Source organism: Oratosquilla oratoria, chromosome 2 (assembly GCF_046742065.1).
Source record: "Oratosquilla oratoria isolate Oo_2021 chromosome 2, ASM4674206v1, whole genome shotgun sequence".
NCBI lineage: Eukaryota > Metazoa > Arthropoda > Malacostraca > Stomatopoda > Squillidae > Oratosquilla > Oratosquilla oratoria.
In genome coordinates, this window is record NC_134778.1 from 82811422 (window position 1) to 82872369 (window position 60948).

A 60948-nucleotide genomic window follows, 5' to 3' on the forward strand; every position below is an offset into this window, starting at 1 on the left:
ATGCCAGAAACTTGCTGTGTCAGTGGCATTTCTCTGCTTTTAGCCATCAACTCTATGTCAAAGAAAGGTCATACTTGCATTTTAATTGCCAATGACACTAACACACCCCTCCATCTCAGTACAAACACTTGTGATTTCAAAGTATATCCTTTATGCATCAAAGTCATGGATGACAAATTCCCCACTTCTCAAGTTTGTATCACAATTTCCAACGTGCCCACAGCACAGGAACCCATCGATGCATCACATTTCAACCCCATAGACTTCTCTGATGCACAAGCCAACTTTCTTGTACTCTGCAACAAGTTCATACATACCATTGCCACTCGAGGTGAACCCCTTGGAGCTACTAATCTTATTCAGCATCATATACCCCTTCGAGAGAACTCTAAACCATGTTACATTCCCACATACAGAATGCTACTTAGTAAATGCATGATTGTAGATAACTATCCAAGACATGATTGCACAAAACATCATTGAATCATCCATCAGCGAATGGAACTTCCCCCTCTTTGTTGTCCCTAAACACGATCGTTCCTTCCGCCCTGTAGTAGACTTCAGAGAGTTACGTTAACCATGCCAGATAGACACCCCATCCCTGTATTGCAAGACATCTTTCACTCCGTCGGCGAAAACAACGTAGTGTTCATGACCTTGGACCTTATGTCGAGATATTTCCGTTCCCCCCCCCTGCTCCAGAGTCTAGACCTCTGACAGCCTTTAGCACACCCACAGGTCATTATCACTTCAAAGGACTAGTCATGGGTCTCGTTTCAGCTCCTTCATTGTTCACACAACTTATGCACACAATACTTGCAGGTCTCATAGGTCATTCAGTGTTCATGTACCTTGATGACATGACCATCGCTTCCAATTCCGTTAGCAAACATTTACACATTCTGCACACGGTCTTACGACTAGTAAAAGCAGGTCTCAAACTGAAACTTAAGAAGTGTTCCTTCTTTCAGAAAGAAATATGCTTCTTAGGGTATGTCCTTGAGTCACAAGGAATTTTAACCTCGCAGGACAAGGTCAAGGCAATCTTTCATTTTCCACACCCTACTTCCGTTGAAAACATACGTTCATTCCTTGGTCTGTCAGGATTTTTTACAGATGTTACATTCAAGGTTACGCTTGTATAGCAGCACCATTAACTTTACTTAAGGACACACCCTTTACTTGGACACCTGACCAAGAGAAAACCTTTAATGACTTAAAGAAAGCCTTAACCACGGCACCTGCCCTTGCTTTCCCAAACCACAAGCTTTTCACAATTTACACAGATGCGTCCTACACAGGACTTGGCGCAGTCCTCATGCAACAACACGGCACAGGACTCAGACCAATTGCCTATGCGAGCCTCACAACAAACACGAGCGAAATTACTTAGTCACATAGAAGCTTAGCAGTTATATATACACTCAAACATTTCAAAGTGATCATCCTTGGTTACGAAATATACATATACCCAGGTATACAGGCCATCAACCAATCTTACACCTCTTCAAAGGAAAGAATCTTATCATACAAGAGTTCATGCACACTTTTCATTTTGTTCAAGGAAAAGTTAACCTAGTTACAGACGCTCTCAGTCACCATATTGCGACCATCACTCAGAACCCAATTTCAGTAACTCTTACACAAGAGCGCGCTGCCGCAGTGCAGAGATCAGACCCTTTTTGGAAATGTTGCATATACTTCCTTGAATCTGCAGACACAACTGACAGAAAACTTTCCTCCCGATCTCGACAATTACACGTTAGTTAATGACATTCTGTATCACGAAACAAAACTAACAAATAAACATGAACCCAACAGATTTCATTTCAGAAGTTTTACAACTTATACATGATTCACCCATTGCTGCACACCCTGCCAAGGAGAAATGCGTTACACAAGCCAGATTTCACTACTGGTTAACCATGAGGAATGATATATACGCCCACATTGAAGCTTGTTATCCTTGCGCGATTCACAAAGGTCATATCAGCTTCCAATTCTAACTTACCCTACCCCTTCTAAAGCATTCGACACAGTCGCTGTTGATCTTCTTAAGACATCACTTGCAAATACCGGAAACCAATACCTCTCTGTGTCGACCATTTTTTTACGATTCTGTATTTTCCCCACTACCAGACAAGACAGCACAACACTTAGCAAAGACCCTAATTGACAAAATCATATGTCCCTTTAGTACACCCAAAACTGATTTCTGACAACGGGACTGAATTAAACAATAATAGTCTTTAGCACATTTGTAATTACTTTAAAAAAAATGCAACACTACTGTTTATCCCCCTAGTTCAAATGGTTTAAATTAACGCCAGAATAGAAAGACTCTCAGTGTTCTTAGACACCTTGCTTCTGATCTTCACCCTTCCTGGGATGAACATGTCCCCATGATTCAGGCTTGCATAAATAGTTCTATTGAAAGGTCAATATCGGAATCATCTCAACTTGTCCTCTTTGGCTCGGACAAAAGACTTCCATGTGATCTTCTTTCAGAATTATCTCCCATTTACAACTTCAATGATTATGTCAAGGTCAGAGTAGCAAATTTCAATAATATTTTCAAAAGAATCCATAATACTCTTCATCTAATTAAGGACGAAATGGTCCGTTTGCATAACAAATCAACCAGAGATTGTACCTTTGAAACTGGAGACATTGTTTATACCCTTAACCACACTCCCACCTCGAAGCTCTCCCCTGGATTCTCTGGACCCTATCGTATCATTGGACACAAGTCAAAGAATAAAGTCAAAGCACTCAGGTGCACGATCTTACAGAGACTGTCTTGCACAAAGATGATATCAAAAGAAACCCCCGTGGCCTCGACATAGAGATTGTTTCTTCACAAACTCAAACTAGCCCTGCAATAGAGGACCATCACTAATCCTCTCCACCAAAACCTCCAGTTCCCCTCCCCCGCTATAACCTTCGAAATCGAGCAACAGCTTCATAAGAGTATATCTTGCCTAGGTGAACAGAAATAATATATACTTCCGCAGGCTCATACAATTGAGTCTTTCATTTTTATTCGTGAATATTTCCCGATACCACCATTATTCCAACAGTATGTGTATGTATCTTCATATCAAAGTACTGCACAGGCCTTGTATTATTTCTTATCTTCCATGAGTATCAATCTCACTATGGTTAGTGAGTGGTAGCTGAGCCGAGCATCTGTTAACCCTTTCGATGTCCAGCGTGCACATGAGCGCACGTACGCACAGGGACTGAGCTTGTACTCTACATCTCTCAAGTCAACTCTCGAGGGATTCTCCATTGTCTCGGATTTTCCCAAAGGGCATTTCTTTGTCTAAAGTGACCAGAGGATTAGACCTTTCGGGGCCAACGCCCGGAACACCTGCTCGGGCAATGGGCCTCGCCGCGTTTCGGTCAAATGCCCAAACACCTGCTCAGACAATGGACGCGGCTCCTGTCATCGTTTCCAACCGACACGACAAACCCTTTCTCTCTCTCTCTCTCTCACTTATGTAAACATGGTAACAGCCTTCTTATACTTGTATAAAATGGTTATTCTGGCAACGCCCCGAGGTGTCTTCGGAGGTTGTATGTATGTATAAACCAGGGAAGACTGGAACATTAAAAGAAAGAAGACCTATACGTGTTTGCCTCTCCAATGTAGATACAGAACTACAAATATACAAACCTCATCCTGTCTAGAGCGGAGATGGCTCATCTCGACTCCACTGCAAACCGCATTGCAATCAACCAGAGCCACCGCCATCAACGTTAGACAATTCTACGACCAACGTTCACCGAGCCATCTGGGGCAACCTCAACATGTCTCCAGCGGAGCTGGCCAGTTGCCATCCCCTCGCATGCGGAATGCCCTCTTAAACCAAGGACATTTAAGAGGGAATTATTGTACAAACCACGTGGCGTGGATCACACGTTGTCTCGCCCACGCGGCTAGACCTGACGCGTCAGCCACACACACCTGCCAATAACAGTGCGACCCTGTTTGACGCAACCTAACCTAATCCAGTGCAATTATGTAATTACAGTTTACGGGTGACTACCCACGCGGTATATTTATAGGCTCCTGGCCGTATGTAAAATCAATACATATATATATACCAAAGGCATTTCCCCCTTACACGGGGAGTAGCCAAAAAGAAAAAGGCATAGAAACCACTCCCACCCATTCCATTCCCTACATGCTCCACTCCCCTCTGCCCTCCCTCTTATCTTGGCACCTCCTGGATGACGGGTCATCCCTGCATCCTGACCACTGCCATGGGTCAGAAGTCGCAAGACACAGCACATCCACACCAAGGCTGCTTCATAAATTCGGCAACCCCCCCCCCCTCCGTCCTCTCATGCAGAAAAGGAGAAGACGGGGAGAAATCCCTTAGGGCTGCGTCAATTTTTTTTTCTCATACATACTTACTCACACCCCATCCCCCACTCACTCCCCCTCATGCATCACAGCATCATCCTATACACAACTCTTCTCCATTCACCCCTATATTCTGTCCTCTCCCGTCCTTCCTCAACAGACATTCCTCTCTTTTGTAGTGCCCCTTTTACCCCATCCATCCATCTCATCCTAGGACGCCCCCTCATATTCACTCCTTCCACACCTCTTTTACTAGTCTTTCTTCACTCATTCTTTCCATGTGTCCAAACCATCCTAATACTCTTTCATCAACCCTATCCCCCAGCTCCCTTTCCACCCCCATTCTCCTCGTCACCTCCTCATTTCTCACTCTATCTAGCCTAGTAACCCCTATCATACTTCTCAGACATTTCATCTCAAACACATTCAAACTCTTTCTCTATTCCTCTCTTATGTTCCATGTTTCTGCCCCATACAGTGCTGTTGGCACAATCACTCCTTCATATAACCTCATCTTAGCATCCATTCCCAGATATCTATTTCTCATTACACTTTTTAATCCACCAAGGCATTTACTAGCTTCTCTCAATCTAAATTCTACCTCCACCCCCACTCCTCCCTTTCCTGCCACATTCCCTCCCAAGTATCTAAAACTATCCATTTCCTCCAGTCTCTCGCCCTTAATGCTCACTTCCAGCCTGCTGTCACTCTTTCCCCTCGTACATCTCATCATCTTACTTTTGCCCACATTTATCTTGAGCTTCTTTCTTTCACACACCTTCTCAAACTCTGTCACTAACTTCCTCAATCCCTCCTCTGATCCTGCCACAAGCGCAGTGTCGTCCGCAAACAAAAACTGACTTATCTCCCATTTTCTTTAACCATCTCTAATCCCTGACGATTCACCTCTCACACCACCCCATCCATGTGTAAATTGAACAGCAAGGGCGACATAACACATCCCTGACGAAGCCCCACCTTTACCTCAAACCATTCACTCTCTCCGTTTCTTATCCCAACACAAACTCTACTACTCTCGTAAAAACACTTTTGACTGCTCTTAACAGATTTCCACCTATCCTATATATCTGCAATACCTCCTACATTGCCTTACTTTCTACCTTGTCATAAGCCTTTTCCAGGTCCATAAAAGCCTAAAACACATCCTTACCTTTACCTATAGCTTTCTCACATATCTGTCTTACCATAAAAATATTTTCTACGCAACCCCTACCTGTCCTAAACCCACACTATTCCTCATCAATTACTCCCTTTGTTCTTCTCCTAATCCTCTAAATCAAGACCCGCACATATGCCTTCCCAACTACACACAACAAGTTGATCCTCTTGAAATTACTACACTCACACGTGTCCCCTTTTCCCTTGTAAAGTGGAACTATACAGGCACTCATCCAGTCCTTTGGCACTCTACCCTCTCTTAAACAAACATTAAATAACCTCACCAGCCAGTCTACCATTACTGTACCTCCTTTTTTCAGACATTCTGCTTGGCATCCATCCAACCCAGGTGTCTTACCTGCTCTCATCATCTAAACAGCTGCCTTCACTTCATCTTTCTTTATTTCTCCTCCATTTTCCTCACTCATCACGGTCATTTTCTTAACGCTTCCCACTCCAACTACAGTACATTTCCCTCCCTATCCTCCTTCACATTTAGCAACTCCCTAAAATAATCTGCCCTCCTTCCTCTCACTGCCTTTTTTCATTATCATCTCTTCATCTGCACCTTTTACATTTTCTTCTCTACTTGATTCGCCTCCTTTTCCTCTCTTAATTTCTTTCCAAAACATATTTTATCACTTTCAAAATTTGTCATACTCTACCCCATTTCACATCTGCTCTTCACTTTGCCTCCTTTGTCTTATGCTTTACTTCTCTTTACTTTGTACCTCTCATGATTCCCTCGTCCTAATTTGTAACCAATCTATGAAAGCTTTCTTCTCTTCTACACCCTTCTTGCTTCCTCATCCCACCACTCACTACCCTTCCTTCTATTTCCTTCCATCCTACTTGTTCCTCACACCATTTTTGCACACCTTATGACTCCCTCCTTGAAAAGAGAAAATTTGGATGAAAAAATAAACAAAGTCAAAAGTGGTTATACATTCGATCCAGTGAGATTACTAACCATAAATATAGTTAGGCTTTAGCCAAATGAAGACCTGTGGGACCCTTTCCGGAGTGAAGAGGTCAATAAAAAAATAAAACATTGATTACGTTAATCTTATCGAATCTATCTAGGGTTAGGCATAATATAAGTTGCGAGATGCAAGTCGTAATTGTGAACTATTGATACTTTTGTATTTCACAGTTAGATCCTCAGGCTTACATATATTGGAAAAAACTCTTCTTATCGGAATAATTAACAGCAGTGAACGTGTTTGACTAACTCTGTTCTATATATTCATATATTTTCTTCGATTTTCACTTGTTTTCCTCTACTTTCAGAGCCATCTAGTGGTAGCTATCGTTGCGAACGCGGGAAGTCAGTGGGAGACTCTGAGACGTTTGTAAACAACAAGGGAAGAAATGGATGTTACTCTCGCGTTACAAAATTTAAAGGTGCACGATGAACTTTTTAAGGATATTAGGTTTTACACGACTGGACTTGTTCATCCAGAGGTACGTAACGTCTTATATACCTTGAAGTGATTTTTTGTTGAGGCCTAGGTAAAATAAAACCTCGGCGGCCTGAGAACGTCAGATATGGTAATGTTATTGTTTGTACAAATTGTTTATAATGTTAAGGTATCGCTGAGGAACTATACCCATAGATATCTAGGTGCAAAATATGAATTACTAACATAGAGTGCGTTCATTCTTTAAAAACCTGACAGGATATGTGTAAATGTATAAACAGTGAATTTATTGTAGGCATGTCAAAGTACCGGTTGATTAGGCCTTGCATCGTGGAATTTGGTAGTGCAAACAGAGATTGTATTTACCTGAGAGAATTTGCCGTAAAAGGATATTTAATTACCAAAATGGCTTCATAGTATAACAGAACATTCAGTATACAATACTAGACATTACACAGGCTGAGCCTGCTAGGACAGTAGTATTTGTTTGTGTTAAAGGCTTAAACTGTTAAAGTGATACTTGTCTAGCAATAAATCAGTGATAAGTACCTGCAAGTGGTGGATAAGATGGGTGTCAGAGAGAATCATCTCCCTTGGCCTATCACTCATCTTCAAAACTTGACATCCTTACTTCCATCAGAAGGTGCAGCCTTGAAGCTAAAGGGCCAATATTCAGTTTCCAGGTTAGGCCTAAGATACATTATCTTCAGCTCTATTTCCTCCACATTTTTGTATATGGAGAGCTGACTGTTAGCAACTAATACCATCCTACTACTATAAACTAGTAATAAAAATAGCCCCTCACTAATATAATACAGGCAACAGTTCTAAGCATCCTCCCCGGAGAGGTCTGGGAGGGGTCGAGGGCCAGTGCTTGTCACTATTATCTATAGGGCAGTAGATTTCCAGTCATTAAAACTCAAAGCAACACTTATGATTATTATTCATTTATCAATGTCAGGTGCCATAATAAAACAAAGTTGTTCAATGTTTACTTTTCTGCATGCAGCTGTAGTGCTGAGAAACATGGATACTGAATACTGACTTCTAGAGGTATCTTGACATCTGGTACCAAGTGACTTCAAAGAATTATGGGGTGTTACTGGTATGGTTTTATATCAAACTATTGAGTGCTCTATTGAGTCAGTCAAAATCTATTACCAGTATAATTTGTGAATTCTGGCTAAATGGGCATGTGGTATGCTTTCCTGACATTGATTACACTAACTTGAGTAGAACAGATACGGGAAGTTATGGCTGGAGCAAATAAAGGAATCAGTAGGAAGGTGGTTCTGTTCCAGTATTACAGAAATACATTTTCATTTTTTTTATTTTTTTATTTTTTCCCCATTTGAAAGATCTATGTTTTCTATGGAATGGCTAGGTTAGCAGCTATTGGAGTATGTAAGTTTCATGTTAAATGTCTTTGCTTGTGTGTTTTTGGAATTTTACTGATTGGTTGCATGGAGGCAATCAGCATCCAGAACCAAATGTATCTCCCCTGAATGCATATTGACACTTCTAGGACAAGCCTGCGCATCCGGGAGGTGCTCAGATGAGAGGAGGGGTGGGAGGGGTGTGGAGTGTATTTAGGGATGAAATGGGTGGGAGTGTTTTTATGCCTTTCCCTTTTTGGCTACCTCCCTTGGAAGGGGGAAAAAGCCTTGGTATATGTATGTATGTATGTATTTATTTATTATTTATTTATTAATTTATTATTATTTTTTTTTTAAGATTCATAGAAGTTGTATGTATGTGTGGTGTGACCCTGAATCTCAATGGATTCAGTATTCACATTATTTGACAATTTTGCATAATGTTTCCTTTGCATGTATAGAGGGACCAGTGTTTTATGTATATTATTCTGTACAAGGTAGTACTTGAACCAACATTTTTCACTCCTGTAGCCAATAAGCTGTAATGTTATACTACTATACGTGTCACTTTTATGAGAGCTCTTATGATGAGTGTACCATACATCTTGATACCTCTAGGAGAGAGAAAGTAGATTATCAGAAAGGTTAAACAGTTGTAAAGATACACTACAGTAGGTAATGCTTTATGGGACTAGCTGCTGATGCCCAAGATGCAACCACTACATAAAAGACACTGAACACCTTGTCTTACATTGTCCCCCTAACAATCCCTAGAGAACAATACATTATTTGTTCCCAGAGTGACCTATGGACCTGTCTGGTAGGCATTGCCAGTTACCTGGAAGCTGTGGGTCTCCTACAAGAGACCTGTGGTAGCAGATTGAGTTGTTGATACTGGCAAGTCTTCATGAGACCAATTGCCAGGATGATTGTTCCTATATACAGACACATTTTATTAATGCTGTATATTTATATTTCAGATTTTACAGCTCCTTACCAATGGGGGTGCCAAACAGTCTCCCCATATTGCTGATATGATGACACATCTTATTACTGGGACAGACCCAGACAAAAATGAAATGGATGAAGTTAAGGATATTTATGAGAAACCCATTGTTACCCAGCAGTGGGTAGTACTATCCATCAAATGTGGGAAAAGATTACCGTATCCTTTAATTGAAAACTTTGTATTGTAATAGTGTTCTAAACACTTGTAACTTCATGTGTGCTGCTTATGTATATATTTTTGCCTGAATGTGTGTGTGTATATGTGTATTTACCTAATTGTAGTATACAGGAAAGGGGCAACACTCATTGGGTCCTCACTTCTATTCTGTAATTTTCTAACATACCTAGACTCAAATTCATGTACAGTTCCAACTTAACCTATATCTTTGATGTCCAATTATCATATTTAGATTCGAACTTATGTATAGCTTGGGCTATATCACCTTGTAAGCTATTCCACATATTTGTATATCAATATGGGAAATTGTATTTCTGCACATCTTTTCAATATGTGGTCTTTCTTAATTTACATCCATGACCTAGCCCTCCCATCTTTAATCAGGAGGTCTCTTCTATCAATGTAATCTATCCTTCCTAGTGACCTGAACACTGTCATCATGTCACCTTTTTCTCTTTGATCTTTCAAAGTTGGTAGACCCAGTACATTTAGTATTTCCTCATATGGTTTTTCTGCAAGGCTGGGGACCAGTTTGGTTGCTGCCCTTTGTATTCTCTCAGTCTCACTTATACAATATCCTTCACTCTGTGTGGGGACCATACCTCTGATATATGTGTGTATTATATATTATTATACATTTTATATATATGTATGTGTGTGTGTGTGTGTATATATCTACCTCTAGTATGATATAAAAAAGTTGGCTGATAAATGATTAAACAAAGTTAACAGTTGGTTCATTTTCACAATGGGCCTAGACCATTGGTTAAGGGGGCCGTCGCACTCGAGAACGAACTTCGTCAATTATTATCGGAATTTCGCGAATTTTTAATATGTTATATATACATATACTGAGATGTTCACCACCAGTTTTCATATCATTTGGTTGAAAAACAATGAAGTAATTAAAAAAACTTTTTGGAAAAATTACAAACTTTCTATCTCCTCATTTATCCATTGACTGAGCATGCTGAAAAAATACCACAAATGCTCTATAACAATGCCTAAATAATTGTCGTACAGTTTTTGGAATTTCCTCTTAGTTTAGGAGAAAGATTTTTTTTTTTTTTATATATAAAATACAATATATCGACTTCTATCACAAAAAATGAAAAACGCCACTATAAGAAAAAATGCAAATTTATGCAGCTTTCAAATGATCCAAACCCCATTAAAATCGGCCAAGTAGTTATGGAGGAGATAGAAAAATGTAGAGAAAAGTGTAGTTTTGAGATATTGAGCTTTGAAGTTCAAAATATATTTCCCTGCATTTTTTATATATTTCATTTAGATTTTTTTTCTCTGTGCCAATCTTCATGCATTCTATGTCATTCACATGTTATCATAAAGTGTAGCTGGTACCTGGTCCCCCCTTTTACGAGGTATTAGCAGCTCAGGAGGCACCACCTCCCTCATTGTCACCAGGTTCGCTTACTAGAAAGCTCCCGGGTGGAAATCGGAGCTGAACAATAGTTTTCTCTTCCTCTTTCTGGTCTTTGGTGTCCCTTTCCGTTCTGTGTCTTTGTCTTGTTCCTCAAGTGCTTTTGTAATGATGGGATTGACTCCAACCATGTGAGAAAGAAGATTATGTGTCCTTCCAAAGTTATGATCAATGACAGTCGCTCTTGTGATGGAAAGCATTCGGAGCATTTCATTTGAAGAGGCACGTAATGGTACGTCACGCATGCTCGATGTTTGCGGTGACATCATTTGAGAAAAGAGGATGTGGAGGGGCAGAGGAGTGCGATAACGCGGTCAGCGTAGCGAGCCCGGGTGCGCAGCAGCACTGCTATGAGCCATCTCCAGTAATAACCGAGGTAGAAGTACACTCTTTCTCAATAATTTGATTCAGTTTCTTAGCTCTTTCATGAAATGCACGTTTCTTCTTCGAATGTTTAGGCATTCTTGAAATGATTATAGCTTCAAATAAAAGTAAATAAAAGTTCTCCAAGGAGCGACAATCCACTTTCTCCGCCTACTCACAATAATTCTCTCAGTTTACTCACGGGTGCAAAGTGCTTTCCCCACATGTAGGACAAGTTTCCAGCTAGTCTTTATTAGTGAATAACAAAATACATCACATTTGTGCCATTTTTATTGCGATGAAATAACTTAGTCGAAGATATGTGCAGCGAAGGTGTACTGGGAAGTGGGGGGGGTCAGAAAAATAGTCATAACTCCTTTATTTTTTGGTATTTCGCTGAAATATTTCAGGACTGGCTTGCCAAATGGCTACTAGATGACAGGGATTTTTTTTTTTTTTTTTTTTTTCCCAAATATTTTGATTTTTTCGGAAATTCATCGCGATGACCCCCTTAAACATCAACTCCAATCTAGGTAATTAAAGGGATCAGTGATTAGTACTTCTTATGGTGGTCCGGCGAGATGAACAAAGGAACCGCCCATTTTCAAAAACCTGTTAACTTCTTCAATATGAGTCTATTCACATGCACATCGAGTTGCCTGATGTACAATGATGCATCACAATACATGCATTACAAATGATAAATTTACTGCTGTTATACTATTCTCTTTCACCCTGAATAGATATGTCACAGGAAACATGATTAAGTCTGTTCACAGAATACAGGGGTCACTCAGTTACAACTACAAAATAAATATAATCAGGAAGCCAATGCAGCATCCTCATATACCGTACTCTTGGTTCATGACACATAGGTGTCATCATATTCAAGAGCTTAATCCCACACTTCCATCGAGAGGTACAGCCTTTTGGGACTGGCATTCAGTCAGATGAAGTATTTAACAAGTATAGTGGGAGTTATGAGGATGGATTGAGTGAGACATGTGGAGGTTGAACAGTGAGCAGGTGTGGAAAGAGCTAACAGGTGGAGTTGGTCAAAGGATGCTGAGATAGTTTGGGCATGTGAAAAGAATGAATGAATAAAGACTGGGAGAAAGAGTGTGGAAGGTAAAAGTGAATGGTGGGAACTTGAGGGGATGACCAAGAATGAGGTGGATGGATGGGGAAGTAAGCATGGAATGCAAGAAAAATATATATCAAGCAAGGAAGAGTATGCAAAAGATTGGGGAGTGTTTTTAAATGGATGAGGAAGATGATGCAGGAATGAGTGTTCTTGTCTGCTCCATAAACCTCTTTAAGTGGACAAGGGAAGAGGTTACCACACAATGAAATGGTGGAGGTAAATCAGCTTTGACTGCCAGGCACCTGCTGTGGAAGTGCACTGTCATTCTGCATTACCTCTGACCCCTCATGCACGAGGTGGTAAAATGGCAGACATTTTTTTTTTTTTTTTTTCTTCTTATTTGTTATTTTATTATTATTATTATTATTTATTATTATTATTTATTATTATTATTATTATTTATTATTATTATGGGATAGATGTAGGGCTGGTGTATGCTTTGACTTTGCCACTCCATTCTCCAGATAAGGAGGAAAAAGCCTGTTGTTATATATGCATGCAAAAATTGGCTTGTGTTATACTGAGAACTAGGACCTACGCATTTAGAGGTTTACCTGTACTTCACTCATTATTCAATGTAATTGCAATATATAATCTTTTATAATCCTTAACCAGAGATCAGTCATGAAGGTTTTTCCCCAGAAGTTACTGAGCCTTTTGGAGACGTTGTAGCATGTACATCCAAATTGAGTAAAGCAGATACTTTGGCAGTATGGGGTCTCATAACCTATATGGGTGGCTCATTTTCCTTGAACCTCAACAAGAAATGTACACATCTCATCACTGGAAAACCAGAAGGGGTAAGAAAAAAAAATTGAAGACTTCAGAGTTTAGTATCTTTACCTCTGTGTATATCTGGGTTTTACCCAAAGATGGTGTTGTCAATAAACATATTGAATGGGAAACATATATGAAAAATTTGAGTAGTGGATGGTGGGTCCAGCTCAAGAATATAAAGAAACCCTTCAGTTTTGTGTGCTTATTTCTTATCCAAAAGGAATATACCAAAATTATTCTTATGTTCAACAGCTATTAACTGAAAGCTCCCACTCCATTTATGGAGTCCATTTATCAAACACTTTAAATTCATGCATGTTGTCCACATGAATTATTCCTTCTAATTTGTTCTACAAATTGAACCATTTCTATGAAAGACTGTTTCTTAACATCCTTCAAGCTAGGAGCTGTGGGTCTCTTGCAACAGAGAATTGGATCAACAGATTGATGGAGTAATCTTCCAAGCAGTCTGTGTTGTATATTTTCTATTTTAAGTAATTATTTATTTTCATGCCCTCATGAAGTTTTTTCATCCAGTTAACTCCACTTTCACCATTCTAAAGATAACTATCTTTCACCTTTCTCTTTGATCCTCTAATGTGGGTAGTCTCAGTTTGATCTCTCCTTTTACGTTGTATCAGCCAGGCTAGGGTTCATTCTAGTTGCTGCCTTTGTATTCTATGAGGCATATAGTAAATGGGATAGGGACCTTCCATTTCAAATTGAGGAACTTCTATGATATTACTGTCCTCATAACTCTTGAGAACTTTATCATATTCAATTCTTAAACTAGGGTTCCTTTCAAAATTAGAGTTAAGCGTAGCTAACCTCTTCCTTGCTCCAGTCTCATTTTCAAGCAGACTCAACTTAGAAACATCACTTTTCCAAGGAAGAGCAACCTCATACCTGCCATCAACAAACTTAACTGAATTCTCAAAATTATCTAACACTGGGTCTTTGGGAGACTTATCCCTCCCATCACAAATCCCAATACTTTCAAGGCTCCAAAATTCATGGAGCTCAGATTCATTAACAGGTTTAGCAGTACTCATACACAACATCTGGTGAGATACATTCTTTTCCTGGGTTTTCATACAAGAACCAGACAATATCCAACCAAACACAGACTCAAAGGCCACTAAATCATCACATCTTATAAGGTCCTCTGGGGAAACAAAACGCCAGTAAGTATCCACACCAATCAGTATATCCAAAGTGAGGTCACGATCACGTCCATAGTCATCAGTTAACTGTAGATGTGAAAGGGACTACAAAACATCAGAGGGGATCCTTTGACGGCTTAAGGGTGGGCAAATGGTCTCAACTTTGACCGCTAATATTGAGTGAGGATTACCCTGAGTGTCAATCACTTTCACATCATATACATTCCATTCTTTTCTATTTTGTGATTTCTTATTCCCAAAGGTTGATTATGAAGTGTACTTAGATGTAACCCACTTGGGTTTGATTCTTCTAACAATATCATGGCTCACATAAATAGTGTCTGCCCCTAAATCAAACATGACAATAGCATCAATAGATTTCCCATTATTAGTTAGAGTCTTGATCTTAGCAGTTTGCAACACAGTGGACCTTTTAACTCTGATCATGACTGCATTATTAACTTGTTCACTGGGGGTGTGGGCAACATCCTGTCTACTTGGTGAATTATTAGTGACACAAATTGTTTTGCCCGTTCTACAAAAGATATTGTGATATCCGTTACATTGCACACGCTTCACTTTTCCTCTACAGTCCTTGGACATATGTCCTTTGACAAGGCACTTAAAACAAAGCCCTAGGGATTTCACTTTCTCTTCATGTCTAAGGATATCCAATCTCAATATTTGATTGCACTTTTCGGACTTGTGTCTCTTCTAACAAAACACACACTGTTGTGGTCCTTCTTCAGCTGACGTCTGCAAGGCTGAAGCCGAACTAACTTTTCTTCTTTCGACATCTTGTGGTGCGTTGCTCTTCTCCATGGACAAATCCTTAAAAATCTCCGATCGTTCACGACGCTGGATCTCGGTTTGCAGAAACTTCATTAACCAGTCTAAATCGCCTTCATGTCCAACACTTTCCCTCGACCACTCCAGACGGATGTCCTGTGGTAGGCGAGCTACGATAATAGGAGTCAACACCATGCCATACTGGTTACCGCTGAACCCAAGGGCTTCCAAACTTCTTATATGCCACAACAGTTGGTCTCGTAACTTCCATAGGGAATCACACTGATTAGCTCCTTTAGCTCTTGATGTCAAAGAAGCGTTCATTAAACCCGACACATGGGCGAATACGATTCTTTCAGTGCTGCCAAATCTCTCTTTGAGTAGATCACATGCCATCTTATAATTTGCAGTGGTAAGCGCCAAGCCTTAAATGACAGAAAGTGCCTCTCCTCGAGGGAGGGACTGCAGGTATGAGAACTTGCTTATAACAGGCAAGTCACTCTGGTCAACCAGAGCTTCGAAGCAGTCCCAGAAGGGTTGCCACTCTATAGCTTCGCCAGCATATTTAGGGAGCTCTAAACTAGGTAACCAAACCTCTGATCTATCCTTAGAAGAAATGGAGATAGAATCACTTACAACAGTCATATCCTTCAGGCGCTTGGCAGCCTTTGCTCTAATCTTCCTGGCAGATCTAAACTTGTCAGTTTCATCCATATCTGACTCTACTTCGTCAGAGTTCAATTCCAACTCCACTGCCGTCTGGTGCTTCTCAAGATCTGCAAGCCTCTTGTCAAATATGCAAATAATAATAATTCTAATAATTCTAATAATTCGAGGCTGGTAGCATCATCATTCAATAAATCTTCTAATTCCTTGACGCTTCGCGTCACCCAGCCTTTGGCTGACGCTCTCTTTTTCTTAGCTTCTTGTAAATCGGCAGACATCGTGTCAAACCTTAAAACGGGTTAACCTTATTCTTAAAGGACTTAGATAGGGTTTCCCAGGTCTGGGCACCAAATGTAATGTTCAAAAAACTTCACAATATATGCCGGCTTTTACCAGAAAGTCGAGTGGGATTAAAATAAAAAATATGGCGTCGATTCTGTTTATTTACTTGCGAAAACAAGATATTTCAAAGATGGTAAATAATTACCCTCTTTCCCTGGATCCAAATAAATGCACAAACATAATCATATAAAAAATATATAGCAGACCATTATAATGATAATGGTAGTATTAATCAAATGTAACCAATTCAAAACAAGTAAATATAGAAATGGCGGGAAGCAGACGACAGACCACCTAGCAAGGCGACTTAAGGGCGATAGTCGTATCTTTAACACCACTCACTCTCTCCATTTCTAATCCTAACACAAGCCCTACTACTTTCGTAAAAATTCCTAACTGCTCTTAACAGCTGTCCTATCCCATATATCTGCAATACCTCCCACAGTGCCTTCCTGTCTACCCTGTCGAAAGCCTTCGTAAACCTTTTCCAAATCCATAAAAGCCCAAAAAACATCCTTACCTTTTCCTATAGCTTTCTCACATATCTGTCTTACCACAAAAATCTGATCTACGCAACCCCTATCTGTCCTAAAACTACACTGTTCCTCACCAATTACTCCCTCTGTTCCTCTCCTAATCCTCTCAATCAAGACCTTCCCATAAGCCTTCCCAACTACACTCAACAAGCTGATCCCTCTGAAACTACTACACTCACACTTGTCCCCCTTTCCCTTGTAAAGCGGAACTATACAGGTTCCTCCAGTCCTCCGGCACTTTACCCCCTCATAAACAAACATTAAATAACCTCATCATCTTAACAGCTGCTTTCACTTCATCTTTCCCTATTTCTCCTCCATTTTCCTCACTCATCACTCTCATTTTCTTAGCACTTCCCACTGCAACTACCTTTCCCTCCCTATCCTCCTTCACATTTAGCAACTCCCTAAAATACTCTGCCCACCTTCCTCTTACTGCCTTCTCTTCCATTATTATCTTTCCATTCTCCATCTGCACCTTTTACTTTTTCTTCTCTACTTGATTCACCTCCTCTTCCTCTTTTAATTTTTTTCCAAAACATCTTTTTATTACTTTCAAAGTTTTCTGTCATACTCTTACCCCATTTCTCATCTCTCCTCTTTGCTTCCTTTATCTTATGCTTAACTTCCTTTCTCTTTACTTTGTACTTCTCATACGATTCCCTCGTCCTAATTTGTAACCAATCTATGAAAGCCTGCTTCTTCTCTTCTACACCCTTCTTTGCTTCCTCATCCCACCACTCACTACCCTTCTTTCTATTTCCTCCTGCCCTCCTTGTTCCACACACCATCCTTGCACACCTTATGACTCCCTCCTTGAACCATCCCTGTTCCTCCTCCACTTCTAGTTCTACTCTGTCCTTCACTACCCCCCACTCCTCTCTCAGCTTCTTCTTGTACTCATTCTCCTTTTCTTTCTCATTTAAGCAGTTCACTCTTAAGTACCTCCCTACCTTCTGCCCATTTCCTCTTTCTCTGCCTATTCTCCACTCTCAATTTGCCTTCCACCAGAAAATGATCTGATATTCCCCTACTCTCTCACCTTAGAACATGTACATCCTTAACTCTTCCTACATATTCCTGGTCACCACTATATAGTCCAATAATGCTCTATCTGCCACCCTTCCATCCACCACCCTCTCCCATATGTATTTATGCTTGACTTTCTTCCTAAACACTGTATTTGCTATCATGAACTCTCTTTCAAGACACATCTCCACCATCAATTCTCCACTACAATTTTTACCTGGAACTCCATACTTCCCAATCACTATTGGTTCGTTTCCTACCCTAGTATTAAGGTCTCCCAATATCACTACATTGACATTTCTCCCTAATCCCTCTATGCACTCATTTAAATCTACCCAAAAAGCCTCCCTTTCCTCTATGCTCTTCTCACTACCAGGCCCATATGCACAGTTTTGTATAAAAGAAAAGGGTCAGTCAGTACTTGAAATTTGCACTTAACTTATTTCTCCCTGTGGAGTGGAATTATGCCTTTTGACTTTGGCTACCTCCCTTGTAAGGGAGAAGAAGCCCTTAATATATATATATACCTATTCTATATACATACTAAGAGCTTTTCCCCCATATAAGGGAGGTAGCTAAGTCAGAGGCATGTACCTATTCCCACCCATTTCACTCCCACCACCCTCTGTCCCTGCCTCTGCCAACTGCCCTGGGTCAAATGCAATGCAGCAAGACACAGTACATCCACAGCAAGGCTGCTTCCCTTAATCAGGGACCCCCTTATCCGTCCCCTCATGCAGAAGAATAGAAGACTGGTAGAAATCCCTACAGGTTGTGTCAAAATATCATTCACACCTAAGCACCCCCCATCCCCTATCCCTCCCTTGCATAACAGTATCATCCTTACACAGTCATTCCCCACTCATCCATTTCTCCTGCACTCTCCCTTCCTTGCTCAACAGACATTCCCCTATGTATGTATGTACCTTATTTCTCTGTATACAGTATATGGCAAAATTATATTTTGATGCAGCCCAAAGGAATTTCTTCCCATCTTCTATTTTTCTGGATGAGGGGATGGAGAGGGGGGTCATTGATAAAGTTAAGTGGCCTTGCTGTGGATGTGGTGTCTTGCTACATTGCTTGAGAACCAGGGCAGTAGGTGGGATACAGGGATGACCTGTCATCCATGAGGAGCTAAGATGAGAGGGAGGAAAGTTTGGTGGATGGGAGTGGGTATATTCCTTTTGACTTTGGCTACCTCACTGGTAAAGGGAGGGGGAACCCTTGATATATAGATACAGTATTTGTAAAAAAATATATATATATATTGGGAACAGACAGGACTTAAAGCAATTTCTTTTGCAGGCAAAGTACAACTATGCATCAAAGTATGAGGAACTGAAGATTGTAACTCCAGATTGGGTCACCGATTGTGTTGCAGATAAGGAAATAATTGAAGAGTCGCAGTACCATCCAAGATTATTGAAAATACCTGGAGAGCCTTCACCTCCTACCCGGGTACGTACAAAGGTGTCTTCAGTTTCATCCCAAATAAAAAGAGAAGAAAAGAAGAAATTAGATACTAAAAAAGTGGAAACAAAGAAGAAAGAAGAAACAAAATCATTCTTTGAGAAATTAAAATTTAGCGATGATGAAGAGGAAGATTTGAGTAAGAAAAAAGGGGGTTCTTTACTGGATCAACTCAAAGCTCCACAAAGTTGGAAGGCATCTTCCATAAAACCACCCACCACTCGTAGTACTACCACAAAATCATCCATCAGGCCAAGCACCCCAACCAGTACACCTCGTTCTACCAGGGGAATGACTATAACACCAAAATCATCACATTTGTCGAGTCTGAAAACGTTGGGAACTACATCATCTCCAGCACCAAAGTCAACATCAGTCACAGCAAAAGTTACTGCAGCAAGTTTTCGGACATCAGTCACTAAAACTTCGTATACTCAACTGAAGGCACCACCTACTGCACCAATGACCAAGCCTAGTATGGTGACACCAAGTGTAACTACCTCAAGACTCACCAAAGCATCACCCTTACCAGGTCCAACTAAAGTCCCTCTTGGAGTTACAAAAACAATGGCAGCAAGTGTCACCATAGGAAAAGCTTCATTGCCACAAGGTAAGATGGAAAATATGAATATCAGTTTTCCCCCATCTTGCACTCAGGCTATCCAAATCAAGAAACAAGATGACAGGTAGAAACTGCTAAGAATCATTCCTCCCACCCTTTCTCTTCCTTTTCCTCTCCCTCCTCCTCCCCCTCCCCCTCCCCCCTACCCTCTCTTTCCCCATCTATCCATCTTTCTTCAACTATTGCATTCCTTTTCTCTCCATCCTCTTCTTATTTCATCTCCCCAAATATCCCTCTTGCACCCTTCCTCATCCCCTCCTTCCCTCCCTAAATTCCTCTCTATCCCCTTCCCCTCTTCCCTCCCTTGCTACCCCCTCCTCCCTCTCTCTCTTTCTTTTCAAGAAGTAAATCTGACTAAGACTCCCTCACATGGTTTCCAACAACCCAGAAAACAAGGACATCCTACAAAACACTAGAAAGGATAACATGATGTATTAAAACTGCCTGAATTATCTTCACTCAAAATCCAAAGTGTGAGGCTGGCTACCTCCTATATAAGGGGTAAAAAGCCTTTTAGTATCTAGATAGGCATCCTGTATTTAGGGTTTCTTTCTGCTAGCCAAATGCTATGTTTTTTTACTGATTTTAGTATGTTCAATTTCTCATTTTCTAATACTGTGAGTTACTTGATATGTGAACTAAAGGGTGTGCACATCAAATGTTAAGCCCATTCTGTTCAACTGCTGCATGCTTCTCCAGTTTCATGGTTGTCTAAATAATATTTTTTGTTTGTATCATGAAGGAGGACCTGGAGTTTCAGTTCGAACTGTAGTATCGTCCTCTGCAGCAGTGGGAAGTACATCAGTGGTTACATCAGCTACACCAGTAGGGCAGCCATCAACCCTCGGATTGCCCTCACCAAGAGTCACAAGCACGACTGTCATGTCCGCCATGGCTCAAGCAACTTTAGTCAGAGGAAGTGTACCACTACCTGGAGGAGTTACATCTGTAACAGCTGGTTCAGTGTCTACACAGGGTGGTTCTCTGTCTGTACAGCGAGGTCCTGTACCAGTTTCTCCAAGTACTGAAGTAGTGTCAGCAGCAGCATTATCATCAACATCATCATCACCAGGATCATCGTCATTGTCATCATCATCTGCTGTTGGACTGGTAACAGCAGTAGGAGGAGCTGTAACAAATACAGTTGTTGTAACAACCACAAATGCACTTAGTGGTTCAGGAACAACTGTAACTCTATCCCAGCCTATTGGAGCAGTTGGCACCATGTCAGCACAACTTCCTCAGTCAACAGTGCCAAGTTCAGCAACTTCAGGCATTCTTGCAGGCACTGTGGCTTCAGTTCAAGGTAACTGTCATTTTATTACATTTTCATTTTACCTAAGTGCAAGAACACTAAGCTACACCTAACCACCTCACTTTGCACGTAAAAAAATTGTGACAGTATAGCATATTTTCAGTGAACTACCCACCATGATAAAGGTTGGCATTTCTGCTAGTATTCATAATTGAAAAGAGAAAAAAATTCCAAGAAATTTGAGCAGTTTTCATAATTCATTAAATATTAAGTAGGGTCACATGTAACAGGAAATGGAGAAGTAGAGACGAGGGTAAATTGTAGAGTAAGGGAAGCAAGTAAGTGTCTTGGGGGAAATGAAAAGTGTCATGAGAAATAAGTATCAGGGGAAAGATGTAAAGAAAGTACTGTATGAAGGTATGTTTATGCCCATGACACTGTGGGGCAAAGACTTGGAGTTAAAGAGAGGCAGAAAGGAGGAGTTTCAAAGTGTTTAAGAAGGCTGGTGGGAGTTGCAAGGAATGGTTTGAGTGGTTAAGGAGGTGGGGCAGAGAGCAGAGATAGAATAAGAACTGGCAGATAAGGCTGATCAAAAAATACAGGGATGGTTTGGGTATATGGAAAGAATAAGTGAAGAAATAATAGTAAAAAAGTATAGAAGACAGAGGTGGATGGAGTGAACTTGTGGGGAAGACCAAGTATGAGAGGTAAAAGGGAATATCTGTTTAGCAGGAAATGTAAAGGACAAGAGATAGCTGTAAGTGGAGAATAGTTGTGAATGGATGATGAATTGATGCAACCCAAAAGGATTTTTCCTTGTCTTCTCTAATTACTTGTGAATGGACAGGGAAGGATAGTCACTATGCAGTGAAACAGTGGAGATTAACTAGCTTTGGCTGTCAGGCCCTCCTATGGAGGTGCTGTGTCTTGCTGCATTGTTTCTGATGTAGAGGGCAGGGATGACCCTTCCTCCACAAGGAGCAAAAATAAATGTGGAAAACAAATTGGTGTGGGATGGGTGAAGGGTATATGCATGCCTTGCCCCCCACCCACCCACCCAAGGTTGTAAGTGGGAAAGGACCTTTTGATATAAGTGCGTGTGTGTGTTTTTATGCATTTATAATTATAGCATCTTTACTTAATTTTAGGTTCAAACCAGGGAATTAGTGGGGGAAATTTAGTATTGCCTCCAACTGCTCCTGGACAGATAGTTCGCACAGCTGTCCCAGGATCCACAATGCCAGGGACTCTTGGAAGTCCAGCCATGCCCTCCACTGCACCTCAGCAGGTTCACACAGTAAGTCATTGTTATATTCATTTATATTTTTCAAGGAAAAACATGCGGGTTTTGTAAAATTTATGATATATGTGAACAATAAGAAAAATTACTTGAATTGTACAGTGAAAGAATGAAATTTTTTGTATCAATCTGTCAGTCCGTCCATTGCCTCAGGTCTCTTTCGCATGAAACCTGTGGTCTCCATTTTGCAGGACTACAACTTGTAGGTACCTGTTGTTTGTTCCAATAGTTTATGAAAGCTAGAGAATGATTTTTCAAGCTTGCGCAGAACATTCTGTAGCATTAGGGCAACAAGAACCAGTGCAGTCATGTACATTTCAGGTTGCCATCCCAGGAGCCACAGTTCGCCTTCCTCATGGTGTAACACCTCAGCACTTACAGAGAATGACTCCACAGCAACGCCAGACTTATGTTGAACAGCTTCGCCAAAAAAAGCTGCAGGAGCAGCAGAGAGGAAAGCCCAGACCAGGAAAACCTCATCAGGTGATAGTGTTGTATGAATGTTTTTATATGAAAAATGTTAAATATTCTTCAAATATTTTTATTTTGGAGTTTGCCTCAGGTGTCATGTCTTTAGGTTGTAGTTTTTATACATACATACATACATATACCAAGGCTTTTTCCCCCTTCCAAGGGAGGTAGCCAAAAAGGGAAAGGCATAAAAACACTCCCACCCATTTCATCCCCAAATACACTCCACACCCCTCCCACCCTTCCTCTCATCTGAGCACCTCCTGGATGACGGGTCATCCCTGCACCCCGCCCACCGCCCTGGGTCAGAAGCAGTGTCGCAAGACACAGTACATCCACAGCAAGGCCGCTTCATTTAATCGGCGACCCCCCCTCTCCGTCCCCCTTTGCATATAAGGAGAGGACGGGGAGAAATCCCTTCGGGCTGCGTCAAAATTTACTCACACATACTACCCCACCCCCCACCCCCCCGCCCATTCCTCCTCATGCAGTCACAACATCATCCATATACAACCATTCTCCACTCACCTCTGTCTTCCGTCCTCTCCCTTCCTTCCTCAACAGACATTCCCCTCTTCCCCAAAGCCCCCTTCACCCCATCCATCCACCTCATCCTAGGACGTCCCCTCATGTTCACTCCTTCCACATCTGCCTTCCATACCTCTTTTACTAGTCTTTCTTCACTCATTCTTTCCATGTGTCCAAACCATCCTAATATTCTTTCATCAACCCTCTCTCCCAAATCCTTTTTCACCCCTGTTCTCCTCCTCACCTCCTCATTTCTCACTCTATCTAGCCTAGTAACCCCCGCCATACTTCTCAGACACCTCATCTCAAACACATTCAAACTCCTTCTCTCTTCTTCTCTTATGTTCCATATTGAATATTTATTTTTGATATAGAATACACTTCTGTACAATAACAGGTTCAAGGGCAGATAGGTGTACGGTACCCAGTTGCTAATGGACAAGTTGGGCCTCGTACCATAACCCCTGGTACAGCACCAGCTCCTGGTACCCCAGGAACTTCAGCTACTCCAGGCACTCTGTGGCAAGGAGCCATATCTGTTACAAGTACAACTCAAGTGACAACAGGTGTAAGGCCTAGTATGGCACCAGGAACTCCAGGAACTGTTGCTTCACCATATCCAGCAGGGCAGCCAAGGCCCCAGGGACAAGGACCGCCTGGTGCTGCAGGTGTTACTCAACCGACTTTAGCTGAAGGTGGTGTTAGACCAGGTTGGCCTCCCCAAGGGCAACCTGGGCAACAGTATCCTCCTGGCCAGCAGGGTCCTCCAGGTAGTCGAGTTGTTGTTGCTCAACCAGGATGGCAGCAGGGTGCTACAAGAGCTCAGGCACCAGGGACTTCAGGTCAACAAACAACACCACAAGGCCTCCTTCCACAACATATGCAACAACTTCAGCAGCAAATCCAGCAGTTGTGTCAGCATTTTCCTCACTTAACAAGCCAAGAAGCACAACAGCTTATCCAGCGTATCCCACAGCACTTCCGTCATATTCAACAGCTGGATAATGCTCAACGCAATGAGTATTTGAACTCAATGGAACCTAAAGAGAGACAAGTGGTCACTTTCTTCTTGATCAGGAAACAGCAACAGCACCATCAACAGATGTTTCAAAGACAGCAGATATTGCAGCAACAACAACAACAGCAGCAGCAGCAACAACAACAACAGCAGCAGCAGCAGCAACAGCAACAACAACAGCAGCAGCAGCAACAACAGCTACAGCAACAGCAACAACAACAACAGCAGCAGAAGGTGGGAACACCACAACAATCACCCCATGCTTGGCAACCTGGTGGCCAAGGACCTCAGTATCCCCCCATGTCTCCATGCAGGGCCCTACCAGGTCGTCCATTACCTCAGCAGTATCCAGGTAAACCGGGAGGTGTGGTTGCTCCAGGGCAAGGTTCCCCCCACATTGTTGCCCAGGGTCAACTTACTCCCCAACAGCTCACACCCCATGTCTCACCATTGGCTTCTCCTCATGGTCACTCACCAATTCAACGTGTAGAAGGAGCCCCACCACATGTTGCCCATCCAGGATTACCAGCAGCAGGAGTTCCACAGAATCTTATTAGTCAGCAGAATCTCAACTCCAAAACCAAAACTGCCCTTGCAAATATGTTGACTCACAGATTAGGAAGTGGAGTTCATCAAGGAGTCCTTTCACAAGGACCCCAAGGTCCAATGGAAGTTCCTCCACACATTGTACAACAAAAACCAGGACTTCCACAGGAAGCAGTGCAAGGTGAGTAATGAATATTTTGTTTATTCATGGAATAAGACTGAATTAGTCATTATCAAGTTCTTGGTTACTATTGTTATCAGTAAAAAATTTTGGTAAAGCTGAAATAGTAAATGGTAATGTTTACTTTTAAATGCTGACATGTGGAATACAGTATCAGTACTGTACTGAATACAAGGATACAGGTTTAATCAAAATTATCTAAAATATTCCTTTTATTTCTACTAAGATTTACTAATATAATGTTCCATATTTATTGTGATAATTGCCACTCCCTTTTTTTTTTCACTGAATGTTTGTTGAATGAATGTTGTATTGTCATCCTGAATTGAGGGACCAGCGAAAGGTACCTGCTTGTGGTGGTCCCATGAGATGGACAGAAGAGTTGCCCATTTTCAAAACCTTTCAAACCCCTCACTAAGACAGTACTAGTACAGAAAAGGCCTACGGTATCACACTGTCCCAGTTGTAATCATGTCACAAAAGACAATGAGAACCTCATCTTGTACTGCTCCACACTAGCTGTACCTAGACAACAACACAATTCTTCTTCCTTGAGTAACCTACGGGCCAGTCTAGTGGCCATTGCTGGTTAATTACAAGGTGCAGGTGTCCTGCAAGAGAGACCAGAGGCAACTCACATGACAACCATGTAGCTCATGTGCATTACCAGCTTTCATTTTCAGTATTCTTTGTTTATCCTCTTTTGGTATAGCTTTATCATTCTCCTCTCCTATCACAGTCATTCTCTTGGCATCTGCCACTGCTACAATCAAAACCTCCCTTTCCTCCTCTACATTCAGTAAATTCCTGATATACTGTACCCATCTTCCCTTTGTCACTTTCACCTCCATCACCATTTCCAATTAGCATTTTTCCGAAACTAGCTTCAAGCCCACATTATCAGGAAATGGTAAAACTAGAAATCCATAAAATCAAACCTGACACTGAAACCACTTCCATTTTCACCAGTAAAGATACAGAAGGGGCAATAAAGAAATTGAAAAACTCCAAAGGAAAAGACCCAGACATAATTTTAATTAAACATCTACCTCAAAATCCTTTGGCCAAACATTCAAAAGAGCCTCAACCATTTAGTCGCATGTGTATGTATGTATGTGTGTTTGTTTGTAAAGTTTTTACCATTGGCTTCTTCCCACTTATAAAGAAAGTGGCTGATGATACTGGTCTATCTCTCTATATACAAAGGGCTTCTTGCCCTTATAACTGAGGTAGCCAAGTCAAAAGTTACACACCCAATCCAACCCATTCCACTCCCATCCACCACCCTTGCTTCCCTTATATCTTAGTAATTAGTATAACTCGTTGGATGATTCCAGGTCCAAGTGGTGAGCCAGTATTGATGTACCGTCGGCACTTGGCAAACATCACAGGCACTGTTACCAACAACCTTGTTAGACCTCAGGCACCTGGCGGAGTAACAACACCTGGGGTAGCTGCAGGACCTCAGGGATTTTCACAACGGCCTGGCATTCCCCCTCATGCTTCAGGTCAAACTCCTGTTATGACTCCAGGGACTCAGCACTATCCAAGACCACATTTATTTGGTCACGACACAAATATCATGTGTGAGTTTGGCATCTTCTCAGAATATTACTTGTTATTGATAATTTTACAAAAGTTAATATAAGAAAATTTCCAACCTAGGTTAGGAGTACATGTCTATGAAATGACTTGAATTTGTCACAGTTCATATTAAATTTTTTATAATACTTTTTGTGTGTGAAATAGATTTTATTTTTATTGCTTTATTTTTACCTCTCTGGGGTATTGGCTGCATGTTATTGTAGGGTTAAAAGCTGTTCAGTAGCATGCAACTGATACTTTAGGGTCTATATGGGGTGCCCCTACAGACCAGAGCCACACATCATTTTGTCTGTGATAGAGGAAATCTATTCACAGAGAAATTATGCTACTTTATTATACTGCGACTGTCCCTCCATTATGCTGTCCCCCACTGTTAATACTGTCCTGTACCACTTTTCTGAATATTCATTTCCTTTTTCATCAAACCCTATGTTTGAGGAGAAGAATACTGCCACCAAGTGTTCCCACTTGAGTCATAAAAGGCAACAAAAACAGGATGGGGATAGGACTAGGCATCCTACTCTCTGTAGCCCTGTTAGGCTGGTTGAAGGCAAACCGTAAGGGAGAAAGAGTTTGTTTTATTTAGCAATGAATTTGGGTGCCAATGTTATGTGCTTCTAAGGGCAAGAAAGGAGGGGAGGGGCAGACGAGATGACGTGGGAGGTGACAACTTGTGTGTCTCAAGTTGTATCCCCAGGCAATCTGCTTGGGAGGCGGGGGGACAGGAGGTGAAATACCAAGGAGCAGCTAGCTAGATGTTGCTCCAAGATGATCTGAATCTCCAGTGTTCATCCACCCTTTATATATATGGGCAGGTCATGACCCTTGCTCCTAATTGGTGTGAGGTCAAGTGTGATGCTTGGGAAATCGGAGGCAAAAGGTTCTGATGCCAGTGACTTTTTAAGACAGAGTGTATGCATTCCTCAATGAATCCAGTGTTCATCATCACATGGCTGACCAAGGTGCAGGTTAGTCATCGCTGGCCAAAGATGGTACTACACATGTTTACTTAAGGAGGCTTTTTGGTGTCTGATGTGGTAGACTCCGGCAGTGGTTAGTCATTTTTGGGGGACCTAGCAGGGTCCATCTTACGCTGGTGAACTGCACGTGCTGGGGGTGTGTGAGCATGTCCCATGTGACCACTTGCAGGTCAGTAAGGTCATGGGATAGCCAGAGAAGAGGTGAGGATGGGAGTAAGGACTGGGCATGAATTCTACCCCTAACATGCCCCCACAAAGTCAAGGCTGGAAATGAAGTCATGTGGAACCTCGACAAGAAGTCAAGGGAGTTGTCCTCAATTGGGAAGTAACTTAAGGCAGGAGTAGCAGGTGGTAGTCCATTTGCCACAGGGATGACATCGAAGAGGTTGGTGCATCCTGGGAGGCTGCTCAGGCGATCTTGTACCTGGAATGCATCCTGGTACCACATTGTAAGGTGGCATTGGAGCATGGTTACATCTCCCAGAAATGATAGACACTTGAGAATGGTTGTGATTAGTCAGTGGGGCATTAGGCCACCCAAGGTGTTGTGGACTTGACAGTCAAGGTTGCTAGTCATTAGCTTTACTGGAGTCAAGGTGTAGGACCCTGTGATCTCTGTTGAGTGTGTGGGTGGGTCAAAGTGGGGATGCTCACAGCTCTAGTTGCTAAATGATCTAGTGGTGGTGGCTGTAGGCAGTCAAACTGACAGTTGGCAGACCTGGCAGGCAGTGATGGCAGTTGAGCTGGTGGCCAGCAAGTGGCAGATGATGTGGCAGCAGCCAATCTTGCAAACAGGTGGTGGCAGTCGATCTGGCAGACAGATGATGGCGGATACCTGTGGTAGGCGAGAATGTAGGCAGTTGAATTGGCTGTTGGCAGATGACCTGGCAGGCAGTGATGGCAGTTGAGCTGGTGGGCAGGCAACCTGGCAGATGGCAGGTACCTGTGGTAGGCAAGAATGTAGGCAGTCAAATTGGCAGTTGGCAGGTGACCTGGTAGTCGGCAGACAACCTGGTAGACAAATAGCAGCAGTCAAGCAGTGGCAATTGATCTGACAGACAATGGCAGACAATCTGGCAGATCAAGTGGTGGCTGTCGATCTGGTGGTAGTCAAGCAAGGGCCCAAAACATTGAGCAGCTAAGTGCTAGCTCACATCTGAGGGTGAGAAAAAGGGGGAGGGGATAGTGAGGGAGATGACAACTGTGAGTTTCAAGTTGTGTCCCAACTTGGTCTGCTTGCAAGGGAGGGGGGGAGGGTGAGAAAGCAAGGAGCAGCGAGCTGGGCTTGTGAATGATGCTCTGAGGTGATCTGAAGCTTCAGTGTTCATCCAGCCTTTATATATATGGGCTGGTCACCCGTGCTCCTAATTGGCCTGAGGTCAAGGGTGATGCATGGGAAGTCAGAGGCAGAATGTTATGACACCGGTGACTCACAAAGATAGAACATATGTATTCATCAATGAATCCAGTGTTTATCATCATGTGGCTGAGGTGCAGGTTAGACATCATTGGCCAATGCTGATACTGCACATGTTTACTCAAGGAGGCTTTGTGGTGTCTCAGGAAAAAAATGTAGTGGAGAGATGATGGTGGAGATGTGTCTAGAGAGTTGATGATAGCAAATATAGTGGTTAGGAAGACAGTCAAGCATAAGTAGAGATGGGAGAGGGTGGTGGATGGAAGGGTGGTAGATAGGGCTTTAATGGACTATTATCATGGTACCTAGGAGAAGAGTAGGGAGAGTTTTGGATGTACATGTTCTAAGGGGAGAGAGTGGGAGAATATCAGATTATTTTAGGGAGTTGCTAAATGTGGAGAATAGGGAGGAAAAGGTAGCTGCAGTGGGAAGTGCTAAGAAAATGACAGTGATGAATGAGGAAAATGGAGAAATAAGGAAAGATGAGATGAAAGCAGTTATTTGAATAATGAAATAATGGGAGCAGGTAAGGCACCTGGGTTGGATGGGTGTCATGCAGAGTGTCTAAAAAAGAGAGGTACAGTGATGGTAGACTGGCTGTTGAGGTTGTTTAAAGTTTGGTAAAAGAGGGTAGAATGCCAGAGGACTGAGGAGTTTGTTTATAGACTTTACAAGGGAAAGAGGGACAAGTGTGAGGGTAGTAGTTTCAGAGGGATCAGTTTGTTGAGTCTAGTTGGGAAGGCCTATGGGAGGTTTTAGATTGAGAGGATTAGGAGAGGAACAGAGGGAGTAACTGGTGAGGAACAGTGTGGGTTTAGGACAGATAGGGGTTGCATGGATCAGATTTCTGTGGCAAGACAGATATGTGAGAAAGCTTTAGGAAAAGGTAAAGATTTTTTGGGCTTTTATGGATTTGGAAAAGGCTTATGACAAGATAGGAAGGCACTGAGAGTTATTGCAGATATATGGAATTGGAGGAAAGCTTTTAAGAGCAATCAGAGTTTTTATCAGAGTAGTAGAGCCTGAGTTCTTTTTGGCTACCCCCCGTGAAAGGGGAAAAAAGTCTTTGGTATATGTATGTATGTAGTAGAGCCTGTGTTAGAATTAGAAGTGGAGAGAGTGGTTTGAGGTAAAGGTGGGACTTTGCCAGGGATGTGTTATGTCACCTTGGCTGTTCAATTTATACATGGATGAGGTGGTGCAAGAGGTAAACTCAAGGGTAATGGGCTAGAGACTGGAGATGGTTAAAGAAAATGTTTGGTGATGACATTGCACTTGTAGTGGGATCAGAGGAGGAAATAAGGAAGTTAGTGATAGAGTTTGGGAAGGTGTACAAAAGAAGGAAGTTGAAGATACAAGGGGAAAGGATGGCAGCAAAATGGAAGTGAGTATTAAGAGAGAGAGACTGGAGGAAGTGGATAGCATTAGATACTTGGGTGCAAATGTGGTGGGAAAGGGAGGAGTGAAGGTAGAATATAGATTGAAGCCAGTAAATGACTTAGGGAATTGAAAAGTGTAATGAGCTATATATTTGGGAATGTATACTAAAAGAAGGTTGTATGAAGGAGTGATTGTGCCAACAGCACTGTATGGGGCAGAAACATGGAACATTAAAGAGGAAGAGTTTAAATGTGTTTGATATGAAATGCCTGAGAAGTATGATAGGAGTTACTAGGCTGGATAGAGTAAGAAACAAGGGGGTGAGGAGGAGAGCAGGGGTGGAAAGGGAGTTGGAAGATAAGGTTGATGAAAGAGTATTGGGATGAGCATTGGGCGAGATGCAGGGATGACCCGTCATCCAGGAGGAACCAAGAAAAGATTGAGGGAGGGGTGTGGAGTGGAGTGGGTGGGGATAAAATGGATGGGAGTGAAATTATGTCTTTTGACTTTGGCTACCTCCCTTGTAAGTGGGAAAAAGCACTTGCTATATGTATTTGTTTGTTTATTTATTTATTTTATTTTTTATTTATATTTTTATTTTTTCAGTACCAAGGGAATTATGTCTAGTTGGGTGTGTGTTCTACATTGCGGATTATCATGGAGAAGTTACTCCAGATACATTGAATTCGTGGAAAAGAGTTATACAACAGCATGGTGGAGAGGTATGCTATGAATCAGATAAGTTACAGTATTTATTTTTTTCACTGACTACACTAAATGAAGTTTGTCATGAAAATAAAAACAAAGTATAAGAAAACTCCAGTATATCATAACCATAAAGAAATAGTAGGAGTAGGAGAGCACCAGTTGTCAGATCTCCTTCTGTGAGAAGGTGGAGGAAATACAGGTGGAATAGATACACACAGATCTGGTGTTCAGTCCAAAGACTGAATGCTGGACCCTTTAGGGTTGTATTTTGAGGTGGAGATGAGGGGGTTGACAGGTTTAGAAAATGGGCAACAAGGAAATGATTATTTGACTGACAGGACCATCACTAGCAGATATCTGTCATTGGTCCTATAGTTTGTATAGGGACACAGAGACAGAATATAGAAGTGGATGTCTTTTGCTTACTGTAAGTGAATCTTGCTTTCTATTTTCCACTCTTTTAACTCATATTTTGTATTGGTTAACAGGTAGTTCCACTCTACGATTCAACACGTGTCACTCATCTCCTCTGCAAGCACCAGAAGTCTCCTGTATTTCAGCAGGCTGTATGGGAAAACAAACGCTGCATAACAGTCTTTTGGCTAAATGATGTCCTTCTCCGTGGGAAAATGGCTCCACCCTGGCAGGCAATCCATCTTCCCACACCATTTGGGTAAAGGAATATCTCTTTCTGTTGTATCAGTAATAGCAGTACCAATTAAAAGTAACCTGATATTTATCTATATATATATATATATATATATATATATATATATATATATATATATATATATATATATATATATATATATATATATATTTATATATATATATATATATATATATATATATATATACAGGAAAAACTCTGGAATCATGTGTTCTTGGAAATGCAAGGTTGACCACGAATAAAAACTATTAACGCAGAGCGCTTTCGTGTATTCACATTTTCAATGCAAATAACACATTTGCACTGAAGATGTGAATACACGAAAGCGCTCTGCTTCAATAGTTTTTCTTTGTGGTCAACCTTGCCTATATATATATATATATATATATATATATATATATATACACACATACATATATATATATATATACATACATACATACCTACATATATATATATATATATATATATATATATATATATATATATATATATATATATATATATACATACATATGCCAAGGCTTTTTCCCCCTTACAAGGGAGGTAGCCAAAAAGAAAAAAGGCATAAAATCATTCCCACCCATTCCATCCCTGAATACACTCCACACCCCTCCACCCTCCCTCTCATTTTAGCACCTCCTGGATGACAGGTCATCCCTGCACCTTGTCCACTGCCCAGGGTCAGAAGCAGTGTCGCAAGACACAGCACATCCACAGCAAGGCCGCTTCATTAAATCGGCGACCCCCCTCTCCGTCCCCCCATGCATAAAAGGAGAAGACAGGGAGAAATCCCTTCGGGCTGTGTCAAAATTTGCTCACACATATTACCTCACCCCCCATCCCCCCACCCATTCCACCTCATGCATCACAACATCATCCATATACAACCATTCTCCATTCACCCCTGTCCTCTGTCCTCTCCCGTCCTTCCTCAACAGACATTCCCCTCTTCCCCAAAGTCCCCTTCACCCCATCCATCCACCTCATCCTAGGACGTCCCCTCATGTTCACTCCCTCCACATCTGCCTTCCATACCTCTTTTACTAGTCTTTCTTCACTCATTCTTTCCATGTGTCCAAACCATCCTAATACTCTTTCATCAACCCTATCTCCCAACCCCCTTTCCACCCCTGTTCTCCTCACCTCCTCATTTCTCACTCTATCCAGCCTAGTAACCCCCATCATACTTCTCAGACACCTCATCTCAAATACATTCAAACCCCTTCTCTCTTCCTCTCTTATGTTCCATGTTTCTGCCCCATACAGTGCTGTTGGCACAATCACTCCTTCATATAGTCATATATATATATATATATATATATATATATATTCTTTGTAGAAATGGGCAGGAGATTCTCTCTCAAGCATATTTCATTGAATGAAATTGCAAGTTTGTTGTGACAAAGCTTTTTGTCAATCTTCTCTCTCTTTCGTAAGGCAACTTTGCCTTCCATAGGCAGGAGTCTGAGTAATTCTATGGATGCCATGAGATAGGAATAGGCATAGTCGAAAGCCAAAATGCATTTTCGTACCTCCTGGTGCTTCCTCAGTGGCAATTGAAGTAATGGAGATTCCATGAAGATCAGCAATTTTTATACCCAGAAGGTGGATAGTGATTGGCTGGATTGCTGCTGGTTAGGTATGGTCTGTTCTCCCATTGGCTGAGAGGTGCGTGACATCATCCGTTTGTGCCCCAGCACCGTAATGGGCAGACCTCCTAACACTGGGTAATGCTTGCAGGTCATGGTGGTGTTAAGAGGAAGATGGGCTGTGTATTTTAGGGAATTGCTAAATGTGAAGGAGGATAGGGAGGGAAAGGTGGTTGCAATGGGAAGCACTAAGAAAATGACAATGATGAATGAGGAATATGGAGGAGAAATAAGAAAAGATGAGGTAAAACAGTTGATGAGAGCAGGCAAGGCACCTGGGTTAGGTGGGTGTCATGTTGAATGTCTAAAAAAGGGAGGTACAATGATGGTGAGGTTGTTTAATGTTTATCCAAAAGAGGGTAGAGTGACAGAGGACTGAAGGAGTGCCTGAATAATTCTGCTTTACAAGGGAAAGAGGGTCAAATGTGAGTGTAGTAGTTTCAGAGGGATCAGTTTCTTGAATGTAGTTGGAAAGGCTTATGAGAGGGTTTTAATTGAGAGGATTAGGAGAGGAGCAGAGGAAGTAATTGGTGAGGAACAGTGGGTTTAAGAAAGGGGTTGTGTGGATTAGGTTTTTGTGGTAAGGCAGATATGTGAAAAAGCTTTAGGAAAGGCACTGTGAGAGCAGTCAACAGTTTTTACGAGAACACTAGAGCCTGTGTTAGAAATGGAGAGAGCGAGTGGTTTGAGATAAAGGTGGAACTTCACCAGGGATGTGTCATATCGCCTTTGCTGTTCAATTTATACATGGATGGGGTGGTGTGAGAGGTAAATGCAAGGGTAATAGGCAGGGAACTGGAGATAGTTAAAGAAAATGGAGAAAAATGGGAGATATGTCAGTTGTTTGCTGATGACACTACACTTGTAGCAGGATCAGAGGAGGGATTAATGAAGTTAGTGATGGAGTTCAGGAAGGTGTGCAAAGGGAGGAAGTTTAAGGTAAATGTAGGGTAAAAGGTTATGAGATGTACAATGGGAGAGAATGGTAGCAAATGAGAAGTGAATATTAAAGGAGAGGGTGGAGGAAGTGGTTAGCTTTAAATACTTGGGTGTGAATGTGGAGGGAAAGGGAGGAGTGGAGGTGAAGGTAGAAGGTAGATTGAGAGAAGCAAGTAAATGCCATGGGGGTATTAAAAAGTATAATACATACATATACCAAAGGCTTTTTCCCCCTTACACGGGAGGTAGCCAAAAAACAAAGGCATAGAAACCACTCCCACCCATTCCATCCCCTACATACTCTACTCCCCTCTACCCTCTTCCCTCCCTCTTATCTTGGCACCTCCTGGATGACAGGTCATCCCTGCTAAGAGGAGATCGTATGAGAGGATGATTATGCCAATAGCATTGTATTGGGCAGAGACATGGAACATAAGAGAGAAGAAAGAGTTTAAATATGTCTGAGAAGTATGGTAGAGGTTACTAGGCTGGATAGAGTGAGGAACAAGGAGTGGGGAGGAGAGCAGTGGTGGAAAGGGAGTTGGGGGATAGGGTTGATAAAAGAGTATTGGGATGATTCAGACACATGTAAAGAATGAGTGAAGAAATCTTAGTAAAAGAAGTATGGAAGGCAGAGGTGGATGGAGTGAATATGAGGGGGCAACCAGGGATGATATGGATGAATGTGGTAAAAGGGTGTTGAAAAAGAAGGGGCTGTCTGTTGAAGGAAGAAGACAGAAGATAGGGGTAAGTGGAGAATGGTTATATATGAATGATACTGTGATGCATGGAAGGGAGTGGGTGGGGGATGGGGGTTTAGGAAATGGTTATTTGTGAATGATATTTTGACACAGCCTGAAGCTATTTCTCCTCGTCTTCTCTTTTTCTGCATGAGAGGATGGAGGGGGGTCACCAATTAAATGAACCAGCCTTGCTGCGGATGTGCTGTGTCTTGCTGCATTGCTGTTGACCCAAGGCAGTGGGCGAGATGCGGGGTTGACCTGTCATCCAGGAGGAGCCAAGAAAAGAGGGAGGGAGGGGTGGTGAATGGGAGTGGAGTGAGTGGGGATGAAATGGATGGGAGTGGAATTATGTCTTTTGACTTTGGCTACCTCCCTTGTAAGGGGGAAAAGCCCTTGGTATATGTACTAGATAAGATGTGTAGTAATGGAGATGGTAAAGGACAGTTTCAAGGGAGCAACATAAAGGAGGGACAGTTATAGTACAAAAGTGGCATCTCTATGAGTAGAGATTTTACATACATACATATACCAAAGGTTTTTTCCTCCTTATAAGGGAGGTAGCCAAAAAGAAAAAGATATAGAAACCATTCCCACCCCACCCATTCCATCCCTAATACATTCCACTCCCCTCCACTCTCTACCCTCCCTCTTATCTTGGCACCTCCTGGATGATGGGCCATCCCTGCATTTTGTCCACTGCCCTGGGTCAGAGGCAGTGACGCAAGACACAGCACATCCACAGCAAGGCCGCTCCATTAAATCGGCAACCCCCCCCCTTCCATCCCCCCATGCAGAAAAGGAGAAGACTGCGTCAAAATTTTTTCACACATACTACCTCTCCCCCCACCTATTCCACATCATGTATCACAACATCATCCATTTTACTTGCATATACTTATTTTGAAATTTTTCTCTTTTTGCAGAAATGACAACAAACCTTGCAAAGACCTTATAGCAAGTGTAAGTGGTTTTGAAAATGAAGAGCGGACCATCATCAAATTGATGTTGAATTTAGTTGGTGCCAAGTACACTGGTTACTTTTCCATACACAATCACCTGCTCATCTGCAAAAGGTATATATTTTTTCCATGCTCAAATTGAATTTATATCTGGCTGAAGGTTTTAATAAATCTGAGGGGGGCCAAGATGTGAAGTGGGGTAGGTGTTTCACTAATAATTTCGAAAAGAATAAATAAATTAAGAAAGTGAGAAACGGTGTAGGGAAGTGAAGAGGAGAGAAGGTAAGGGGAACAGATGGATAGATGGTAATGGAAGTGAAGGCGGTGAGTGGTCTATGTTTGTGTCGTGAGGAGGTGCAGGAGGGAATTGGGGGTTGCATTTTTTTTTTTTTTTTTTTTTTTTTTTTTTTTTTTTTTTTTTTTTTTTTTTTTTTTTTTTTTTTTTTTTTTTTTTTTTTTTTTTTTCTTGGCCATCCTCTTTGTAAAGAGGAAAAGGTCTTTTGTTACATGCCAAGATTGCAGGACTAATATATATATATATATATATTCTGTTAAAAACGACAGCAAAAGAATTATTATTTAACTTTTTCTGTGAGCTCTCAAGCTTGCGAAAAGTAGATTTCTGGTAGGGGGAAAGGGAGTAAATCAAATTTCCAAAACTTATAGGAAACAAAAGAGGATGCAGAAAGATCTGCGAAACGTTTTGAAATTTTATTTGTTCTGCTTGTATTTTGTTTTTTGCTGTATTCTTTGTACTCTTTTCTTGTATTTTGTTTACTGTGTGCAGTATTTTTGTGTTCATTATAACTTGTTTCCTATGAGTTTTGGAAATTTGATTTACTCCCTTTCCCCCTACCAGAAATCTACTTTTTGCAAGCTTGAGAGCTCATAGAAAAAGTTAATTAATAATTCTTTTGCTGTCATTTTTAACAGAATATGCATCAGAGAGAATCTCCTACCATGCTTCACCAATATATATATACATATATATACATTTTAACAACCACAATGCACTTTAATTCTAAGCCATCAAAGGCCAGCATGCTGAAATTGAAATGTGGTACTGCCCAGGACTCGAACCCAGCATCTTCATGACAAGTGCAACAGTGACTTTCCAATTAGGCTATCAAGAATCTCTCTTGATAGCCTAGTTGGAAAGTCACTGTTGCACTTGTCATGAGGATGCCGGGTTCAAGTCCTGGGCAGTACCACATTTCAATTTCAGCATACTGGCCTTTGATGGCTTAGAATTAAAGTGCATTGTGGTTGTTAAAATGTATCTCTGATCACTGGGACCCATTCAGTGTTGTGTATATATATATATATATATATATATATATATATATATATGTGTGTGTGTGTATTTTCTTTGTTTCTTTTGTCAATCTGTCTAATTTTTTCAAATTGCCTATGCATTTTATTATGCCTTAATGGTAGCCTTTTATAATGACTTTTCTGCTTTATCTAGACTTGAAGGTGCTAAAGTAGCTAAGGCACGGGAATGGAAACGACCCGTAGTAAATGGAGTGTGGCTTGGTGAAGTTTTGCTTGGTCAGAACACCCCACCTCTTGTCTATCAAGGCACAAGGTATCAGCATTATATTGATGATCCACTGCGAATTGACCCATCACTGGCAGCTCATCTGTTCAGTAAGTATTACTCTCAAAAAGGATTTTTTAAAGAATTATGTTTTAAGTGAGATGGAGGGATGACCCATCATCCAGGAGGAGCCAAGATAAGAGGGAGGGAAGGGGGTGGATGGGAGTGGAGTATGTGGAGATGGAATGGGTGGGAGTGGATTTTATGCCCTTGGTTTTTGGCTACCTCCCTTGTAAGAGGGAAAAAGCCTTTTATATATGTATGATTTATATTATCGTATTTCACAAGACAGGAAACCAGAAAAACCATGATAATAGTCTATCAATTGATCAAACATACTGTATAGTGTTTTTAGGATTCCTACAAAGAGGCCTCTTAACTAGTGACCTCTAAAAGCCCAATCCAGAACATCACAACAAAGTGTTCACCTATACAGATGACCTATTGATAACCAAACACATACATATACCAAGGTTTTTTTCCCCTTACAAGGGAGGTAGCCAAAAAGAAAAAGGCATAAAATCATTCCCACACATTTCATCCCTAAATACACTCCACTCCCCTCCACCCTCCCTCCCATCTTAGCACCTCCTGAATGACAGGTCATCCCTGCACCCTGTCCACTGCCCTGGGTCAGAGGCAGTGTCGCAAGACACAGCACATCCACAGGAAGGCCGCTTCATTAAATCGGCAACCCCCCTCACTCCGTCCCCCCATGCAGAAAAGAAGATGGGGAGAAATCCCTTCGGGCTGCATCAAATTTTGCTCACACATACTACCCCACCCCCCATCCCCCCATCCATTCCACCTCATGCATCACATCATCCATATACAACCATTCCCCATTCACCCCTGTCTTCTGTCCTCTTCCGTCCTTCTTCAACAGACATTCCCCTCTTCCCCAAAGCCCCCTTCACCCCATCCATCCATCTCATCCTAGGACGTCCCCTCATGTTCACTCCCTCCACATCTGCCTCCCATACCTCTTTTACTAGTCTTTTGTCATTCATTCTTTCCATGTGTCCAAACCATCCCAATACTCTTTCATCAACCCTATCTCCCAACTCTCTTTCCACCCCTGTTCTCCTCACCTCCTCATTTCTCACTCTATCCAGCCTAGTAATCCCTATCATACTTCTCAGACACCTCATCTCAAACACATTCAAACCCCTTCTCTCTTCCTCTCCTATGTTCCATGTTTCTGCCCCATACAGTGCTGTTGGCACAATCACTCCTTCATACAGTCTCCTCTTAGCATCCATTCCCAAATGTCTATTCATTCCCAAAATTAGCATCCATTCCCAAATGTCTATATCAAATGTCTAATCAAACACAACAACTATTAAACAGCCACTAAGAATACCCAATCATACTCAAACAAACAAGAAAATTAGCTAAGCCAAAATAGAATGGAAGCCTCCTCTCAGAAATCATCATTGACATCACCCCAGACATCTATGAATCAAAGTAACTTCCATGTATATAATTGAATAGACAATTCCTTCCATTGAACAAGAGCCCTAAAATTCTGGGCCTCAATTTTGGCAAAGTGGTACAGAAAGAAAAGGAAAAGGAGTGCAAGAAGAAGCTAAGAGAAGAGTGGGAGTGAAGGATAGAGTAGAATTAGGAGTGGAAGAGGAATGAGGATGTTTCAAGGAGGGACAAGGTGTGCAAAGATGGTGTGTGGAACAAGGAGGACAGGAGGAAATAGAAGGAAGGGTAGTGAGTGGTAGGATGAAGAAGCAAAGAAGGTAAAGGACGAGAGAATCATATGAGAGGTACAAAGAAAAGAGAAGAGAAGTAAAGCATAAGATGAAGTAGGCAAAAAGGAGAGCAAATGTGAAACGGGGGCAAGAGTGTGACAGAAAATTTTGAAAGTAATAAAAAGATGTTTTGGAAGGAAATTAAGAGTGGAAGAGGAGGCAAATCAAGTAGAGAACAAAAGGTAAAAGGTGCAGATGAAGAGATGATAATAGAAGAGACAGCAGTAAGAGGAAGATGGGCAGAGTATTTTAGGGAGTTATTAAATGTGAAAGAGGATAGGGAGGGAAAGGTAGATGCAGTGCGAGGCACTAAGAAAATGACAGTGATGAATGAAGAAAATGGAGGAGAAATAAGGAAAGATAAGATGAAGGCAGTTATTTTAAATGATGACAGCAGGTAAGGCACCTGGGTTGCATAGATGTCATGCAGTGTTTAAAAAAAGGAGATACAGTGATGTTGAACTGGCTAGTGAAATTATTTAATGTGTGTCAGAGGGTAAAATACCGGAAGACTGGAGGAGTGCCTGTATAGTTCTCCTTTACAAGGGAAAGGGGACAAGTGTGAGTGTAATAGTTTCATAGAGATCAGTTTTAAGTGTAGTTGGGATGGTTTACTGGAGGGTTTTCATTGAAAGGATTAGGAGAGGAACAGAGGGAGAATTGTGAGGAACAGTGTAAATTTAGGACAGGTAGGGGCTGCATAGGTCATATTTTTGTGGTAAGACAGATATGTGAGAAAGCTTTAGGAAAAGGTAAAGATGTTTTTGGGCCTTTATGGATTTGAAAGAGGCTTATGACAAGGTAGACAGGAAGACACGATGGGAGGTATTGCAGATATATGGGATAGGAGGAAAGCTCTTAAGAGCAGTCAAGAGTTTTTACAAGATTAGTAGAAGCTGTGTTAGAATTAAAAATGTAGAGAGTGGTTTGAGGTAAAGGTGGGACTTCTCCAGGGATGTGTTATGTCGTCTTAGCTGTTCAATTTATATGTGGATGGGGTGGTGCAAGGGGGTAGTAAGGGTAATGGACCGGGGATTGGAAATAGTCAAAATGGAGTAAAAAGGGAAATAAGCCAGTTGTTGTTTGCTGACGACACTACAATTGTAGCAGGATCAGAGGAGGGATTAAGGGAGTTAGTGACAGAATTTGGGAAGGTGTGCAAAAAAAGGAAGTTGAAAATAAATGTGGGTAAAAGTAAGGTGATGAGATGTGCAAGGGGAGAGGATGGCAGCAAATTGGAAGTGAGTATTAAGGGAGAGAGACTGGAGGAAGTGGATAGCTTTAGATACTTGGATGTGAATGTGGAGGGAAAGGGAGGAGTGGAGGTGGAGGTAGAATGTAGATTGAGAGAAGCAAGTAAATGCCTTTGGGGATTAAAAAGCATAATGAGAAATAGACATTTGGGAATAGATGCTGAGAGATTATATGAAGGGGTGATTGTGCTGACAGCACAGTATGGGGCAGAAATTTGGAACATAAGAGAGGAAGAGTTTAAATGTATTTGAGATGAAATACCTGAGAAGTATGGTAGCTGTTACTAACCTGGATAAAATGAGAAATGAGGTGAGGAGGAGAACAATGGTGGAAAGGGAGTTGGGAGATAGGGTTGATGAAAGAGCATTGGGATGGTTTGGACATGAATGAGTGAAGAAAGATTAGTAAAAGAAGTGTGGAAGGCAGAGGTGGATGGAGTGAACATGTGGGGGCAACCAAGGATAAGATGGATGGATGGGATAAAAGGGGCATTGGGAAAGAGTGGAGTGTCTGTTGAGGAAGGATGGAAGACCGGAGATATGGCTGAGTGGAAAATGGTTGTGTATGGATGATGCTGTGATGTATGGAAAGGAGTGGGTGGGGGATAGGGGTGTTGGTGAGGGAGTATATGTGAATGATATTTTGGCACATCCCAAAGAGATTTCTTCCCTTCTCTTTTTCTGTATAAGGGGATGAAGAGGGTGGGGTCACTGATTAAATGAAACAGCCTTGCTGGGGATGTGCTGTGTCATGCTTCTGACCCAGGGCAATGGGCAAGATGCAGGGATGACCTGTCATCCAGGAGGAGCCAAGAACAGAGGGAGGGAGGGATGGTGATTAAGAGTGGAGTATGTTGGGATTAAATGGGTGGGAATGGATTTAGCCTTTGACTTTGGTTATCTCTCTTGTAAGTGGGAGAAAGCCATTGGTACATGCATGTATGTATGGGAAAGTTTTAGTGCTTGATGGTGAATCATTGTCTGGGAACCATTTAATTTTTTCTTGGCTAATTTGTATACAGTCGAACCTCGAAAGCCCGGACTAATAGGGGGAAGGGCGGTCCGGTCATGCCAAAATTCCGGTCATTGAAAATGTCGCCCTAACACCCGTAGATTTTCGTAGCGGTATACGTATAGGTAATGTATATGGCATAGAAACTCATAAGAATAATACTCTAACACTGTAATAATAACAATACTGTAATAATAATAATACTATAATACTAATAATTCTGTAATAATAACTGTAATACAGGCATGTAAATGTACTGTGCATACAGTGTACTGTACTGTATTTTTTATTACGTACACTGTAAATATCGGAAGGTATGCACGCGGGACAGTGGTGGCGGCCAGGGTTGCCGCGTTTTCTACACTGCCGTGTAGAATGGGAGTGTTGCCATACCGGGGCATACATTTTTCTCGGGAGTGTTCAGACTTTCATAGCAAGATATACTTGTCAAACTTTGACAAAATGTTGGTTCTATTTTTTTTTTTTTTTTTTTTTTTTTTTTTTAATTCTTGAATGTATGTAAAGCCCCCATGCCCTAACATATTCAGTAAGATATATATATATATATATATTTTTTATATTATTATCGCTAGAATAAAGCTGAAACTTTAGCGTAGAATTTTTTTCTACACCGTAAAAACGTATCTTTTGGGGTATATTTTATAAGTAACACAATTACCAATAAAAGTCATATTTTGATGTACCATTTATTATTTGATAACTAGTTCTAAGCTTTTTAAACAAAAGTTTGAGTTTTTTAATGTTTTTAACAGCCAGCTATGTAGAAAAAAATTCCTCATGTCCTTGTGCAGTTGCCACATGCCGCTATTTTACTATGTTTTGGTACAAAATTCTATGAAATGGCAGCCCTGGTGCCAAAAGAAAGCTAAAACTTTAGCGTAGAATTTTTTTCTACACTAAAAACGTATCTCTTGGGGTATAATATTTTGAGTAACACAATTACCAATAAAAGTCATATTTCGATGTACCATTTATTATTTGATAACTAGTTCTATGATTTTTAAACAAAAGTTTGAGTTTTTTCATGTTTTTAACAGTCAGTTATGTAGAAAAAAATTCCTCATGTCCTTGTGCAGTTGCCACATGCCGCTATTTTACTACGTTTTGGTACAAAATTCTACGAAATGGCAGCCCTGGTGGCGGCTTGACTGGGCCGGGTTTGGGTACACGTGTACGGCCATCGCTGCCACCTACCGGACAAATAGGGAACTTTGCTTGAAAAGTCTGCCCCTTGTTCATTTCGACCGGTCATACGAGGGTCCGGGCTTTCGAGGTTCAACTGTATATCATTATCACAGTTACCTGTATTGTAAGGGTTTCCAAGCACCCATTACCTGCTATAATTGGGACTTCCATGTACATACATATACCAGAAGGCCTTTTCCCCCGTACAAGGGCTGAGCCACCCTAACCCATGTCAAACTCATCCCACATCTATCCAGAAACACTTGGTTTACATTGCATGTCTGATAATGTATGTTTTTTATCACAATTTACAGATGCGTGGAAATACTCAATAAGTGTCTCAAAAGAGTCGGTGGAGAAAGCAAAAGCAATGAGAGAAATGGCTCTAAAGAAGAGAAAAACAGAAGCTGAGGGTAAGTGTAATGATGTATTCTTAATTAAAGTAAAGGATTTATGTTTGTTGGTGTTTGTATCTGTGGACATTTAATTAATTGTTGCCCCAAGTTTCAATAAGTGTAAAACTCGCAGCCCCACAATGGCTAGCAATGATCCTCAGGCCCTCCTACAGATCTCCCTGAGGTCAGAAGCAGTGTCGCAAGACACAGCACATCCACAGGAAGGCCGCTTCATAAATTCAGCGACTCCGGCCCCCCTCTCCGTCCCCTCTTGTAGTAAAGGAGAAGACAGGGAGAAATCCCTTTGGGCAGCATCAAATTTTTTCTCATACTTCCTCACCCCCCATCCCCCACCCACTCCCCCTCATGCATCACAGCATCATATATACACAACCCTTCTCCATTCACCCCTATCTTCTGTCCTCTCCCATCCTTCCTCAACAGACATTCCTCTCTTTTCTAATGCCCCTTTCACCCCATCCATCCATCTCATCCTAGGACGCCCCCTCGTATTCACTCCTTCCACCTCTGCCTTCCACACCTCTTCTACTAATCTTTCTTCTCTCATTGTTTCCATGTGTCCAAACCATCCTAATACTCTTTCATCAACCCTATCTCCGAGCTCCCTTTCCACCCCTGTTTTCTTCCTCATCTCATTTCTCACTCTTATCTTGCCTAGTAACCCCTATCATACTTTTATACTACGACTGTCCCTCCATTATGCTGTCCCCCAACCCCTTGTTACTGTCTTGTACCATTTCTCTGAATATTCATTTCCTTTTTTTTGCCTACCCTGTGGTGGGGGAAAAGAATGCCACCACCAACTCTTTTCACTTGAGTCGTAAGAGGCAACAAAAAACAAGACAGGGGATGGGATTAGGAGTCCTACTACCTGTAGCCCCAAAGGGGACATTCCTAAAAATGTATTTATCTACTTATCATAAATTTCTTTTAATAGTCCATTTCTCTTCCATCTGTGTTTCTTCATTACAGAAGTTTTCCCAGTTCATGTTGCCTCTTGTCTCTCCTGCAGACCTGCAACCTGCAACTTTCATTTTTTTTCTTTTATATATATATTATATATATGTACATGAAAACTTCATGTAATTTTTTTTTCTTCTCATTTTTCAGGTGACCAGGAAAACAAAAGAGCAAGACTTGAAAGTTTACCAGCAGCCCCACAGCTATCAAATAGTAGTTTAACTTCATCAAATAACTCTTCCACAACCTGTACAGTAACAGCTTCCACTACATCTTCCCCTTCACTCCCCACAACAGTAGGCCCCAACACAAGTACCTCTTTAAGCAATGGTACCACTATGTCGAGTCATCAGCTCGTCTCCAATTACCCCATGAATCCCTCTCTTCATCAGTCCATTCCATCCTTATCATCCTCATTTCGTGGACCAGTCAGAATTATCAACAAGGAATTACCGCCTGAAGCACAACGTCCAAGAGTTTATTTATCTAGTGTTAAGAATAAAGAAGAAACAGAAAGGGTAAGAAAGAAGTTTTAGTGCTTGAAGTGATAAATGATTCATGATGTTTGACTTTTTTGTAGAGATGATCTAAGTATTAAAATTATATAATTTCAGAAAGTGTCAGAACTGGGTGGCTATATCGTCGGAACGTGTCGAGAAGCCACTCACTTAGTCATGGGGGGTGCAATAGCTCAAAGGACTGTCAACTTCATGTGTGCAGTTTCTTGCTGTTCATATATTGTCTCCAAGCAGTGGATTATAGATTCCCATAATCAAGCAAAATTCCTATGTAAGTTTGTTTCAGGTTTATGCATATATACATATACCAAGGGCTTTTTCCCCCTTACAGTGGAGGTAGCCAAAGTCAAAAAGTATAATTGCACTCCTACCCATTTCATCCCCACCCACTCCACTCCCACTCACCACCCCTCCCTCCCTCTCTCTTTTCTTGGTTCCCCCTGGATGACAGGTCATCCATGCATCTCTCCCATTGCCTTAGGTCAGAAGCAATGCAGCATGACACAGCAAATCCGTACAAAGGCCACTTGATTTAATTAGGAAAAACCCCACCCCCCCCTCCTCAGTCCCCTCATGCAAAAGAGAAGACAGGGAGAAATCCCTTCAGGCTGCATCAGAATATCATTCACACGTAACCACTCCCTACTCCCCACCCCCCACACTCCCTTTCATGCATCACAGCATCATCCATACACAACCATTCTCCACACAACCCTATCTTCTGTCTTCTCCTTTTCTCAACAGACCTCTCCCTCTTTCTCAACACCCCTTTAACTTCATCCATCCCTCTCATTCTCAGTCGCCTCCTCTTGTTCACTCCATCCACCTCTGCCTTCCACACTTCTTTTACTAATCTTTCTTCACTCATTCTTTCCATGTGTCCAAGCCATCCCAATATTCTTTCATCAACCTTGTCTCCCAGCACCTTTTCCACCCTTGCTTTCCTCCTCACCTCCTTGTTTCTCACCTTATCCAGCCTAGAAACCCCAACCATACTTCTCAGACATTTCATCTCAAACACATTTAAACTCTACCTCTTTTATGTTCATGTTTCTGCCCCATACAGTGCTGTCGGCATAATCACCCCTTCATACAATCTCCTCATAGTATCCATTCCCAAATATCTATTTCTCATTTCACTTTTCAGTCCCCCAAGGGATTTACTTGCTTCTCTTAATCTACATTCAACCTTCACTCATCACTTTCCTGCCACATGCACCCACAGGTATCTAAAGCTATCTCCTTCCTCCAGCCTCTCCAAACATCAACTGGCTTATCTCCCATTTTTCTCCATTTTCCAATCCCCTTGCATTTACCTTTTGCATCACCCCATCCATGTACACATTCAACAGCCATGGCAATATGTCACATCCTTGGTAAAGTCCCACCTTTACTTCAAACCACACACACTCTCCATTTCTAATTCTGATACAGGCTCTACTATTCTTGTAAAAACTCTTGACTGCTCATAACAGCTTACTTCCTATCCCATATATCTGCAGTGCCTTCCTGTCTACCCAGTCATAAGCCTATTTCAAATCCATAAAGGCCCAAAAAATATCTTTACCCTTTACTAAAGCTTTCTCACATATCAGTCTTACCACAAAAATCTGATACATGCAACTCCTACCTTTCCTAAACCCACTCTGTTCTTCACCAATTACTTTGTTCCTCTCCTAATCCTCTCTGTTCCTCTCCTAATCCTCTCACTTAAAAACTCCCCCATAAGCCTTCCCAACTACATTCAACAAACTGATCCCTCTGAAACTACTACACTCACATTTGTCCCCTTTTCCCTTATAAAGCAGAACTATACAGGCAGTCCTCCAGCACTCTACCCTCATTTAGACAAACATTAAACAACCACACCAGCCACTCCACCATCACTGTACCTCCATTTCATAGACACTTAGTATGACACCCATGTAACCCAGGTGCCTTGCTTGCTATCTTCATTTTAATAACTACTTTCACCTCATCTTTTCATATTTCTCCCCCATTTTCCTCATCTTTTCATATTTCTCCCCCATTTTCCTCATATTTTCATATTTCTCCCCCATTTTCCTCATCCATCACTGCCATTTTCTTAGCACCTCCTGCTGCAACTACCTTTTCCTCCCTATCCTCCTCTACATTTAGCAATTCCCTAAAATACCACGCCCATGTTCCTTTGCCTCTTCCATTATCATCTCTCCATCTGCACCTTTTACCTTTTCTTCTTACTTGATTTGCCTCCCCTACTTCTTTTAATTTCCTTCCAAAACATCTTTTTAGTACTTTCAAAGTTTTGTGTCATAGTCGTTCCCCATTTTACATCTCTCCATTTTGCCACCTTTATCTTAAGATTTTTTTTTTTTCCTCTCATATGATTCTCTTGTCCTATTTTGTAACCAATATGTGAATACTCATATCTTCTCTTCTACAGCATTATTTGCTTTATCATCCCACCACTCACTACCCTTCCCTCTATTTCCTCCCATCCTCCTTTTTCCACACACTATCTTTGTACACCTTATGACTCCTTCTTTGAAGCATTCCCATTCCTCCACTCTTAGTTCTACTGTATCCTTCACTCCCTCCCACTCTTCTCACAGCTTCTTGTACTCCTCATTTTCCTACACATTTAAGCAGGTTACTCTAAGCACCTCCCAACTTTCTGTATGTTTCCTCTTTCTCCATCTACCCTCCACTCTCAACTTACCTCCCACCAAAAAAATTATCTTATATTCCCCCACTCCCTCCCCTAAGAACATGGGCATCTAAAATTCTTCCTACTCTTCTGGGTACCACTATATAGCCCACTAAAGCCCTGTTTACCACCCTCTCCCATGTGTACTTATGCTTGACTTTCTTCCTAATTACCATGTTAGCTATCATCAACTCTATCCTCCATCAACTCTTCACTATGATTTTTCCTTGGCATTCCAGACTTCCTAACCACTCTGTCTATTGGTTCATCTACTCTAGCATTTAGATCTCCCAATACCACTACATTGACATTTATCCCGAAACCCCCTGTGCACTCATTAAAATCTATCCAAAAAGCCTCCCTTTCCTTTACACTCTTCTCACTACCAGGCCCATATATACTTACAAAGACCACCTTCCCAGTTTCATGTTCATCCACATTAACCTTGAAGAAATCTCCCACTCCACCACATGCTTACTGATCTCTTCAGTTACTAGTATAGCCACTCCTTTTCTCCCTTGTCCTCATGTCACTCCTGACACCCTCCCCACTATACTCCCAAACTCAAATTCACTCCTCCCTTTGAACTTAGTTTCACTCAATGCCAACTCATCCATCTTTCTTCTCACAAACATATGTCCTATCTTTTCCCTTTCACTCTCATCTGCACCATACCCATGCACATTAAGGACCCAAACCTTAGTGTTCTGTTTGGAAAACTCTCAGATCCTCATATGCATTGACTTTTGGTTTACAGTTTTGTGAATATTTCAATATTAGATTAAGGAAGTAGGAAATTATTGCAATAAAGTCACCTTGGGGCATTAATATACAAAGCCATCGCACATTGAACATTCCAGGGAGTCAATTACTCTTACTTTTTGAAAGAAGGTAGAGAATGATTGTTCTTCATTGTGGACTCTATCTTATTGCCATTGTATAAACAAGGGATCATGCTCTAACTATCTTATTGCCATTGCATAAACAAGGGATCATGCTCTAAAGTATAAATCTTTTCCATTGAAATGAATGTCTTATCTGTTTGGTAAATATTGTTGAGTAGAACTCCCTGTAAATCAAAAAGCATTTTTTCATCTAAAATATGACTTTTTTGTGGCTCTTTCAGTGGAAGAACCATATGAATGCACTATGCCAGCTTTTGAAAGTATATTAAGGTTTAGCCTAAAGGAAACTATGAGGAAACCAAATAGAAGACAATTGTTTCTTGTAAGTATTGTGTACATTTGTTATTTATTGAACAATTCGTATGCTTTATAATTGTAACTCATTGCAGCTCACCTTTGTCTGGAGGTATAGCATGAAGGGGCTGGCACTTAGTCTCAAGACAGGGTCAAAGATCTCTATCAAACTTCCTTTTCACATAAAGATAGTTGACAACTGATGACTGCTCCCCTTCAATTACTACTATAAACCAGGAACATACAAACTGTTCCACAATGATACAACACAGAAAACAGTCAACAGTTTTTCCAAGAGAGATTTATGTGAGGGCCCAAGGACTGCCACTGTGGGACTGTGGGCTAGTCAGTGAAAATCAAGACAACAATTATTATATTTGTTTTATTAACTGAATTGCCTTATCTTTGCAGGGCAAAACCTTCTATTTAACGCCATCTGTAGTTCCTGGAAGGACTTGGCTTCGGCAGATCATTGAATGTGCAGGTGGAGCTGTTGAAAATAAACGTAGAAGTCTCAAGGAAATAAAAGAGAGGAATAAGTAAGTTGTGCACTGTTTGGTCATGTGTGTGTGGGAAGGAGACCCACAATATTCCTAGAGGTTGGGGGCACAAACCCCATTGAATTTGGAAAAACTCATGAATAATTCTTTAAGGATTCAGTAGTTTCTCTGTTGGGGACTGGAGATGGTTAAAGAAAATGGAGAAAAATGGGAGATAAGCCAGCTGTTGAAAATAGACGTAGAAGTCTCAAAGAAATAAAAAAGAGGAATAAGTAAGTTGTGCACTGTTTGGTCGTGTGTGTGTGCGAAGGAGGTAAACCCACAATATTCCCAGAGGTTGGGGGCACAAACCCCATTGAATTTGGATAAATTCGTGAATAATTCTTTAAGGATTTAGTAGTTTCTCTGTTGGGAACTGGAGATGGTTAAAGAAAATAGGTGATAAGCCAGTTGTTTGCTGGTAACACTGTGTTTGTAGCAGGTTCAGAGGGAAGATTAAGGGAGTTAGTGACAGAGTATGGGAAGGTATGCAGAAGGAGAAAGTTGAAGGTAAGTATGGATAAAAGCAAGGTGATGAGATATACAAGGGGAAAGGATGGCAGTGAGTTGGAAGTCTTAAAGGAGAGAGGCTGGAGAAAGTGAATAGCTTTATGTTTGGGGTCACATGTGGGAGGAAAGGGAGGAGTGGAGGTAAAGGTAAATTGTAGATTGATTGAAGCAAGTAAATGCCTTGGGGGAGTAAAAAGTGTCATGAGAAATAGGTATCTGGGATTGGATGCAAAGAGGAGATTGTATGAAGGAATGATCATGATTGTCCCAATGACATTGTATGGGGCAGAGACTTAGAGCTTAAGATGAGGCAGAGAGGAAAAGTTTAAATGTGTTAAAGATGGAATGTCTGAGAAATATGGTAGGGGCTACTAGGTTGGATAAAGTGAGGAACAAGGAGGAGAGGTGGGGTGGAAAAGGAGGTGACAAGTAGGGTTGATGAAAGAGTATTAGGATGGGTTGGACATATGGAAAGAATGAGGGAAGTAAGATTAGTAAAAGAGGTGTAGAAAACTGAGATAGAGGGAGTGTATATGTGGGGACAACTTAGGATGAGATGGATGGGGTGAAAGGGGCATTAAGCAAAAGGGGAATGTCTGTTGAGCAAGGAAGAGAGAAGACAGAATATAGGGATAAGTAGAGAGTGGCTGTATATAGATGATACTGTTATACTATTTTCCAGTCCAAGACTGGAAAATGCATCAGTAGTATGGTCCCCACACAGAGTGAAGGATATAAGCAAGATTGAGAGAATACAAAGGGCAGCAACCAAACTGGTCCCCAGCCTGGTCTCCAGCCTGGTCTCCAGCCTGACAGATAAACCATATGATGAAAGACTAAAAGTACTGGATCTACCAACTTTGAAAGAGGTGACATGATCCAACACTGTTCAGAACACAAAGGTGATAAATTGCATTGATAGAAGAGATATCCTGATTAAAGATGGGAGGGCCATAAGAGGTCATGGAAGTAAATTAAGAAACACCAAATGTTGAAAGGATGTGAAGAAATACAGTTTTCCATATGTATATGTGGAATAGCTTGGGTAATATGGTCCAATCACAAACAATACACATACATACATACATACATATACCAAGGCTTTTTTCCCCCTTACCAGGGGGGTAGCCAGAAAGGACAAGGCACAAAAACATTTCCACCCATTTCATCCCCGAAAACACTCCACACCCCTCCACCCTCCCTCCCATCTTAGCACCTCCTAGATGACGGGTCATCCCTGCACCTTGTCCACTGCCCTGGGTCAGAAGCAGTGTCGCAGGACACAGCACATCCACAGCAAGGCCGCTTCATTAAATCGACGACCCCCCCTCTCTGTCCCTCCATATAAAGGAGAGGACGGGGAGAAATCCCTTCGGGCTGCGGCAAAATTTTTGCTCACACACACTACCTCACCCCCATTCCCCCGTCCAATCTACCTCATGCATCACAACATTTTCCATATACAACCATTCTCTATTCACCCCTTTCTTCTGTCCTCTCCCGTCCTTCCTCAACCGACATTCCCCTCTTCCCCAAAGCCCCCTTCACCCCATCCATCCATCTCATCCTAAGACGTCCCCTCATGTTCACTCCCTCCACATCTGCCTTCCATACCTCCGTTACTAGTCTTTCTTCACTCATTCTTTCCATGTGTCCAAACCATCCTAATACTCTTTCATCCACCCTATCTCCCAGCTCCCTTTCCACCCCTGTTCTCCTCCTCACTTCCTCATTTCTCACTCTATCTAGCCTAGTAACCCCCATCATACTTCTCAGACACTTCATCTCAAACACATTCAAGTTCCGTCTCTCTTCCTCTCTCATGTTCCATGTTTCTGCCCCATACAGTGCTGTTGGCACAATCACTCCTTCATACAGTCTCCTCTTAGCATCCATTCCCAGATTCCTATTCCTCATTACACTTTTTAAACCACCAAGGCATTTACTCGCTTCTCTCAATCTACATTCTACCTCCACCTTCACTCCACCCTTTCCTGCCACATTTGCACCCAAATATCTAAAACTATCCACTTCCTCCAGTTGCTCTCCCTTAACCACTTCAATACGGGACTTAAATCTCGCGGGCAGCAGCCAATGCCAGCCGTACGACGTAACGAAATAATATTCGCATCATAAAATATAGTCGCCGCTTATATCGATCGTTCTCTCTTTCACCCGCGAATTTTGAAAACCACAGAGAATGGGATTAAGGGCGCATTTGGGAGAATGTAAAAACACAGGGGCGACTACAATAAATATAATCAAGACGCCGATATGGCAGCGTCGCGAATCCACTTGCTCCTCATGACGCCTACGTGTGCGGCACCGTATGGAAGGGGTTAATGCTCACTTCCAGATTACTGCCACTTTCACCCCTTGTACATCTCATCACCTTACTTTTACCCACATTTATCTTCAGCTTTCTTCTATCACACACTCTCCCAAACTCTGTCACCAGCTTCCTCAATCCCTCCTCAAATATATAGATTAATTTGGAACCATACATGAATTTGAGTCTGGATATGTTTGAAAATTTGAGAATAGATGGGACCCAATAAACATTTCTCCTTTCCTGTATACCTCCCCTCCCTCTCCCCTCATACATACACATGCACATGACAGTTGAAGTGACAGCAAAGATTGGAACTCCATAAAAACTTCAATATTCGTGGATCTCAATAATGAGGGAGTACCTGTGGGAAGGGGAAAGCTTGTGGTGTAGTGGGAAGGTGAAGAAAAAGGGGAAGGGGAGGGATTATTGAGGAAAATTGAAGGAAATGAAGAAGGGGATGAACAAGCCCCAGTAATCAGAAGGAATGTCAACAAAAGATGCGCAGACGACAGAGGTGAAGTCAAAGATATTAGTAAAAATGTAAAAATTAGAAATATAGATAAGAGCAGCACAATGGAAGGTGAAGATAATTATTTCCATGGATTTAATGAGGGAGGAGATGACAACCTCCCCCGATTAGTCTAGAAGAAAAACTAGCAAAAATGAACGAACAGTGGGAGGTTAGGTTCAGTCAACTTACACGGATTGCACAAAAAGTTGATAAATTGGAAGAACTAAAGAAGGAGAACCAAAACCTAAATAAAGAAATAGAAGAATTAAAAAGACAGTTAAAAGAAGTAAAGGATGAAAATGAAGAATTAAAGAAGAAGAATAAAGAGTCCTTAGCAAAAGAGGTACAGGGTTGGAAAAAAATCCAAGAGAACAACAAAATTGAATTTAGATATATAGTAAAACAACAGATGAAAGAACAAACTAAGGACACAGTTATTAAAGTGATGAGAGACAAGGAAAATATAGTAAGAGACTTAGCAGATAAAAAGAAATGTATAATTATATTAGGGATGGAAGAGAAGCATAATCCAAATAGGACTACAAGAGTAAAGGAGAAGGAAAAAGTAAACAAGATATTAAAAGTAGTTCACAAAGATGAATAAGAAATAGGGAAAAAAATTAAAGAAAATATAGACTAGGGAAATACAATATAGGTAAGACCAGACCAATTAAGGTTAAATTCAGGTCACAAATGACAGCAGAGAATATCTTAAAACAGGGAAACTAGCAAAAAGTTATCTATATAAGTAGGTATGGATAAAGAGATGAATAAAGAGGAAAGAGAGGAAGAGAAAACAAAAAGAATAGAAGCAATGGATACAAGAGAATACTAGGTATAGAAATGAGGAAAAACCATCGAGACTGGACCTAATATTCACATCAGAACCTGAAATAGTGGACAAGATTGAATATAAGACACCAATAAGTAAAAGTGACCACATATTGGTTGAACTGGAACTAAATGAGGAAAAATACATGGAAAAAGACAAACAATATAGAAACGGAAGATTGATGTATGGAAAAACAAATTTTGATAAAATAAGAGAATTCTTTCAAAAAGCAGACTGGGAAAGAATACACAAGGAGGAAACAACAGTAGAAGAGAAATGGAATATTTTGACAAAAATTTAAAGAGTGGAAAAGATGTGCCAAGACAAAAACAAGAAAAAGGATATGTAAAGTGTTGGTACAACAAAAGATGTAGGGAGTTAAAAGACAAAAGGGATAAAGCTTGGATATAATGGAAAAAAGACAAGACCTGAAAAATGGAAAATATATACTTGTTATAGAAATGAATATGTACAAATTTGCAGAGAGGAAAAGAGAAAATATGGAAAAGATGTCAGAAAAATCTAAAGATCAACCAAAACTATTTTATAGATTTGTAAACAACAAACTGAAAAACAAACAAGAATTAGTGAAACTACGACAAGGAGTTAAATACACAGAGGAAATAGAAATGGCAGAAATTATGAACAAGCATTTTAAATCAGTGTTTACGAGGGAGAACATACAACTTAGAGATGTTGAGTGGGAGGAGAAAGTCCCCCCTATGAAAGAGATAGAAGTAACAAGGAAAGAAATAATGAATCACTTGAGTAATCTCAATGTCAGAAAATCACATGGACCAGATGAAATGGCAAACTGGATTTTTAGAGAATGCAGGAATGAACTAACAGACAAAATACATAGTCTAATAAGCAGTTCATTGAAAGAAGGGAAAGTTCCAGAAGATTGGAAAAGAGCAAATATAGTACCAATATATAAAGGGGGAAACAAGGAAGATCCTACTAACTATAGACCAGTCTCCCTTACAAGTATGATAGCTAAAATCTGTGAAAGAATTATCAAAATTAGATGGGTAAGGCATTTGGCAAAAAACAGCATACTAAATCCAAGGCAGTTTGGATTTAGACAAGGACGATCATGCATCATATACTTAATGAGTTTCTATTCAAGGCTAATAGATGTAATACAAGAGATGGATGGGCTGATTGTTCATTTCTAGACCTGAAAAAAGCTTTTGATAAGGTGCCACATAAGAAATTGCTAAAGAAATTAGAAACTGCAGGAGGAATACAGGGCAAACTGCTAAAGTGGATGGAAGACTTCTTGCATGAAAGAAAAATGAGAGTGGTGATAAGAGACAAACATTCTAATTGGGATGAAGTGATTAGTGGAGTTCCACAAGGAACAGTTCTGGCCCCAATAATGTTTGCTATATGTATATTAATGATATGGATAAAGGAATTTAAAGTTATTTGAGCTTCTTTATGGACGATGCAAAATTGTTGAAAAAAGTGAACACTGTAGAAGATTGAGAGTTGCTGCAAAGTGATCTCAATAAAGTATGGGAATGGAGTAGGAAGTGGGAGATGGAATTCATTATTAAGAAGTGTGATATAATGGAATTTGGAAGAAGCAAAAAAAGAATAGTGGGATCATATAAATTTGGAGAGGAAGAAATTAAAAAAGTAGAAAATGAGAAGGACCTGGGAGTCATTATTATGAATAATGTCCCCTGAGAAACATATAAACAAGATTTTTGGAGAAACTTATAATTTAATAAGAACAATCAAAGTGGCATTTACATACCTGGACGAAGAAATGGTGAAGAAAATACTAGTCACTTTTATAAGACCAAGATTGGAGTATGTAGCGACAACGTGGTCACCAAGTACAAAAAAAAAAAATGTATAACAAAACTTGAAAGAATACAAAGAGCAATTACAAAAATGGCACCAATAGTCTCAAAACTATCATATGAGGAGAGACTAGCAAAACTTGAGCTACAGGCATTAGAGCAAAGAAGAGATAGAGGAGACTTGATAACTATTTTTAGAATCGTGAAAGGCATAGAAACTATTGATACAGAGGATCTAATAAAATGGGATAGTAGAGATACAAGAGGACACAGAAAGAAAATCAAGAAAGACAGTTATAGAAGAGACCTGAAAAAGAACCGCTTTCCCCACAGGGTAATAGATGTTTGGAACAAGTTAGATGAAAATGTGGTGTGTGCAAAAAATGATACATGAATTTAAAAACAGTCTAGATAAAATGAGATATAAAGGTGGACACCACGAGCATAGCTCCTCTTTCCGTAAAATACAACTAGGTAAATATGACTAGGTAAATACACGCTCTCTCTCTCTTTCATTAAACTTTACATATATTGAAAGCTAAATCTGGCACCCAATGACAGCTCCCCCTCTCTTGCAATTTTTTCCATAGAAACTGTTCTGCACTAAGATAACACAGGCGCTCCCAGAAACATTTATGGGAGGGCCTGAGAATTATTGCCAGCTACTGTGGAACTGGGGATTTCGAGGTAGTGAACCTCAAGGTAGCATTTATTATTACAAGTGTAGATGATACTATAATTAGATCACCTTATTTCATTACTACTTTTTTCATTTTACTAGGGATGGATCAATGCAGTTCATCGTAATAACTACGCAGACAGATGTGCACTTAGTAAAAGACCTTCTAGAAGAAAAATTGCGTAAGTATGATGAGTAAGAATAAGTAAGAGAAAAATAGAAATGAATGGAGAGATTGTAAATGAATGAGGATCTTAATGATACTTCCTGAAGGGATCTTCTTGTCTACTCCATAAATTTCTCAAGTGGATGAGGGAGATCATACAAATATGTAAGAAAAGTTGCACTCAACTTATATCTCTCTTGATGGTGTTGTGGTCAAGTCACTACTAGCACTTGTCACGTGCTGGCCTTGGTTCAAGTCCTCAGGCATACCACGTTTCAATTTCAGCATGTGCCTCCACGGTATTTCCGATGTTGATGGCTTAGAATTAAAGTGCACTGTGGTTGATAAAAAAAAATGTATCTCTAGTCACTGGGACCCATTCAGTGTTGTACAGATACTTTCCCTCGTTCATATACTTACCAATGTACTATCGTAGTGGAGATGGGTTGAATGCAAACTTTCATGTATGTGTATGTAACTCGAGCATACAAATATATAAGAAAAGGTGTGCTCAACCTATATCTCTCTTGATGGTGTATTGGTCAAATAGTCAATACGGCACTGGTAACGTTCTCGCCGCATGAGGTTTGAGTCCTTGGGCATACCACGTTTCAATTTCTGCATGCGCTTCTATGGTTTGTCTGATGTTGATGGCTTAGAATTAAAGTGCATTGTGGTTGATAAATATATATATATATATATTTACCTCTTTGTGATCATCTACGTCCGGAAGACATCTTTAACATATCCACTATAGTTCTTATATGACAACCCATCTTTTAGCTCATTACCTAAACATAGAGGTCCTCTAACACCACTACATTACATGCCTCCTATAATTCTGTACACACCTCTTTAAATCATTTAAAAAGCCTCCTTCTCATCTTCCCTTTTCTCGCTACCAGATGTATGGGTGTGAGGCTGGCTACCTCACTTCCCAAAAGATTTCTATTAAAGGAAAGGTATGGTCAAAGCAAGTGTTTTGAAGAAATATGCCACTTTAATTCTTTAGTTTAATATTTTTTCTTTCGTTTTTTCAGCTGTGTACAATGCAGAATTTGTACTAGGATCGATATTGAAGCAGCATATAGATATCCAAATAGCTGTCTTTTTAGAAGAGGATTGAGGACCAATTCTGTAGCTACCAACTTCAAGATGACTATGGTTTTACCATGTTGCTCCAAGTTTATGTACTGGTTCGTCAGGCTTTGATATAGCCCAATTATCCTTTCAATTATCTGAAATTTTATGTAGCACCTAAAAAATTTGGAGAATGACCAATTGCAAGAGGTCTTCTGCATAACAAAAAGAAAAATCAGTCTTATAATTGCCTGAAGTACATAGAATAGTTTAAAAAGAAATAAATATGGAGCATTTTTTATTATTAATTAATTGATTAATTAATTAATTAGTTGTATAGGCATTGTAAATACCCAAATGATGCAATACTCTACTTAGGAAAGTAGAGCAAAAACAAAGTAAAAGGATTGGTATTTGTTCATCTAATCCTGTATGCTCAATTCATGAATCCCATATGAGTTGAGGTATTTTGTTACAGCTTTTTTGTAAGTTTTGATGTATGACACATGAGCTTACTAGATGGATCAGGTAAAATGATTTGAGCAGTGTTTGAATTCTGTGGCACATTTTTTTTCAAGAAGAGACATTATTTATTTTAATTTTTATGTTCTTATAGTTTATGAAATGTTACAAGGAAAAAATAAAAAATTTACAATATTACAGTAAAACATAGTATTTTTATAACATATATGCAACAAAAAAATGCAAGGTATCATCCTTTAGGAATGTATGAAATAGTTTGTATCACAGTAATAACATGATTCACATGTTTATCACTGTACTTGACCAGTTCACTTCATAGAACAGTGGTTCCTAAAGTTTTTCAGTCCTGATACCCCAAAACTCAACTCCAAATCAACCTGATACCCCCTCTCTAATAGCTTCTAATTTTCAGTACAAAAGAGCAAACAGGACGGCTATAACCCAATTTTTTTTTTTTTTTTTTTTTTTTTATGAATAAATAAATGAAGTACAACTTTATAAAAAAAAAAAAATCCACAATTTGAATCAAGGAAGCCCCCTTTAATATTTTTTAGAATGCCTTTTTCTATATCCCCAAGAACTGGTTTTGATACCCCTGGAGATATTGAGGCACTACTTTAGGAACATCTGTCATAGTGGGTGCCATGTAGATGAGCTAGGTGGTAGCCAGGGGGAAAGCAAAAGTGTCACCTGAAATGAAAATGTTTGGTCATTTTCTGATAAACAAGGTGTCACCAAAATGAATGAAATAGGCTGGTGGCAGCCAGAATAGATTGGAAATGCCACCTGGTATGGAAAAGATTAATTAAAAAATGCCTGATTTGTTTCAAAACGGTTGAGCCATGTGTTGATAGTAAATCAAAAAGTAAAGAGCATCTCGAGGGGCATGTATCAGGTGTTTTCATTCTTCCATGAATTAGGAATGTTACACATTGTTTTGTATCTGATGTTAATGTATCTTTATGAAATGACATGTTTCACTATTTTACCAGATTGTAGAACTTGTGATTATGTCAAGATTTATGTATGTATTTGATCTATTTTATTACATAAAATATGTCATTTATAAACTTGATGGGTTTTTAAGGAACATAGTAGTCCTGTGAAGTGTATATGAGGCATTGATTATCCACACTTTGTAATATATTATTAAAACTATTCTACAGACTATCGATGAGACTCATTTAAAAAATAATAGATAAATGTGGCATTATAGTATAAAAATATTTACAGGTTTTGTCGTCTCTTATTCCTATGGTTTGAAAATAATTTATTCCTCATGAAAAATTGGAAGATGATTTATAAGAGAGAAATGTCAGTGTATTGAATGTGCCATCCATTCTGTGATCCCAGTACATTCCACTCACAGTTACAGATCATAAGAAAGAGGATTGGGTAGACTGCTGCCTGGAAAGTAGCTAAATGTTACCTCGCCATCTCTCAAGTGAAGTTCCATGGAATTGACACCCACCAGGGAAATTGATGCTAAGTGTAAGGTAACATTTGACTAACAAATATAATCAATCACTTTTATAACTTTTCCTACCACTATAATAAAAATAATTTATTTTTCCTTTTTAATAATCAAAGTCCCATGATGATGGTGGATGACAGTGGGGGCAGGAGAAGGTGATATCTGGAAACCTGTAGCACAGTCCACATAGGAGCGGTGTGAGCCCAGTATTTACCTGATACTTGAACTGCTATTGCCACTGCAAGAGAATGCCCACAAAGCCAGTAGTTAAATGCTTCCATACCTCTGAATAATATTGTATTCCCAAAGTTCCTCAAATCTTCATCTTAATCCATATCAAGATAAACGTGACTGACCTGGACTATTCTGAGATGTTTGGCTATTACCCAATGGATCATCCTTTGTTTTACATTGTCTTTAGAGTGGACAGAGGCTTCACCCCTTAATGTAGGCTAATACAAATCAAACTGTCTGCTACCCCATAGTCATCAGTGATACTGTTTCCCCGAATACCATGAATCAAACATCGATCAAATCATGGCTAACCTCACCCATTGGACAAAATCCCAAAATACTAGGCTCCACGTTTCATACATGACCTTCAGCCCACACTGTAAAGACCTGGTAGGAAAAAATAGAAACAACATAATAAGAACAGTAACAGGTACAGGATTTGGACAGCAGAAAGAAATACCAATTGTTGTACATTTATAAGAACTTAACTGTGCACCCACAGTATGGCTACCCAAGCAGTAAGAAAATAAAGACATCTAGCTAATAGAAAATAAAGCAGCATTAAAACTTGAATAAAAATCTTTCCCATAATACATACATACATATACCAAGGCTTTTTCCCCCTTACAAGGGAGGTAGCCAAAAAGGAAAAGGCATAAAATCATTCCCACCCATGCCATCCCTGAATACACTCCACACCCCTCCACCCTCCCTCTTATCTTAGCACCTCCTGGATGACGAGTCATCCCTGCACCTTGTCCACTGCCCTGGGTCAGAAGCAGTGTCGCAAGACACAGCACATCCACAGCAAGGCCGCTTCATTAAATCGGCGACCCCCCCTTTCCGTCCCCCCATGCATAAAAGGAGAAGATGGGGAGAAATCCCATCGGGCTACATCAAATTTTGCTCACACATACTACCTCACCCCCATCCCCCCATCCATTCCACCTCGTGCATCACAACATCATCCATATACAACCATTCTCCATTCACCCCTATCTTCTGTCCTCTCCCGTCCTTCCTCAACAGACATTCCCCTCTTCCCCAAAGCCCCCTTCACCCCATCCATCCACCTCATCCTAGGACGTCCCTTCATGTTCACTCCCTCCACATCTGCCTTCCATATCTCTTTTATTAGTCTTTCTTCACTCATTCTTTCCATGTGTCCAAACCATCCTAATACTCTTTCATCAACCCTATCTCCCAATTCCCTTTCCACCCCCGTTCTTCTCCTCACCTCATTTCTCACTCTATCTAGCCTAGTAACCCCCATCATACTTCTCAGACACCTCATCTCAAACACATTCAAACTCCTCTCTTCCTCTCTTATGTACCATGTTTCTGCCCCATTCAGTGCTGTTGGCACAATCACTCCTTCATACAGTCTCCTCTTAGCATCCATTCCCAAATGTCTATTCCTCATTACACTCTTCAATCCACCAAGGCA

The 60948-nt window shown here is 40.8% G+C and overlaps 1 protein-coding gene across 2 annotated transcripts; it reads left to right on the top strand.

Moving 5' to 3' along the window:
• Positions 1–6849: 6849 nt before the first annotated feature.
• LOC143040766 (uncharacterized) lies at positions 6850–58963 on the top strand. 2 transcript variants are annotated; one of them, XM_076212183.1, is made up of 20 exons: positions 6850–7015; positions 9329–9513; positions 13105–13282; positions 19093–19867; positions 20622–21185; positions 22283–22431; positions 22741–22917; positions 23831–25178; positions 26516–26764; positions 31167–31282; positions 31757–31941; positions 36196–36345; positions 37700–37881; positions 43380–43478; positions 44592–44959; positions 45056–45230; positions 48775–48875; positions 49259–49386; positions 56167–56246; positions 57271–58963. In XM_076212183.1, the coding sequence occupies exons 1-20, from the start codon at positions 6923–6925 to the stop codon at positions 57354–57356; spliced, it is 5388 nt and encodes a 1795-aa protein (XP_076068298.1). In that variant the 5' UTR covers positions 6850–6922; the 3' UTR covers positions 57357–58963. The 2 variants fall into 2 exon arrangements, with proteins under 2 accessions (XP_076068298.1, XP_076068308.1); XM_076212193.1 differs by having other exon boundaries at positions 22756–22917.
• The last annotated feature ends 1985 nt before the right edge of the window (positions 58964–60948 follow it).

What these genes read in the sequence shown, in the direction of transcription:
- LOC143040766 (XM_076212183.1), top strand. Translation starts at nt 6,923, where the DNA reads ATGGATGTTACTCTCGCGTTACAAAATTTAAAGGTGCACGATGAACTT. An exon ending in AAAAGCTTCATTGCCACAAG is followed by an intron (nt 19,868 to 20,621) that starts GTAAGATGGAAA and finishes TGTATCATGAAG; the next exon opens with GAGGACCTGGAGTTTCAGTT. An exon ending in GAGAAAAACAGAAGCTGAGG is followed by an intron (nt 43,479 to 44,591) that starts GTAAGTGTAATG and finishes CTCATTTTTCAG; the next exon opens with GTGACCAGGAAAACAAAAGA.